This window comes from Hyla sarda, chromosome 11, assembly GCF_029499605.1.
Source record: "Hyla sarda isolate aHylSar1 chromosome 11, aHylSar1.hap1, whole genome shotgun sequence".
Classification (NCBI taxonomy): domain Eukaryota; kingdom Metazoa; phylum Chordata; class Amphibia; order Anura; family Hylidae; genus Hyla; species Hyla sarda.
The window spans coordinates 99923985-99981457 of NC_079199.1; the positions used below are offsets into that span (position 1 = coordinate 99923985).

General features: G+C 45.2%; 1 protein-coding gene and 1 long non-coding RNA gene across 2 annotated transcripts in view; both read left to right on the top strand.

Moving 5' to 3' along the window:
- The first annotated feature begins 4520 nt into the window (after positions 1-4520).
- Positions 4521-26212, top strand: LOC130295573 (uncharacterized). Its single transcript, XR_008848914.1, has 3 exons — positions 4521-4685; positions 20677-20809; positions 26119-26212. It is a non-coding gene; the product is annotated as an uncharacterized LOC130295573 (long non-coding RNA).
- Positions 26213-40420: 14208 nt separating this feature from the next.
- The window catches only part of RHBG (Rh family B glycoprotein), a 25877-nt gene continuing 8824 nt past the window's right edge, over positions 40421-57473 (top strand). Inside the window, exons 1-5 of the mRNA XM_056545138.1 lie at positions 40421-40642; positions 52261-52447; positions 54206-54356; positions 56904-57051; positions 57295-57461. Coding sequence (XP_056401113.1) covers positions 40465-40642; positions 52261-52447; positions 54206-54356; positions 56904-57051; positions 57295-57461 — 831 coding nt within the window. The 5' untranslated portion in view covers positions 40421-40464. The remainder of the gene's footprint in view (positions 40643-52260; positions 52448-54205; positions 54357-56903; positions 57052-57294; positions 57462-57473) is intronic.

A 57473-nucleotide genomic window follows, 5' to 3' on the forward strand; every position in this document is an offset into this window, starting at 1 on the left:
TGTTACAGTGTGTCACCCCAGTAGTAAGGAAATTACATGGGGAGGAGGTTTGTTACAGTGTGTCCCCCCAGTATTAAGGAGATTACATGAGGAGGAGGTTTGTTACAGTGTGTCACCCCAGTAGTAAGGAGATTACATGAGGAGGAGGTTTGTTACAGTGTGTCACCCCAGTAGTAAGGTGATTACATGAGGAGGAGGTTTGTTACAGTGTGTCACCACAGTAGTAAGGAGATTACATGAGGAGTTTTGTTACAGTGTGTCACCCTAGTAGTAAGGTGGGGCGTGTCAATGGGCGGAGTCAAAATTAGCTTTTTCCTAGGGTTGCAAAAATCCTTGCACCAGCCCTGCTTATATCTCCCAAAAGAAAAGGATTGGGCAGCTGAAATCCACATGTCTGATCCTTCTCTCCCCGGGGAGTCGTGAGACCTCGGATACATTTCACAACCAGACGTTCAGGCTGAATTGATGAGTTCACACATTTTTTTTCCAATGTGTTTGTTGCCTTTAACCTCGAGGACTGAGTTCTCCTACCATGGCGTTCTTCAAGCTGCACCGAGGTTTATATTAAGTGACTCAAAGAGGACACAGTGTAGTCAATTACACACGAAATGAGGAAGAGCTGCGGCCTACCCCTCCCTTCAGGGCATATTTAGGTAACCTTTCATTTAATTGGAATAATACGCGCCCTATTTCACTCTCCAAATTATCTTTTTGAAGACCATACCGCCAGTTGTCATATTTTGCCCCCCCGTCCCTCAGTATTAATATACAGTCCTACATTCCTTCTCCGCCTGTAGCGCCCCCTCTCTTTCAGCAGGTGTCAATCAAATCTCAGATTTCATGAAGTTCTTTTCATTACAATTGTGAAGGAATTCTAAAAACAAACATGGCCGTGGAGTTACGGGCCCTCAATGTTATCCCAACGTTTAACCCCTTAAGGACTGAGCCCATTTTCACCTTAAAGGGGTACTCCTGTGCTTAGACATCTCATCCCCTATCCAAAGATGCCTGATCGCTGGGGGTCCCGCCGCTGGGGACCCCCATGATCTGGCACGCCGCACCCCTTTAAAATCAGTCCCCGGAGCGCGTTCGCTCCGGGTCTGATTGCTGTCAATCATGGGGCCGGAGCGTTGTGACGTCAAGGCTCCGCCCCGTGTGACGTCACGCGGAGCGTGACGTCACACGGGGCGGAGCCTTGACGTCACAACGTTCCGGCCCCGTGATCGACAGTATTCAGACCCGGAGCGAACACGCTCCGGGGAGGGATTTTAAACGGGCTGTGGCGTGCCAGATCATGGGGGTCCCCAGCGGCGGGACCCCCTGCAATCAGGCATCTTATCCCCTATCCTTTGGATAGGGGATAAGATGTCTAAGCGCCGAAGTACCCCTTTAAGGACAATCTTCGTTTTTGCGCTTTCGTTTTTTCCTCATCTTCTAAAAATCATAACGGGTTCAATTTTGCACCTACAGCCCCATGTAAGGGCTTGTTTTTTGCGTCACCAATTGTACTTTGTAATGACATCACTTATTTTATGACATAATCTGCGGCAAAACAAAAAAAAATTATTTGTGGTGTGAAATGAAAAAAAAACACGCAATTTTAAAAAATTTTAGGGCTTCCATTTCTACGCAGTGCACTTTTCGGTAAAAATCACACCTTATCTTTATTCTGTAGGACCATACGGTTACAGGGATACCTAATTTATATAGGTTTTATTTATTTTACTACTTTAAAAAAAATTAGAACTAGATGCACCAAAATTAGTATGTTTGAAATTGTCATTTTCTGACCTGACCCCTATAACTTTTTTATTTTTCTGCATATGGGGCGATATGAGAGCTTATTTTTTGTGGTCTGAAGTTTTTATTGGTACCATTTTTGTTTTGATGGGACTTTTTAATCGCTTTTTATTAATATTTTTATGGTACATGAAGTAAACAAAAATTCACAATTTTGGACTTTTATTTTATTTTTTTACGTGTGTACGCCATCGACCGTGCGGCACGTATGTTTTTTTTTTTAAATCACATTATTTTATTTATAAAATAGGAAAAGTGGGGTGATTTAAACTTTTATTTGGAGGGGGGGGGGGCTTATTCATATTTATTCACTTATTTTTTTTACCACTTTTAACTTTTTTTTTTTAGCCCCCTTGGGAGGCTATACCATGCAATTTTTTGATTGCACACACTGTTAAATGCTATGTCATAGCGTAGCATTGATCAGTGTTACCGGCGCTCTGTTGCTCTAGCCTGCTGCACAGGCATGGAGCAGTAAATCGCCGATCGGACGACGAGGAGGCAGGTGAGGACCCTCCCATCGTCCAGTAAGCTGATCGGGATCTCGCGATTCCGTCGCGATAGTCCCGATCAGCTCCGCTGAGCTGCCGGGATAGTTTTACTTTTAGTTTAGATATCGCGATAAACTTTTATCTCGGCATCTAAAGGGTTTAGCAACCGGGCCCCGCTGGGTTTAACCCGTTCTCCGCTCATGAGAACGGTTTAAACCCTGTTAGCAAGATCAGGACATACAGGTACGCCCTGAGTCCTTAAGGACTCAGGAACAGGGGCATACCCGTATGCCCTGCGTCCTTAACTGGTTAATGTACACAGCTCGGTAACCAGTCAGGCCCACCGGAGACAGAACAATGGGGGAGATTTATCAAAACCTGTCCAGAGGAAAAGTTGCCCAGTTGCCCATAGCAACCAGGGTTGCCAACTTTCTTGCAAAAAATACCAGCCATGCTAATTTGCATACTTAATTATATATGCGTGACATCACAGGATACACATATGCGAGGGGAATTTTGTCCTATTCTGACCCCTATAACCTTTTTATTTCTCCTTATACGGGGCCTGTATGAGGGTAATTTTTTTTGCACCCCGATCTGTAGTTTTTAACAGGGCCATTTTTGTTTCGATGTGACTTTTTGATCGCTTTTTTTTTAAGTTAAATTCTGAGTTGCAGTTAGTTACTAACTACAAATCCCAGCATGCCCTGATACAGCCTGTGATTCAGCAGCTGCCCCAAACGAAAAACTACAACTCCCAGCATGTTGGACTATATAGTAGTATATAGTATAGGTCAGTGTATTCCAACCAGGGGTGCCTCCAGCTGTTACAAAACTACAACTCCCAGCATGTTGGACTATATAGTAGTATATAGTATAGGTCAGTGTTTTCCAACCAGGGGTGCCTCCAGCTGTTACAAAACTACAACTCCCAGCATGTTGGACTATATAGTAGTATATACTATAGGTCAATGTTTTCCAACCAGGGGTGCCTCCAGCTGTTGCAAAACTACAACTCCCAGCATGCTGGACTATATAGTAGTATATAGTATAGGTCAGTGTTTCCCAACCAGGGGTGCCTCCAGCTGTTGCAAAACTACAACTCCCAGCATGTTGGACTATATAGTAGTATATAGTATAGGTCAATGTTTCCCAACCAGGGGTGCCTCCAGCTGTTGCAAAACTACAACTCCCAGCATGTTGGACTATATAGTAGTATATAGTATAGGTCAGTGTTTCCCAACCAGGGGTGCCTCCAGCTGTTGCAAAACTACAACTCCCAGCATGTTGGACTATATAGTAGTATATAGTATAGGTCAGTGTTTCCCAACCAGGGGTGCCTCCAGCTGTTGCAAAACTACAACTCCCAGCATGTTGGACTATATAGTAGCATATGGTATAGGTCAGTGTTTCACAACCAGGGGTGCCTCCAGCTGTTGCAAAACTACAACTCCCAGCATGTTGGACTATATAGTAGTATATAGTATAGGTCAGTGTTTCCCAACCAGGGGTGCCTCCAGCTGTTGCAAAACTACAACTCCCAGCATGTTGGACTATATAGTAGTATATACTATAGGTCAATGTTTTCCAACCAGGGGTGCCTCCAGCTGTTGCAAAACTACAACTCCCAGCATGCTGGACTATATAGTAGTATATAGTATAGGTCAGTGTTTCCCAACCAGGGGTGCCTCCAGCTGTTGCAAAACTACAACTCCCAGCATGTTGGACTATATAGTAGTATATAGTATAGATCGGTGTTTCCCAACCAGAGGTACCTCCAGCTGTTGCAAAACTATAACTTCCAGCATGTTGGACTATATAGTAGTATATAGTATAGATCAGTGTTTCCCAACCAGAGGTGCCTCCAGCTGTTGCAAAACTACAACTCCCAGCATGTTGGACTATATAGTAGTATATAGTATAGATCGGTGTTTCCCAACCAGAGGTACCTCCAGCTGTTGCAAAACTATAACTCCCAGCATGCCCGGACAGCCAACGGCTGTCCGGGCATGCTGGGAGTTGTAGTTTCACAACAGCTTGAGACACTTTGGTTGGAAAACACTGGTATAGGTTATGGTGCAACATTCCGGGAGTTGGAGGATTGGTTGGATAAATACCGGCAGGGTGGTTACCCTAGTTACGGGCCCCCAATGTTATCCCACCGTTTAATGTACACAGCTCGGTAACCAGTCAGGCCCATCGGAGACAGAACATTATTCTTACCTAATTTCTCTTTCCGGATTCCAGGAATGACTACGAAGTAAAAACTGATGAACATGGAAAGAAAATAAAGCGACGGAACCTTTGATGTCGGGGATGTGGGTCCCGGTGAATGACAGCCATAGAGCGTTATCTTCATAAACATTATACGGTATTATTATTAACCATCTACGGGTACGTGTCTTCCAATGTCTTCTGGAGCTTCTTCTAACCCAAACACGTCTTCGAGGGACAAACTTATCTCCACAGGATCAGGTTTAGACCATGGGGGCGGATGGTCTGATCTCAGGTTTTTCCTTTTATATCATTTATTATACTTTATTTTCAGGTTGTACCTAAATAGCCATATCGGCCAAAAGTCCTGTTGTCATGGGAAAAATTATCTCCTGGCAACAAAGAGAAATCTCATGATAATGGATGTGTTTTCTGTAGAAACAGCTCCACTTTTGTCCATGGGCTGCATCTGGTATTGCAGGTTTCAAGATTTTCAATTTAAAGGGGTACTCCGCCCCTAGACATCTTATCCCCTATTCAAAGTATAGGGGATAGAATGTCTGATTGTGGGGGTCCTGCCGCTGGAGACCCCACGATCTCCCTGCTGCACCCGGCGTTCCTTCAGAGCTTCGGGTGCTGTGCCAGAGGCTCGCGACGTCAAGGTCACAACCGCTTGTGACGTCACGGCCACGCCTGCTTGTGACGTCGCGGCCACGCCCCCTCAACGCAAGTATATGGGGGAGTGACGGATGTCCCATAGACTTGCATTGAGGGGGTGTGGCTGTGACATCACGAGCAGGGCGTGGCCGTGACGTCACGAGCCTCCTCCCCGCATCGCCAGTCATCCAGCACGGAGCAAAGTTCGCTCCGTGCACCCGATGTTTGGGGTGCCGCAGCCAAGATCGCAGGGGTCCCCAGTGGTGGGACCCCCGCGATCAGACATCTTATCCCTAATAGCCAAGCGCAATCTCTGTCAGTCCCATAGCTATGAATGCAAGTGCAGTACCACTTCATTCACAAGGGGCGCTCAAGCACCACTATTCTCTTGATTTGTGAGGGTCCCGGTGGTCGAAACCATAGTGACCACACATTTTACACTCGTCTTGCGTTTCTATTTTTTTAACTACATTTTTATTCCCCCGAGGGGACTTTGATAGACAGCACTATGATACTAATGTATGTCTACTAATGTATTGCAGTCTTTTTTGCTGTTCTCCTATTACATCCTGTTCATAGGCACGTCGTAATAGGGGCATAAATATGGCAACTACAGAGGCCTTCATAAAGCCCCCAGTTGTCATGACAACCGATAATATATGTTGTGGGAGGGGGAGCAATTGGATCCTGTAAGGGAATGGCACATGACGAACCACCTACATGCTGAAGTCACTATTAAACATGGCATTTAGTCGTAGCGCCAATGCCGGTCACTAGGGACAAGGGGGAGGTGCTGATAGCTGGAACCCCCCATGTATGGAGTGAGCTCCGCTCTATACTTCCCCAGTGTACATGCATGGCAGATATCACCAAAAGACACAATTTTTCTCAGCCACACTGCTCCTATGGCCCCCTCTCTCACAGACTGCTTTGTATGACTCCCTCTTTCTCCTGTGGACTGTTCTTCTTACCCCCTCTCTCAAAGACTGCTTTGTATGACTCCCTCTTTCTCCTATGGACTGTTCTTCTTACTCCCTCTCTCACAGACTGCTTTGTATGACTCTTTCTCCTATGGACTGTTCTTCTTACCCCCTCTCTCACAGACTGCTTTGTATGACTCTTTCTCCTATGGACTGTTCTTCTTACCCCCTCCCTCACAGACTGCTTTGTATGACTCTTTCTCCTATGGACTGTTCTTCTTACCCCCTCCCTCACAGACTGCTTTGTATGACTCTTTCTCCTATGGACTGTTCTTCTTACCCCCTCTCTCACAGACTGCTTTGTATGACTCCCTCTTTCTCCTATGGATTGTTCTTCTTACCCCCCTCTCTCACAGACTGCTTTGTATGACTCCCTCTTTCTCCTATGGACTGTTCTTCTTACCCCCTCTCTCACAGACTGCTTTGTATGACTCCCTCTTTCTCCTGTGGACTGTTCTTCTTACCCCCTCTCTCACAGACTGCTTTGTATGACTCCCTCTTTCTCCTATGGACTGTTCTTCTTACTCCCTCTCTCACAGACTGCTTTGTATGACTCTTTCTCCTATGGACTGTTCTTCTTACCCCCTCTCTCACAGACTGCTTTGTATGACTCTTTCTCCTATGGACTGTTCTTCTTACCCCCTCTCTCACAGACTGCTTTGTATGACTCCCTCTTTCTCCTATGGACTGTTCTTCTTACCCCCTCTCTCACAGACTGCTTTGTATGACTCTTTCTCCTATGGACTGTTCTTCTTACCCCCTCTCTCACAGACTGCTTTGTATGACTCCCTCTCTTTCTCCTATAGACAGGGGATAAGATGTCTGATCGCGGGGGTCCCGCCGTTGTGGACCCGCTCGATCTCGGCTGCGAACTTTGCTCTGTGCCAGATGACTGGCGATGCAGGGCAGAGGCTCATGACATCACGGCCACGGACGCCGTCATGCCCTCTCCCATAGACTTGCATTGAGGGGGCGTGTCCATGACTTCACGGGCCTCCGGCGCTGCACCCAACGCTCCAAACGAACGATGGGTGCAGCAGGGAGATCATGGGGGTCCCCAGTGGCGGGATTATCCCCTATGATGCGGAGTACTCCTTTAAAGATGTATTTCAATTTCAACCTTTCAGAGCACGTCAAATTGAATATTTTTGCAAACCCATTCATTTAGCAAATTTGCTTCCTTCTCCTGATATTCTTGGACCTTTCTTCCCCTTGTTGACAGCTCGTTGCCTAGGTTCCAGACCACCACTCCATTCTAGAAGAAATGGTTGGGCTGGTGTGTGTGTATATATATTTATATTATACAGAGGATTATGTATATATTAGCCCTACCACCCAAAGGCATAGCTTGTAGCTTCTGGGCCCCGTTGCAAAATCTGCAACAGGGCCCCATATTCCAATATAATACTGGTGTCTTATGGGGCAGATGTGTATTGGGGTCCCCTTAGGCACCAGGGCCCGGTGTGACTGCTACCTCTGCTACCTCTAAAGCTACACCCCTGCTTCCACCACTTTTAGAGGGAAGAAGTGGTCTGTAACCTAGGCAATGAGCTATCCACAAGGAAAGGAGCAGGAATATCCAGAGCAGGAGAGGTTTCCTATGGGGATTATCCAGAGGAGTACCCCTTTAAGGTATATGTCACCAAGAAGAAGCAATCTGATTGTAAGCTCTTCTTCTAAGGTTCCCACCGCCGTATGTTGCCTGAGGAATGAATACTACTCGGGCTGTAGTGAACTCCTGACTGCGAGCGCCGCTCATCAATCACCGCCGATACCTGTTCGTGACACACGGTGAGGGCTTTCATGAGGCCCTCGCCACCGCTGCTCTCTGATTGGTCGGCTGCCATGGGTTGATGAAGGGTGGAGGTTCAGCTTGAGCTGTGATGTTACGGACCCATTTGTAAATATTTTTCTTTCATCTGCATCATTTCTTAAAGAGACATTGTTAACATTCCGTAAGTCCTTCTACAATCCCCCTGAGGATAAGACTGAACATTCTTCAATCAATAGGTTGTTCAGAGCAGATAATATTTCATGTTTATATGACTTCTTAGTGTTCAGGAGATATAAGTATTCATACCCACCTGCAGCAACTACTCGGAGGAAAGTCCGATCGCAGCTAAATACAGAAGCAATGTAAAAAAATTATAATCGTAAGGAAAGGTTTTCTACACCCCAAATGTAGTTGAGAACTTTTATCGATAAAGCCATTTCTTACCGACCGCATTCTACACAGCACCGACACCTTTCATATTGGCGGCAATCATCACCTGATGAAGGCCCTTTTTGCCATTTTAAGTCCCCGATGTCATGTGACTCGTTAGTGTTACAAGTGCGGTGGCCCAGTACGGGAGATGCTACCCCATGCTCCTGCTGTCCTGTCAGGCAGCCTCCTTTAGTGTCCCCAGGGCCCCCTGCACTTGTTTCTCCATTGTAAATATGTTTTACCATGTAAAGTGTTATGAAATGTGATGTTGCTTTAAGAGTTATACCATGTGATATGTCATGTGATTGTTACCCAGGAGGTACCAGTGACCAGGTGATCCCAGGGGTGACCTATGGGCTCCCTGCTAGTCTCCCCATATAAGCCCTGGGTGGAGCTTCTCTCTCTTCTGCTGAGGTCCAGTGCACTCGCCTAGTGTGTCTGTCCAGAGTGTTGGAGACCTCAAAGTCCAGTCCTGCAGCCGCCATCAAGTCAAGTAAGATAAAGTCACCGCTTTATGAGTCAAGTCAGTCCCTGTCATCTGTCAGGTCAGCAGGGTCTGCATTTAAATGTCCAGTCCTACTACAAGTCCCAGCAAGCCCTTAAGGTCTCTGCGTCACTGGTCACCTCCTTGGGCCCTGCCTGAACTGTATAGACTTTACCATCTATCTACCCTCCATAAAGCTACCGTTGTCCGTAACTTGGCGTCAGAGTATTGCCCCCGTACCTAGTCCAGGATGCAGCGGTATACCTTCAGGTGGTTTTAGGCTAAACCACGCCCTGGCGTCACGAATGCAAGGAGCTAATGCCATCTGCCCCTAGGGTAACAACATCTGCCCTGCACCACACACCCCATCACCGCACAAGGTCTCAGGTATAGATGGGTTCTTAAATGTTATGTTATAGCTTTTGCACTCTAATACTGGTCACAGGGCACCCCATGGCAAAGAACTGACTGAGGATCTGAAAAAAAGAATTTAAGTTCTACATAAAGATGGTCTAGTCTACAAGAAGATTGCCAAGACCCTGACACTGAGCAAGACCACACAGCGGTTTCAGGTCTTGTAATAGTTGACCAAAGAAGTTAAATGTGCACATGCTCAGCGTCATATCCAGAGGTTGTCTTTGGAAAATAGACATATGAGTGCTGCCAGCAATGCTGAAGAGGTTGAAGGGTTGGGGGGTCAGCCTGTCAGTGCTCAGGTCATACACTGCACATTGCATCAAATTGGTCTGCATGGCTGTCATTCTAGAAGAAAGATGAAGTTTGCTGAATACAAGTAGACTAAGGACATGGATGTGACCTACAAAAAATTAGCCCAGAAAAATGATGTAACCAACATCACTTTATTAATCACAATCAATTACAACAGGTTAAAAAAAACATAAAAAATACCCACCCTTAAAATGAAACTGATGTAGGCAGTGTTCCCCCCCAGACACACAGCCTTCAGTCATATACAGTGTATGCCTGTGTACTGCCCACTTCAGTGTTCCGTCCACCGCTCCTCCGGTCCGGCCATAGCATTAGTTCCCGGGACCGAAGAAGCTGTGGTCTGAGAACTGAAGATGACGTCCCGCCGGTCACTTACCAAGCTGCCAGCGCACGTCTTCCTCCTCCTCGACGCTCCGGTCTTCTGCACCTCCGTTGCTATGGGCGCACGCACGTACGAAGTTGTGTAGTTCTTTCCAGTCTGAGCACAGTGCTCTCTGCTGACACCTCTGTCCATGCCAGGAACTGTCCAGAGCAGGACAGGTTTGCTATGGGGATTTGTTCTTGCTCTGGACAGTTCCTGACATGGACAGAAGTGTCAGCAGAGAGCACTGTGGTCAGACTGGAAACAACTATACAACGTCCTCTCGAGTATACAGCAGCTGATAAGTACTGGAAGGATTAACATTTTTATATAGAAGAAATTTACACATCTGTATAACTTTCTGGCACCAGTTATATTAAAAAATATATATATATTATAATAATAATCTGTTTTTCACCGGAGTACCCCTTTAAGGCAGTGCAGGAAAATAATGTCAGCCACACAAAATGTTAAAAATGTTGACACTTCGGGCTCAATTTGGGCATTTCACTCAGGAGTGTACTCACTTTAGTTGCCAAGGTCCAGACATTAAAGGGGCACTCCGGTGAAAACCTTTTTTCTTTTAAACCAACTGGTGCCAGAAAGTTAAGCATATTTGTAAATTACTTCTATTAAAAAATCTTAATCCTTCCAGTACTTATTAGCGGCTGAATGCTACAGAGGAAATTCCTTTCTTTTTGGAACACTGATGACATCACGAGCACAGTGCTCTCTGCCGACATCTCTGTCCATTTTAGCAACCGTTCATAGCAGATGTATGCTAAGGGCAGCATGGTGGCTCAGTGGTTAGCACTGCTGCCTTACAGTGCTGGGGCCTTGGGTTCAAATCCCACTAAGGACAACAATAAATAAAGTGTTGTCATTATTATTATAATAGCGTCAGCAGAGAGCACTGTGCTCGGGATGGCATCAGAGAGCATTCCAAAAAGAAAAGAATTTCCTCTGTAGTATTCAGCAGCTAATAAGTACAGGAAGGATTAAGATTTTTTAATAGAAGTAATGTAAAAATCTGTTTAACTTTCCGGAGCCAGTTGATTTAAAAGAAAAAAGGTTTTCACCGGAGTACCCCTTTAATGGCTGTGTGTTTAGACACTTTTATACAGGCCGGGCACTCACTACTTTACATTGGAGCAGATGGTTTTTTTATTTTGCATTTTTTTTTTTGCTTTTTTTACTCTGCGTCTGCACAATCTTCTTCTCAGACTTTTTTGTACAGTGAAGATAAATCTGCGATTGTTTTGCTCTCGGTGAGTTGTGAACCATCCTAAAAATGTGACAGTTCTACATCTGACTAGGGATCAGTCAGGTCGGCTGGAGGGTAGGAATGTGACTGACATAACACAGGAGGACCGACTGTGTAAACAGCAATAACATTTCAGAACAACAATTTGTAGTGACTATTTTTTCCCTGAAGCTAAACATAGGTGGTCCTCTAGTGCAGTGGTCTAAAACTGTGGCCCTCCAGATGTTGCAAAACTTCCACTTCCAGCATGCCCGGACAGCCAACGGCTGTCCGGGCATGCTGGGAGTGGAAGTTTTACAATCGGGAGGGCCTTAGTTTGAGACTACCGGTAAAAGATGAGATGAAAGGGAAACCTTGATTTACCTTTTAGGGACAGTGTGGATCCTCTGGAGAAGGCAGACAGGCTATTGACTGTCGGGGCTTGCTGGGAGTTAAAGTTTTGCAAAATCTGGAGGGCCACAGTTTGAGACTACTGGTAAGAGATGAGATGAAAGAGAAGCCTTGATTTACCTTTTAGGGACAGTGTGGATCCTCTGGAGAAGGAAGACAGACTTTTGACTGTCCGAGCATGCTGGGAGTTGAAGTTTTGCAACATCTGGAGGGCCACAGTTTGAGACAAAAGGTAAGAGATGAGATGAAAAGGAAGTCTTGATTTTCCCTTTAGGGGCAGTGTCGATCCTCCGGAGAAGGCAGACAGCCTTTTGACTGTCCGGGCTTGTTGGGAGTTGAAGTTTTGCAACATCTGGAGGGCCACAGTTTGAGACTACTGGTAAGAGATGAAATGACAGGGAAGCCTTCATTTACCTTTAAGGGACAGTGTGCCAACGACTGTCCAGGCATGCTGGGAGTTGAAGTTTTGCAACATCTGGAGGGCCACAGTTTGAGACTACTGGTAAGAGATTAGATAAAAGGGAAGCCTTGATTTACCTTTAAGGACAGTGAGAATCCTCTGGAGAATGCAGACAGGCTTTTGGCTGTCCTGGCATGATGGTAGTGGAAGTTTCGCAACATCTGGAGGGCCACAGTTTGAGACAAAAGGTAAGAGATGAGATGAAAAGGAAGTCTTGATTTTCCCTTTAGGGGCAGTGTCGATCCTCCGGAGAAGGCAGACAGCCTTTTGACTGTCCGGGCTTGTTGGGAGTTGAAGTTTTGCAACATCTGGAGGGCCACAGTTTGAGACTACTGGTAAGAGATGAAATGACAGGGAAGCCTTCATTTACCTTTAAGGGACAGTGTGCCAACGACTGTCCAGGCATGCTGGGAGTTGAAGTTTTGCAACATCTGGAGGGCCACAGTTTGAGACTACTGGTAAGAGATTAGATAAAAGGGAAGCCTTGATTTACCTTTAAGGACAGTGAGAATCCTCTGGAGAATGCAGACAGGCTTTTGGCTGTCCTGGCATGATGGTAGTGGAAGTTTCGCAACATCTGCAGGGCCACAGTTTGAGACTACTGGTAAGAGATGAGATGAGATGAAATGGAAGCCTTGATTTACCCTTTAGGGGCAGTGTGCCAACGGCTGTCGGGGCATGCTGGGAGTTGTAGTTTTGCAACATCTGGAGGGCCACAGTTTGAGACCACTGGTGTAGACCTACAGTCATGAGAAGGGACACGTACACGATCATAAGGGTTCACTATCTGGATCACCTCTCGTAGTAGTTATTGATTCAGCGATAACTCTATAAAAATGAAACTTTGCTGAAAAACTTCCAGACACGTCTCCACCCGGCACATGAGGCCTCCATTATCTCCACCTCCAATCTGCGGTAAACAACAGGGATGAAATTGTTTGGTGTATTTCATGCTGAGATGATAGTAGAAGGTACACAGACCTTATCTCCATGGGTATGCCCGCTCCCAGACACCGCCATTCTTTTTAGAAGCAGACGTCTGTAGGTATGTGATGCACCTGATAACATTCACCTTGAAGCACACATCCTCGTAGAATAATTTAAGGGGTATTCCGGGCAAAAACTTTTTATCCCCTAAGATGTCCGATCGCTGGGGGCCCCGCTGCTGAGACGCCCCGCGATCTCACTGCAGCACCCGCATTCTATGCGGGTGCTGAATTTCCAATTTCGGAAACCTCCGGGACTGGGGTCGTGACGGGACATCACACCACACCCCCTCCATTCATGTCTATGGGAGGGGGCGTGACGTCCGTCACGCCCCCTCCCATAGACATGAATGGAGGGGGCGTGGCATGACGTCACGTCCCCAGTCCCAGAAACCAGGTTTCCCCAAACTGGAGATTCAGCAGCACCCGCATAGTGAGATCACGGGGGGTCTCAGCAGCGCCCCCCCCCCCCCCGCGATCAGACACCTAAAGGAATTGTCCAGTCCTGTGGATAATACATTCCTATGCAGCCTACTTAATATCACCATACAATGCCAAATAAGGTAAAGTATGATTTAACTGTCCGGCCGCATGTGCAGACAATAGTTGGTGCCGGGAGTAGGGCTGGCAGGGGGTAGGGGGGGGAGGGGCTAAAGGAATTGTCCAGTCCTGTGGATAATACATTCCTAAGCAGCCCACTTAATATCACAATATAGTGTCAGAAAAGGCATGGTAAAGTATGATTTAACTGTCCGGCCGCATGTGCAGAGAATAGTTTGGGGAGCAGGACGGGCCAGGGACAGAAGATTAATTTCGGGCTGAGAAAGAAATAGGGTGGGGAGGGGTTAAAGGAATCGTCCAGTCCTGCGGATGATACATTCATATGCAGCCTACTTAAGATCACCATATAATGTCAAATAAGTCATGGTAAAGTATGATTTAACTGTCCGGCCACATGTGCAGAGAATAGTTAGTGCGGGGAGCAGAATGGGCAGCAGGGGACAGAAGATTAATTGCGGGCTGAGAAAAAAATGGGGGGAAAGAAGGGGTTAAAGGAATCGTCCAGTCCTGCATGTAATACCTTCCTATGCAGCCTACTTAGTATCACCATACAATGCCAGATAAGTCATGGTAAAGTATGATTTAACTGTCCGGCCACATGTGCAGAGAATAGTTTGGGGAGCAGGGCGGGCCGGGTACAGAAGATTAATTGCAGGCTGAGAAAAATAGGGTGGGGGAGGGGTTAAAGGAATCGTCCAATCCTGCGGATGATACATTCATATGCAGCCTACTTAATATCACCATATAATGCCAAATAAGTCGTGGTAAAGTATGATTTAACTGTCCGGCCACATGTGCAGAGAATAGTTAGTGTGGGGAGCAGAATGGGCAGCAGGGGACAGAAGTATAATTGCGGGCTGTGAAAAAAATGGGGGGAAAGAAGGGGTTAAAGGAATTGTCCAGTCCTCCATATAGGGGATACATTTTTTCATACTGGACTACTCCTTTAATACATCAGTAATGGAGCAGGTACAGGGCATGGCAGTGCTGCTGCAGTGAGGGAGGACGTGCAGGGAGGACATGCAGTTGATTACTGCTGGGGCTTCAGAAGACTGGGAAAACTTGTACCGCCATAGAGCTCCCATGTAATACCGCCATACAATTCCCAAATACACCATATAACACTAAATGGGCACTGTCAGAATCAAAACCTTTTTATATGTTGTACATCTTGGCAAAACCTTAACCTTTCTAATATACTTCATGAGAAAATGTTATCTCCTTTTTATAGAAATAATGGCTTATCCAAAAAGACCACTAGGGGTCCCCATACCATCCAGAACATAATCCTCTCCGGCTGCAGCATCATCATTGTCCCAGCTTAAGCACAGGCCGGGACAAAGTCCAGGAAGAGAGGGCTGGACTAGCACTGCTCTGTGCTCACTCCTGTCCTATCAGACTGAAGCATGAAAACAGAGAGGAGGGGGTTACAGAGCAGCCTGCAGGGATTGGATGAAGAGACCCAGCACAGCAGACTCAGGGAGGAAGTGAATGCATAGTGAGTGAGGGCGGGCTCAGTGCTTGCCTCGAACATGCCCCTTTCCTGAGCAGTGGATGTCAGAATGATTGAGCAGCAGAACAAAGGGATTTGTGAGCTTAATACAGAAGCTAGACACATAATGACCTAGTGAGTAACATATAGAAGCATTATTATTTTCCATGGTATGACAGGTACGCTTTAAATAGAACTGGGTCATTTTAGTTTTCTAATGGGTTTCAGTCAAAGGTTAATGGGGGTCCAGAGACCACTAAAACCTTTACTGCCTTGGTGTGACATTCATAGGGAGGCAGGTGTCACTCAGCTTTCCCAAGAAGAGATATAACTGGGTGATAGATGTAAAACCTGGATAGGGGGCTCATGAGATGACTTAAAAGATTATTCTAATCTGAAGCATTTATGGCAGACATAACGCACACACATAACCCACATAAATACCGCCGCGGCCGCCCGGTTTACATTCCATACAATCTTTTATTGCCGACTGTTACGTCTCAATGTGTTCATAGAGTCATCACCGCACGCGCTCAAGTAAACAGGCCGGACCTATAAAAGTCACCACGGCTGGAGATGCTCTGCAGGTCCCTAGTCAATACCAGTAAAGGGGTCCTCCAGATTTATGTAAATAACCTTAAAGGGGTACTCCGCCTCTTGACATCTCATCCCCTATCCTTTTGGGGTGCGGGCGTGCAGGCGGTGGAGGTCGTGCCGTCACGACCACATCCCCTCGTGCTGTCACGCCATGCCCCCTCAATGCAAGTCTATGGGAGGGGGCGTGACGGCCGTCACGCCCCCTCCCATAGACTTGCATTGAGGGGACGTGGTGGCATGAGGGGCGTGGCCATGACATCACGACCCCTGTCGCCCGCCCCAAGCGTTCGGAAAACAAGACCAGTGGTCCCCATCCCAGTCCTCAAGGCCGAGGTGGAGACAGCTTCTCCTGGGCCAGACATGGGGGGTAAGAAACACACTGATGCCGGGTTACGGATAACTGTCTATTACACACAGTACGGAGCAGAGTAGAAGGGATGCGGTGTAACCCTTGGGAGCCCTGTTGCCTTGCTGGGACTTATGGTGCTTTTTCCCCCACTTAAATTGTATAGACTTAAGATTTGAGACTTGAAGATATCCCAGGCTGACTAGGGTTCTCACAAGGTCCAAATACTAACACCGCCAGGTTAGGACTCACCAAGTCCCGTACGGGGGAACTCTTGCAGAATGGCGGGAATGACTTGATTCAGGCTTCCCTCTCGATTCACCACACACATCTTCCACCTCCTTTCCACACTGTACTCAGCACAAGAGCTAGACTCTAAACTGGGGCAACTCCTCCCCCCTACACTATATACAGGAGAATTTGGGGGGTTCCCATTGGGCAGACAGGGTCACCTGGTTACCATTGAATCTCTCTCTCTCTTAAAAGTACAGTACATAAGTAACATAAAAAATACAGCAAAGGTAATAAAGTGCATGAACATACTTAAAGGGGTTATCCATCATGAGGGGATTATAGTTCGTACCTGGCAGACAGTAATGGACATGCTTAGGAAGGATCTGCGCTTGTCTTGAGGCTAAATGGCTATGTTGTGAGATTACCATAACACTGTGGTAGCTTTTTGTGAACTGGTATTTCCTGTTTGACTTTTCTTTTTTTGACTACAAATCCCATAGTTCCATTTTCCTCCCTCCCAAACATGAGCCACCCCACCCATTGAAACATAAATGAGCTGCATCCTTTCAAAAGACCTGTGGTTTTCAATCAGGGTGCCTACAGCTATTGTATTAGTTGCAGATTGATCTCTCTCCCACCAACTGATCGCTCCACCCATTGAAGCAGACAGGCTCCCTGTCATCAGCTGACTTGTGATGTCAGGTCTCGGCTGCATTGCAACCTGGAAAAATCTGAGACAACAGTCATTTTGTATGCTGTTAAAAATAAATAGTGGGGTGAAAATCACAGAAGAATTGTGAGAAAACCGTCACACACAGGTACAGACACTATATTATGGACTACACTAACTTTACAGCCCCTGTAGCATAATAAAAAAAATTAAAAATCCTAGAATACCCCTTTAAAGGGGTTATCCAGGAAAAAACTTTATATATATATATATATATATATATATATATATATATATATATACTTCTATAAAAAAAAATCTTAATCCTTTCAATACTTATGAGCTGCTGAAGTGGAGTTGTTCTTTTCTGTCTAAGTGCTCTCTGATGACACCTGTCTCGGGAACTGTCCAGAGTGGAAGCAAATCCCCATAGCAAACCTCTTCTACTCTGTGCAGTTCCCGAGACAGACAGAGATGTCAGCAGAGAGCACTGTTGCCAGACAGAAAACAACAACTCCACTTCAGCAGCTGATAATTATTGGAAGGATTAAGATTTTTTAATAGAAGTCATTTACAAATCTGTTTAACTTTCTGGAGCCAGTTGATAGAAAAAGAAAAGTTTTTTTCCTGGATAACCCCTTTAACATTACAGTGGGCCCAACACAGCAGCAGCAGGCATGCCCAAGGAGATCCGCAGCCCACAGGACAGCCTTTAGTGCTGGGACACCACATTGTTACTATTTGTAGTACAATCAAAGAGAAAACGTAGCCTGCACTCACCGCACAGTACGGGTATCACGGCCTCGGATTCCGGACCTCCTCGGTGACGTGGGAGTAACAGCCGCTGGCGGCTGTTACTCCCACGTCACCGAGGAGGTCCGGAATCCGAGGCCGTGACACCCGTACTGTGCAGTGAGTGCAGGCTACGTTTTCTCTTTGATTGTACTATGTATACTGAAGTCGACTCTCTGTCCTAGCACCGCCGCGGGCTTTTGAACGGAGACTCCCAGAGCTGTCCTTGGTCCATAATAGTGGATTTAGATACAAGTTGCCGCTAGTGCCGCTGTTTTTTTTTGTACACTCGAGAAGTGTATACTGTTACGATTTATCACTGCGCTCTAGTCGTAATAATATCCCCCCCCCCTCCGTATTACCCCTTTTGTTGCGCCAGCCTAAGTAGTCCAAGATTACCTTGGGAAGCCCTCATGCCGTAAGACAAACGCTACAGTGGGCATGACGGGCGGTAGAAGTCCTGCGACCAGCCATACCACAGGCGCTTTCCCTGCCAGCCTGTATTCCCTCTGTGTTTCCACATGTTCCCTTATCCTTACCCAATGTTTATTATCCCTAAACTCACGGCCATTCTGACTAGAGATAGCCAAAGTGATTGGCCCATTCCCAAAGTCCCATATCAATACGGGATATGCCTACTGTTGGCCTACAAGAGCGATAGACCAAATCTCTGATCGGGTTTAGGATAATAAAACGTGTAGGGTCTCTGCTTTCCTTCAATGCCGAGACCCCCTGACCCCCAGATCTCAGACACCTCATCAGTACAGCGACCCACCCATCCCCACGAGATGTCCATAGAGCATCATCAGCCCCCCCCCCCCCCAGTCCCAGCTCCGCATCTCCATCTGCTAAACATTAAGACCGAGATAAAGTGCTCCTTGTAAATTTACTTTCATAGAAGTGTTTTGATCGGATCCAGAAGTTTCTTTAAAGGAATGTTGGGGGGGGGGGGGGGTCACTATGAAGGATGAACGTCCGTATGATCTTCTAAGTCAAGTGTCAGATAATGGTTGTAGATGGAGGAGCTTCCAATGCTTAAAATGATATATTGACTTCCCTCATGTTAGATGCATTCAGTCAATAGATTTTGTTCCATTGGTGGGATGGTATTTAGTTTATTATTATGTTTATTAACTAGTTATATGTTCCTGAAACATATATATGGAACGTCTATGTTCTTTAAAGGGGTACTCCGCCCCTAGACATCTTATCTTCTATCTAAAGGGTAGGGGATAAGATGTCTGATTGTGGGGGTTCCGCCACTGGGGACCCCTACAATCTCCCTGCAGCACCCGGCGTTTGATTAGAGCTTCAGGTGCAGTGTCGGAGGCTCGTGACGTCACAGCCACGCCTCTTCAATGCAAGTCTATGGGAGGGGGCGTGACAGCCATCACGCCCCCTCTCATAGACTTGAATTGAGGGGACACGTGACCGTGACATCACAAGCCTCCACCCCACATCGCCATTTATCCAGCACGGAGCGAAGTTTGCTCCGTGCACCGGATGTCTGGGGTGCCACAGCCAAGATTGCAGGGGTCCCCAGCGGCCCCGCAATCAGACAAAACTGAAAGGGATTATCCTATCTCATTCAGAAGTGTTTGTGGCCCTATAGACCAGTGGTCCCCATCCCAGTCCTCAAGGCCAAGGTGGAGACAGCTTCTCCTGGGCCAGACACGGGGGGGTAAGAAACACACTGATGTCGGGTTACGGATAACTCTGATCCGGGGGTCCCGCCGCTGGGGACCCCCACGATCTCCCTGCAGCACTCGGCGTTCGATTAGAGCTTCAGGTGCAGTGCCGGAGGCTCATGACGTCATGGCCGCGTTGCGCTTGTGACGTCACGGCCATGCCTCCTCAATGCAAGTCTATGGGAGGGGGCGTGACGGCTGTCACGCCCCCTCCCATAGACTTGCATTGAGGAGGCATGACCATCCAGCACGAAGCAAAGTTTGCTCCGTGCACCGGATGTCTGGGGTGCCACAGCCGAGATCGTGAAGGGGTCCCGGATCAGACATCTTATCCCCTATCCTTTGTATAGGGGATAAGATATCTGGGTGCAGAGTACCCCTTTAAGAAGGGGGAGGAGGTGATCGGAATTACAACCTATTATAATAGGTAGTGAAGGCCGATCACCTCCTTCCCCCTACCTAAATAACATAGACGGAAGACATCACACATCTTAATTAATAAATATTATGATTACAAGATGTGTGATGTCCTCCGAGTTGACTATTGTCCTTTCTCCCATTGTCCACAACACAAGCTGAAGAGTCCCACAGAATGTGTCAGGATAAGGATAGGAGAGGATGAAGCCGGAACGTGGTGTCCGCGCTGCTAAATGTCCAGTGGGGTCGGTATAAACTCTGGAGTCAACAGTCATTGTAGATCCAACTTTATTTTGTTCACAAAACGCGTTTCTGGGTTCAAACCCTTTCATCAGGCGTGATACCTCCTGATGAAAGGGTTTACACCCAGAAACGCGTTGTGTGAACGAAATAAAGTTGGATCTACAATTACCGTTGACTGAGTTTATACCGACTCCACTGGACATTTAGCAACGCGGACACCACGTCCCGGCTTCACCCTCTCCTTTCCTTATTCTGATTCTACGCCGATGTTTTCGGCTTGGGAAGCCGCAGCAGCTTTATCTATTCCTCCATGCCTTTGTAAGCGTTGTGCCTGAATTAGCACAACCTCACCAGGTGAGCACGTTTCCACCCTCTACATATCTCCATGCAACATAGTTGATCCTACACAAGGAAGCGCCTTTTGTCCATTTGTCTTTCTACAGAATGTGTCAGTCCCTTTTGAGGGCTCGGTGCCCAAAAACCTATCTGGTGTTCTTTGTGTCTTATCAGATAATTGCTCCATCTCATATGGAACCCATAACTGGTTAATATTCCATGTATTGCAATGTTTGGCGCGATCCATGTAATTATTACTCCCTTTAATTGTCCCGCAGGATCGGGCTTGTTCCATTACAGTGTGGGAAGCTGAAATACTTCAAATCTCGAACCATGACTGGAGAATAAAGAGATCCCGAGACTGATAAATAGGTCTGCCAAATAAAATGGCTTCCGACCCCAACGACTCTGGTCAGTAGTAACAAGAAATGCAATCTGCTCCGAAAACACTCATTATAGCTTTATAATTGTTTCCAGCCTCAGCCGGCCCCAATGTTTGGTGTAATAATATTGCAGATGAGGACATGGTGAATGATTAACACAATGCCTCCTTCCAAGGACGGGCGTCTAGCATCTTACCCGCGCAATTTCTGCCGTGTTAGGAGCTGGACAATGGCCACTTTATTAGAGACGGTCATATAGTAGCGTTTAGACCTCCTTTAGATTTCAGTATCACAGCATCCCATTCCAAATAGTCCCGAAAAGGTCTATAGGATTAAAGGGGTACTCCGCCCCTAGACATCTTATCCCCTATCCAAAGGATAAGGGATAAGATGTGGGATACCTGTCGATGCCGGATACCTGTCGATGCGGGGCGGAGGCTCGTGATGTCACGATCATGCACCGCTCGAGACGTCATGGCCATGCCCCCTCAATGCAAGTCTATGGCAGGGGGCGTGACGGCCGTCACGCCCCCTCCCATAAACTTGCATTGAGGGGGCGTGGCCGTGACGTCACGAGCCTCCGGCACTGCACCCGGCATTTGTTTAGAGCGTCGGCATGACGTCACGGCCATGCCCCACTCGTGAGAGATTGTGGGGGTCCCCAGCGGCGGGACCCCCATGATCAGACATCTTATCCCCTATCCTTTGGATAGGTGATAAGATGTCTAGGGGGGGGGAGTGCCCCTTTAAGATCTGGGAAGGACTGTGAAGGACGGGGAAGCACTGAAAATTTTCCGGTAGCCAATCCATGACTAAATGATGATTGTGGATGGTGCATTATTGACCTTTGGCTATAAGTGAAAAGGCTGCCATAAAGGGATGAACTTGTGTGGCGAAGCCACGGGGTGTGTCTCGGGGTGCGATGGTGTGATGTAGGGGGCTGATGTTGTAGCCCAGGGGCAAGGTGTTATTAACCCCTAAATGTTTGTGAGGCCAGGGCGTGGTTTACCCGGTGACCACCCGTACGGTAGTACCGATATCCCAATGTTAGGCAGGGCAATAATAGTCCAAGACCAGGTAAGGGTTAACGGTAGCTTTACTGAGGTAGACAGATGGAAATAGTCTTTACAGCTAGGCCAGGAATCCCAGAGAGGTGGCCAGTAACACAGAAGAACAGCGCAGCTTGCTGGGACATGTAGTGACTTTGATAGACTTTAGTTCAGCCACGCAGACTAAAATGGACTTGACTGGACTGTAGGTAATGACAGTAGACAGAGATGACTTGACTTACTGGCATGTAGCTGCTGGTTAGGCTTGAGGCCTCCAGATGTGCTGGACACTGGCTCTGATACGTCTGGTCTTGACTGTTCTTCAGCAGGAGTGATGAAAGAAAAGATTGTAATGGCTGCCCCTCTTATAAAGGGGGGTTGAGCCAGAAGCCCATAGGTCAAGCTGCAGGTCACCTGGTTAGCTGGTGCTCTCTGGGTAACAAACACATCACGTGAACACATTATCATGTGACAACTCAAAGGTCCTTAAAGGTCCTTTATCCATAACATTATACACAATATATATTACTATGGGGGAGACGCTGCAGGAGAGCCCCTGGGAAACAGAGGGACTCAACCTGACAGGACCTAAGTACTGTACGGGACTATATTCCATACTGGGACATCACACTTGGTTGGCCACAATACGTAAATAAGCCCTACTGTCAAAAATGATATTCACGCCTCCTTCACCAGCCGGAACTGTTCGCACCTGATAAAAAGCCATGTTTCTCTATAGATATCTGGATCCATCTGACCAGGCCATGTTTCTCTATAGAGATCTGGATCCATCTGACCAGGCCATGTTTCTCTATAGAGATCTGGATCCATCTGACCAGGCCATGTTTCTCCACAGAGATCTGGATCCATCTGACCAGGCCATGTATCTCTATAGAGATCTGGAACCATCTGACCAGGCCATGTTTCTCTATAGAGATCTGGATCCATCTGACCAGGACATGTTTCTCTATAGAGATCTGGATCCATCTGACCAGGACATGTTTCTCTATAGAGATCTGGGTCCATCTGACCAAGACATGTTTCTCTATAGAGATCTGGATCCATCTGACCAGGCCATGTTTCTCTATAGAGATCTGGATCCATCTGACCAGGTCATGTTTCTCTATAGAGATCTGGATCCATCTGACCAGGCCATGTATCTCTATAGAGATCTGGATCCATCTGACCAGGTCATGTTTCTCCATAGAGATCTGGATCCATCTGACCAGGACATGTTTCTCTATAGAGATCTGGATCCATCTGACCAGGTCATGTTTCTCTATAGAGATCTGGATCCATCTGACCAGGCCATGTATCTCTATAGAGATCTGGATCCATCTGACCAGGTCATGTTTCCCCACAGAGATCTGGATCCATCTGACCAGGATATGTTTCTCCATAGAGATCTGGATCCATCTGACCAGGCCATGTTTCTCTATAGAGATCTGGATCCATCTGACCAGGACATGTTTCTCTATAGAGATCTGGAACCATCTGACCAGGACATGTTTCTCTATAGAGATCTGTATCCATCTGACCAGGACATGTTTCTCTATAGAGATCTGTATCCATCTGACCAGGTCATGTTTCTCCATAGAGATCTGGATCCATCTGACCAGGACATGTTTCCCCACAGAGATCTGGATCCATCTGACCAGGACATGTTTCTCCACAGAGATCTGGAACCATCTGACCAGGACATGTTTCTCTATAGAGATCTGGATCCATCTGACCAGGCCATGTTTCTCTATAGAGATCTGGATCCATCTGATGAGACATGTTTCTCTATAGAGATCTGGATCCATCTGACCAGGCCATGTTTCTCTATAGAGATCTGGATCCATCTGACCAGGTCATGTTTCTCTATAGAGATCTGGATCCATCGGACCAGGCCATGTTTCTCTATAAAGATCTGGATCCATCTGACCCGGCCATGAGTCCAGAGTAATGTCATAATAGGCCCCCTATAGTCATGTCATATTGGCCCCCTAGAGTCTTGTCATATTGGCCCCCCTAGAGTCATGTCATATTAAGCCCCCTAGAGTCATGTCATATTAGCCCCCTAGAGTCATGTCAAATTTGGTCCCCCTGTGTGGTGTGTGGTGACTGGGTGAGGCAACAGTGTTGCAGGGTCTGGTGGTATTAACCCTGTGGGGCAAGGTGGTATTAACCCCTGATGTGTCGTGACGGCAGGGTGAGGTTGTTTTGTATAGAAGGCCCTGCCGACAACCAGCCCAAAAACGGCAGGAAATAATGGAATGTCCACAGCAGGATTTATGAGATAACTTGAACTTCTGGGTACATCACATGACATTATCACATGAACTAGGAAGGTCCTAAACATTTGTACAACTTTTACTATGTATCACATGACCTAGGAAGGTCCTATACAATGATACTACCTTTATATACACATTAAACAATATACCGAAATACATTTATATGAGGTGAGCAAGGGGTGAGCCCTGCAGGAGAGCCCCAAGAACTGCAGTGACTCTTCCTGAGGGGACTTAGGACAGGAACAGGACAAGGTCCTGTACCGGGACACCACACATGTCATATTGGGCCCCCCTAGAGTCCTGTCATATTAAGTCCCCCTACAGTCTTGTCACATTACCCCTTGTAGACTCTTCTCACTGACCTCTTACCCTTTGTTCCCCTCTAGGTTTCTATTGTTATTCTCAGCCAGTGAGTACATGAGATGTATGTGAGATAAACACTATCCGCACTCTATGTGTACATGTACACAGGCTACGGTTTAACTTAACCTCCATATATACTTTATATACACAACCTCACGATTGACACAAAACAGACTACCGTATATATTCGAGTATAAGCCGAGTTTTTCAGCACGATTTTTCGTGCTGAAAACACCCCCCTCGGCTTATACTCGAGTGAACTCTCCACCCTCAGTGGTCTTCAACCTGCGGACCTCCAGATGTTTCAAAACTACAACTCCCAGCAAGCCCGGGCAGCCGTTGGCTGCCCGGGCTTGCTGGGAGTTGTAGTTTTGAAACATCTGGAGGTTCGCAGGTTGAAGACCACTGAGGTCGGAGACATCATCCAGCCCCCCCCCCCCCTCACCCCCTTTAGTTCTGTACTCACCTCCGCTCGGCGGGACGTTTTGGTGCGCTGGTCCGGGTCATCTGTGCTGCAGGGTACCGTCCGGTGGGGAGGGATAGTAGTTCTGGGCTGTCCATCTTCACCAGGGGGGCCTCTCCTCCGCGCTTTGGGCTCGGCCCTGGAATAGTCACGTTGCCTTGACGACGACGCACAGGGACGTTCATGAGTAACGTCCCTGTGCGTCGTCATCAAGGCAACGTCTCTATTCCGGGCCCGAAGCGCGGAGAAGAGGCCCCTCCGGTAAAGACGGACAGCCCAGAACTACTATCCCTCCCCACCGGACGGTCCCTGCAGCACAGATGGCCCGGACCAGCGCACCCTAATGTCCCGCCCAGCGGAGGTGAGTACAAAACTAAAGGGGGTGAGAGGGGGGGGGCTGGATCATGTTGAAGGCCGAATTGGTCTTCAACCTGCGGACCACCAGATGTTTTAAAACTACAACTCCCAGCATGCCCGGACAGCGAATGGCTGCCCGGGCTTGCTGGGAGTTGTAGTTTTGAAACATGTGGAGATCCGCAGGTTGAAGACCACTGTATCAGACATTGACAAGCGGTGATGATGAAGGGGTGGGGTCGGGGGTACTGATGACATGTGGTGATGATGAAGGGGAGATGTGATGATGACAAGGGGATGATGAAGGGGGGGTGGGATAATGACAAGGGGATGATGAAGGGGGAGTGTGGGATGATAAGGGGATGATGACAGGTGGTGATGATGAAGGGGGGATGATGAAAGGGGGATGATGACAGGGGGATGATGACAGGGTGATGATGATGAGGTTGTTAATGACGGGGGTCTGGATGATGACAGGGGGGATGATGTATTTCCCACCCTAGGCTTATAGTCGAGTCAATAACTTTTCCTGGGTTTTTGGGGTGAAATTAGGTGCCTCGGCTTATATTCGGGTCGGCTTATACTCGAGTATATACGGTATGTCTACCTGTACTGTGCACTGGGTGTCCCAGCACTAATGACAGTCCTGAGGCTTCGGACTTCCTCAGGCAGACCGGCGGCACAGGTATTGGGCCCACTGAGGGACTGGTTATTGTTTCTATTGTGTGCCAGCACTTTACCAAAAGTTTAATATATATATCATGATGTATAAGTATCATGTTATATGTTATTTCTATGTGTGTATTTATATATGTTTTGTACCTTTTAGAGAGGAGCTGTCTAAACCCATGTGACCTTGCCTGCCAATGGGAACCCCTAAATTCTTTAGTATATAGAGTAGTGGGGGAGGAGTTACCCCAGTTTAGTCTGAGCTCAAATGTGGTAAAGGTGTGAGGGGTGTGGAGAAGCTCTAAGGGAAGGCCCAGAACAAATCGACCTTATCCGGTCATTCTGCAAGGATCACCCGCACATAGGAAATTCAAGCTTGGCGGAGAAAACTACAGGACCTTGACAGAACCCTAGCTACCTGGACCAATCTTCAATCCTCTCTCAAGTCAGTATCAATCTATTGGGTGCGCCGTACTGTCAGTGTAATACAATATGTACCCTGCTCAGTAAAGACAGTTATCCATAACCTGACGTCGGCGTGTTCCTTTACTCCCTGTGTCTGGCCCAGGAGAAGCTGTCTCCAACCTTGGACCATGTATAGGCTAACAATGCCCTGGCGTAATGAAGTAATAAGGTATTTCCCTACACCACCCACACAGTCTATTGTAGATAGAAGATAGATAGAGATAGATAAAGAGATAGATAGATAGACTGATATGAGAGAGAGAGAGATATGTGGTGAGCCACGGTGTGAAGGTGAGGTATATGGGGCAGATGTTGTAGCCCAGGGGCAGATGGTATTAACCCCTGAATGTTCATGATGCCAGCGTGTGGTATTCACGATAACCACCTGAACAGTAGTACTGCTAGTTCTAGTTAGGCAGGGCAAATAAGAGTCTAAGGCCAGGTCAGGGTTAACGGTAGCTTTACTGAGGTAGACAGATGGCTTGCTGGGATTTGCAGTGACTTTGACAGACTTTTGGACAGCCATGCTGACTATAATAGACTTGACTGGACTGAAGATAGTGACAGCAGATAGAGATGACTTGACTTACAGATCTGTGGCTGTAATTTAGGCTTGAGGCCTCCAGATGTGCTGGACACTGACCCTGAGACGTCTGGACTGGACTTGGCCTCAGCAGAAAGAATCACAAGAACAAAAAAGTCCTTATGAAGGGGGCTGAGCTAGGAGCCCACAGGTCAAGCTGCAGGTCACCTGGTTAGCTGGTGCTCTCTGGGTAACAAAACATGTGACTAAAATGTGACCACATTATCATGTGACTAACTCAAAGGTCCTCAAAAGGTGCTTTATACATAATACATATAACACTATGGGGAGATAGATAGATAGAATTCACAGAAGAAGCAGCACATCCGCCAAAAAAAATTTAAATAGAGGTAGAATAGGTGCTCGCAGTCATAGGGGGCTTGGTTAGAGGCTCCAACTTCAATAGTAGCAGAGAAGACCGCAGCACTCAAAAGTGTCTTTAGTGCAAAAAAAGTGATTTTTAGTCCCTCTTTAGCAAGTTATAAAAAAAAGTGCAACGTTTCGTTAATCTCACACCATCTGCAGGCATAGAGCAATGAACAAACACTGTTGTACATGTTACATCCAATCAGTGTTCAGATACAAATACAGCAAATTTACATGAAAGTGCATGCGCATAATCAATTCATAAATATAATCATACAAACATCATCTAATTATAGTGCAAATAAATATTGTGCAAATAGATACAAATAGATATATGTGCAAATAACTCTCAGATAATTACTTTCTCTGTTGAACATGATTTGTGAATGTAAAGTGACATTAAAAACATGAATCCGATAGTTTAATTGGGGTGGAGCACTCACCACTCAACTGTAAACATACGCATGACTATATACTGGCGTGGAGTATTTCCTAGTGCGCAGATGCAGGCTAAAGGCCCCGACCGCACATCGGTGGGGCCGGATCCGCGTCACGCAGCACGTGACCAATCGCATCCAATCATTAAGTGGCATCATGTTTCCGTAGTGATCGCAAGTAAACCAACTTGCGCATGCGCATCTGAATTGCGAAACCAGCGGCACCATATTCAAAATGAGCAGCATGTAAAACATTAGATCTACAGTAGTGGGCAGGACGGTCAGAGCCCAACATAGCATGAGCCAGCACGGTGCCATGTTTGTCAGACTACATAAGGGAGCGTCGCAGCGCCTATATGACGTCACAAATGCTCCCCCCATCAGCTGACAGACCTGTCCACCATATTCTATTATGTTTTTAATAGCACATGCTATGTTTTTAATAAAATGCGTTTCAGCACATACAAAGTGCCTTCCTCAGGTCCAAATGTACAACAGCACTCTTCAAAGGCTGGTGGGTGCAAGAGATGCTGGTAGGGATTTCTGTGTGGTGCGGCGCTGGCGTGGACAGCTTGAATATCTTTGGAACTTGTTTGGGGCTGCTTATCCACCATCCGGACTATCCTGCGTTATCACCTTGCATCAATTTTTCTTTTCCGTCCACGCCCAGGGAGATTAGCTACAGTGCCATGGGTTGCAAACTTCTTGATAATGTTGTGCACTGTGGACAAAGGCAAATCTAGATCTCTGGAGATGGACTTGTAACCTTGAGATTGTTGATATTTTTCCACAATTTTGGTTCTCAAGTCCTCAGACAGTTCTCTTCTCCTCTTTCTGTTGTCCATGCTTAGTGTGTCCATTCAGACACACAATGCAAAGACTAAGTGAACTTCTCTCCTTTTTATCTGCTTTCAGGTGTGATTTACTTGCCCCAGGTGAGTTTAAAGGAGCATCACATGCTTGAAACAATCTTATTTTTCCACAAATTTGAAAGGGTGCCAATAATTTTGTCCAGCCCGTTTTTGGAGTTTGGTGACATTATGTCCAATTTGCTTTTTTCCTTCCCTTTTTTGGTTTAGTTCCAATACACACAAAGGGAATAAACATGTGTATAGCAAAATATGTGTTACTGCAATCCTTTTCTGGGAGAAATACTTCATTTTCTTGAAAAAATTTAGGGGTGCCAACATTTAGGGCCATGACTGTATCACTTATGATGGTGTGAACATTTATCACTTGTGAAGACGTGACAGTCTGCTGAGTTACATTCTTCACCGGACTCATATTGCAGCCCAGAGGCCAGGATCACCTGTCTCCATCACATAACATGTACTGGGACCAGTCCTGGTTTTTCCCAGGCCCATAAGGGGCAGGACAATCTCTGTTAGTGCCCAAGGCAAAGGCTTCATGATGCGTCCACTTTTCGGGATAACAACAACCTTGTGAGTGATCGCATTTGTCATGTCATTCCCTTACAGTATGTTCTGCCTATATATACCGCTGACACAGCTGGGCCGATCCCTAGAGGCTCTTGGTGAGAGTCCAATATTTTACAGATGGTCCCCTTGGGCGACTTTACAGGTGAATCCCCAATGAAGAAGACCTGAGGCCGAACTTAACAGCAGTTTCCACCAATATATCTGTGAAAGGCCTAATGTTTCAATGCACATATATTGTAATATACATGGGGTGTCCCGGTACCGCATCTTATACGGTACCTATGTATGTGTGGGTCCCCATAGCCAGAGTCCCTAGGACGTAGGGATCCCTGTTGTGTAGTCTACCCCTTGTCGCCTCTATTCCAACTAATAGCCTAGTAATTTATGTAAGGGTAATGTAAATATAGTAATATATATGTAAATAAATGGTTAATTACCGGTTCCATAGCGTTGCAGGACCTGCGGGTCATGTGACTAGGTAAACTCTATGGTATTTTGCTTAAGGACCTTTGGAGGCCCTGTGACGTATGCAATCCCATTACTCTGTGTAATGGTGAGTGACAGATGTTCAGACCAATCGGATTCACCCCGCCCCTGCCCATATAAGGGAGCGGCAGCCATCTTTTCTCTCTCTTGTTCCTGGGCTGTCAAACGAGAAGGATCTGCGCAGCAACTATCGCAGTGAGTTAGGCCTGAGCCTTGCAGCAACGGTTGAGTAATTCAGAATAGAGAGTGTATCAATCCCCCGACACTCTGCAGCATCACCGGACCTAATATAGCCCCTAAACCCGGACGGATCTGCAAATATCTACCCTAAATTCAGAGACTTTCTAAATAGCTCAAGGTCCGCAACAACTGTCAGTCACTGATTGATATAAGGACTGTTTATATGAGACTGTTACTGTGCCTTGGATGTATTGCAAGCACTTAAGTAAAGTTGTTCAAGTTCAATCTCCTTGTGGACCTTCAGTCATTTCATGCACCTATCGTTACTGGGAATGGCGGCGATAGGCCGGAGCATTGCCTCAGCATACCAGCCCACAGCCTGGCGTCACGAACTATAGGGTTAACATTAACCCCTTATATAACGATATCATACCACCACTACCATACACCCCCCAAGGGCTACCACATACATAAATCCATCATCCTTAAAGGGGTATTCCAGCCATAGATATCTTATCCCCTATGCTGCAACAGGCTCGGAAACCGCTGTGTTTCCGGAACTGGAGATGTGACATCACGCCCCCTCCCATAGACATGAATGGAGGGGGTGTGACATGATGCCACGAGGGGGCGTGGTGTCTCGTCTCCAGTCCCGGAAACACAGAGGTTTCCAAGACTGGAGCAGCAGCCCGGTGAAGTGAGAAAAACTGTGACCCAAAGCCGAATGTGACCTGAGCTCCTGAGTTTAGCGCTCTCAGCCCTTCTCAGCGCTGATCGCTGTTAGGGCTTAGGGTTAGGGTTAGGATTAGGGGTAAAGTTTAGGATTAGGGGTTAGGATTAGGGAATAGGGTTAGGATTAGTGGTTAGGATTAGGGGTTAGGATTAGGGGTTAGAATTAGGGGTAAGGGTTAGGATTAGGGCTAAAGGTTAGGATTAGGGGTTAGGATAAGGGGTAAGGGTTAGGATTACGGGTTAGGATAAGGGGTAAAGGTTAGGATTAGGGGTAAGGGTTAGGATTAGTGGTTAGGATTAGGGATAAGGGTAAGGATTAGGGGTAAGGGTTAGGATTAGGGGTTAGGATAAGGGATAAGGAGTAGGGGTAAGGGTTAGGATTAGGGGTTAGGATGAGGGATAAGGGTAAGGATTAGGGGTAAGGGTTGGGATTAGGGGTTAGGATAAGGGATAAGGATTAGGATAAGGGTTAGGGGTAAGGGTTAGGATTAGGGGTTAGGATAAGGGGTAAGGGTTAGGATTAGGGGTTAGGATAAGGGTAAGGATTAGGGGTAAAGGTTAGGATTAGGGGTTAGAATTAGAGGTGAGCATTAGGATTTGGGGCTAGGGTTCGGGGTTAGGGTCAGGGAGTGAGAGGGAGCTGGCTGTAAAGCCGAAAAGTGTGTCCCTGTGCAGAGGGTCAGATTCCGCTACAGGGACACAGTTTTCTTCATTACATCGGCATAGAATGCGGGTGCTGCACGGAGATCGCAGGGGGTCCCAGCAGCAGGACCCCCACGATCAGACATCCTATCCCCTATCCTTTGGATAGGGGATAAGATGTCTATGGCCGTAATACCTCTTAACATTAAAAACAAGTTGTTCCGAAATGGTTTAGGGTACATGATAGATACAGGTTCCAGGTGGAATTCTCCAAATCTCAATCCAATCGATCACCTGTGGGATGTGATGGAGAAACAAGTCCGATCCATGGAGGCCGCACAATACAACTTCACAGGATCTGCTGGGGACCTCTTAGTGGCAGATACCAAAGGACACCATCACAGCTCTTGGGAAGTCCAGGCCTGGAGGGGTCAGAGCTGTTTTTGTGGCACAAGTGTATGGCTCAAGTTAATGGCTCAGGATACCCCAATGGGCCCCTTTACCCAATGCCAGCATAACATAACACCAGTAGGTGGCAGCATAAAACAACATAGTGCCTGGACATAATAAACATTATGACACAGTGACTACAACCAACATAATGCTCTTGGAATAACACACAGTGGGACACTGCAGTAGTATGTTAGTACAGGATTGGAGAAGTCTGGGGAATTACTCAGGACCTACAGAAAATGTAGAGCTATCATTTATCCCGGCCGGGCCTAGGCCATTGGGAAAGTATTAATAACCTATTGTCTGGAGAAAAGTAAGTGACCACAGTACAAGTCGGCCGATTACAGAAAATTGACTAATTTCAGAAAAATGTATTCGTAATCCACCCAAAATGATTATTACAGATGTACTACAGTAAGTCTTATTGAAGCCGTATCGGCGATACAAGTGCATATTTTACGAGTCACGAGGCAGGAACAGGGACGGCTAAAGTGTATCTAATCCATCAAACAGCACATCGTATCTCAGCTTCCTAGATACCAGGGATTGCCAAGGGAGCCAGGCTTATAGGCTACATCTAGAACTCACCATTGGTGAGTCCTAGCTAAGGATTACCTTTCATGCAGTACCGCATGCTGGCAACAGATGGCAGTAAAGAACCTAATTCTTATAGAGTAAACTTAGACTAGAGCAGTGTTTTCCAAAGTGTGTGCCTCCAGCTGTTGCAAAAGTACAACTCCCAGCATTGCCGGACAGCCCATGACTGGCTAACGGTGCTTCATAAATTTAGTGCATCTTTAGTAGGTATATTCTTGTATATAGGGGCAGTATTATAGTAGTTATATTCTTGTATATAGGGGCAGTATTATAGTAGTTATATTCTTGTATATAGGAGCAGTATTATAGTAGTTATATTCTTGTATATAGGAGGCAGTATTATAGTAGTTATATTCTTGTATATAGGGGCAGTATTATAGTAGTTATATTCTTGTATATAGGAGCAGTATTATAGTAGTTATATTCTTGTATACAGGAGCAGTATTATAGTAGTTATATTCTTGTATATAGGAGGCAGTATTATAGTAGTTATATTCTTGTATATAGGAGAAGTATTATAGTAGTTATATTCTTGTATATAGGAGCAGTATTATAGTAGTTATATTCTTGTATATAGGAGGCAGTATTATAGTAGTTATATTATTGTACATAGGAGCAGTATTATAGTAGTTATATTCTTGTATATATAGGAGCAGTATTATAGTAGTTATATTCTTGTATATAGGAGCAGTATTATAGTAGTTATATTCTTGTATATAGGAACAGTATTATAGTAGTTATATTCTTGTATATAGGAGGCAGTATTATAGTAGTTATATTCTTGTATATAGGAGTAGTATTATAGTAGTTATATTCTTGTATATAGGAGCAGTATTATAGTAGTTATATTCTTGTATATAGGAGCAGTAATGTAGTAGTTATATTCTTGTATATAGGAGCAGTATTATAGTAGTTATATTCTTGTATATAGGAGCAGTATTATAGTAGTTATATTCTTGTATATAGGAACAGTATTATAGTAGTTATATTCTTGTATATAGGAGGCAGTATTATAGTAGTTATATTCTTGTATATAGGAGTAGTATTATAGTAGTTATATTCTTGTATATAGGAGCAGTATTATAGTAGTTATATTCTTGTATATAGGAGCAGTAATGTAGTAGTTATATTCTTGTATATAGGAGCAGTATTATAGTAGTTATGTTCTTGTATATAGGAGCAGTATTATAGTAGTTATGTTCTTGTATATAGGAGCAGTATTATAGTAGTTATGTTCTTGTATATAGGACGCAGTATAATAAAAAAAAAATTCAAACTGTAATTTTTATTAAAGATTTTCCAAAATAAAAAAAACAACATTCCAATACAGAAAAAGCAGTATAAACCACACCGGGTATTCCCGATAAAACAAACTGGCTTATTGTAGAAACATCAATCCCACATTGGAGCAAAGTACAAGCAGTATTCAGTATTACCATCAGGTATTATGGCATCAGCAACATAAAGCCAGAGAGAAAGAAAATAACAAACAGAAAAAAAGGAACAAGGATACGAAGAAAGCAGAGGGCTATGAGAAACTACAAAACGGAGCTCAGAGGTTCATCACATAAAACACAAACATAAAAAGGACACAAAACAACATACAGCACACCAGGAGGAAACAAAAAGGAGGAAGGGATAAGACACAAGGAGAAAAAGAGGAAGGGGAGAGGGAAGGGGGGGACTGGCTCAGGGAGGTTGGCGATCAGTAAAACGATCCCACGGATCCTAAATAGAGAGAAACAGAGGCACAGTATTATTCAGAGAAGCATTCAGGGACTCGAGGGATCGGATCTCACGGACTTGGGCCAAAAGCTCATTCTCCGTCGGAGGGAGTGTTTGCTGCCAGTATTTAGCTCAGTGTCTTGGCCGCTAAAACATCATGCATAAAAAGTTTAAATGTTTTTTTGGACAGGACCCTGCGAGACAAGTGTAAAAGATAAACCAGGAGATCAAGGAGAACAGCAACCCCCAGTACCAATTCGGAGACGGGCTACCATTCTCCAGTATTCCACAATAAGCGGGCAAGACCAAGAAATAGGAAATGTGGACCCAATCCCCACTCCCCAACGCCAGCATTGTGGAGGGATAGACAGGTTCAATTTGTTAAGGAGTTCAGGGGTATGCTGCCACCCCATGAGCATTTTAAATTGGGTCTCCTTATAGGCCGTACAAATCGAGGCCTTAGAGGCCCTTTCCCAAATCATCCGCCACTGTGGGATAGTAATACTGGTATTCAGAGCCTCCTCCCAGCGGCCCATATAACGGTGTGAAGGATCAGCTCCACTCAAAGGGGAATTGAGAATGGAGTAAATAGCCAAGAGGAGACCCCTAACCTGCGGCCCCTGATGGCCTAGTTGTTCAAAGCCCATAGGCCGCAAAACAACCGTAGATCCCAAGGTAGATATCATAAAATGACTGAGTTGGAGATAATGGAACTGCTCGGAGGAGGGAAGACCGTTCCTAGACACCAGTTGGTCATAGGGCAGGAGGGCACGGGAACGGAAATGCACTACATCAGCCCAACAAAAGAGCCCCAGGAACCCCATTCCCTCACCATACCAGAGATCAGGCAAGACTGGAAGTCAGGGTGGTACAAAAAGGATTGCATAGGGGAGGATGGAGACACTAGCTTGTACTTAACAGAACTGTAAACCCAAACATACCGAGAAAAGGACATCGGACCAAGGAGAGGACCCACAGAGGAAGAAAACAACAGAGGGGTCCAGAGGAGAGAGTTCCATCCATCAGTTATATGCATGGTACGTCGACCAGGCAGCAAGGTGGCGCAAATGGGCTGCCCAATAATACTTTACCACATCTGGCACCGCCAGACCCCCGTGGGATCTACCCGCCATCATAACAGACATCGGTAATCAATGTCTCTTAGCATTCCAAATAAAGCTAAAGACAGCCGACTGGAAGGAGTGAAGGACAGATAGAGGGACCTTAACTGGGAGCGTCTCTAAAAATATAACAACTTAACCAGGACCGTCATTTTAACGGCCGCTATATGACCAAAAAACAAAATATATTGGGGGCGACATTTCTCCATAAGGCCTCGGAGTTCATGGAGTAAAGAGGATAAATTAGCAGAGTAGGGAGAGGCGAAGGAGGGGGGTCAAGAAAACCCCAAGATACTTAAGAGAAAAGTTAGCCCGAAGTAGAGAAGATAGGGAGAGATAACAGACATCCCTGCCGAGTGCCATTGAACAGGGGGAAACTCGGAGAGGTCACATGAGGGAGTTTAATAGCAGCAGTGTGAGAGGAATAAAGGCCCCTCAAGGAGGTCAGAAAAGGCCCAGAAATCCCAAATTTCTGAAGAGTCGCAAACATAAAGGGCCAGCTGAGCCTATTAAAGGCCTTTGCAGCATCACGGCTAAGGACCAAGGCCTGTTCTGACCACCGATTGATTAAGTCTATCAGACCCACGACCCGTCTGGTGTTATCCCCTCCTTGGCGGCAGGAGAGAAAGCCAACCTGATCTTTATGAATAAGGGATGGAAGGAAGCCACAAAGGCGAGCCACCAAGATTTTGGTAAATAACTTTAAATCCAAATTGAGAAGGACAATTGGTCTGTACCTCGCTAGTGTTGAGCGGCATAGGCCATATTCGAATTCGCGAATATTCGCGAATATATGGACGAATATTCGTCATATATTCGCGAATATTCGCATAGTCGTTATATCCTCGTTTTATTTTCGCATATGCGAAAATCCGCGTATGCGAAAATTTGCAGGTGTTAAAATAAGCATAAGGTAAAATTCGCATATGCTAATTTTCGCATATGCGAATTTTCGCGCGCCAGTCTCACACAGTAGTATTAGAGCCTTCTTTACACCACACAAGCTGGAAGCAGAGAGGGGTGATCACTGTGATGTGTACTGTGAAGAAAAAAAAAAAAAATAACGAATATTCGTAATTACGAATATATAGCGCTATATTCGCGAAATTCGCGAATTCGCGAATATGCGATATTCGCGAATAATATTCGAATTGCGAATATTCGCGAGCAACACTATACCTCGCACAATCATGGGGATCCTTGCCCAGTTTGGGAATAAGAGTAATCAAAGAGTGCAAAAAGGATTGTGGTATTCCCTCTCCCCCAAAAAGGAATTAAACAAAGAAACAAGCCGAGGAGACAAGAGGGTAGAAAAGGTCTTGTAGTAGAGATAAGTATAGCCATCCAGACCCCCCCGAGTGCCCGTTAGGAAGGGACTTGAGAATCCCCGAATGGAGTGTAAAGCTGCGTCATGCTCCCCCAGGTTGGACAGCAACTGCAAAGGGAGTGAGTAAAGTTTAGAATATTAATCCTGAAAGAGACGAGAAATAGCGTCAGGGTAATATTGGAGAGTACCCGTAGAGTCCTTCAGGGCCGAGGGGGACTGGGTAGTGGCACAATCTCTCAAGTGCCTAGCAAGCATATTATGGGCCTTGTTGCCCTTATCATAGAACCTTTGTTTAGCATAAAGAAGAAGGCGTTCAACCTTCCGAAGAGCTAAATCACCCAATTGAGACTGAGCCGCAAGGGAGGGTGAAACTAAAAGGGAGGCCTCCAGTCTAGAGATTTCAGCACGAAGCTCCTGGGAACGAGACAAGGCATCCTTCTTGAGCCAAGAACCAACGGCAATACAATGACCAAGGACTACAGATTAAGTGCCTCTCAGAGGGTGGCCTGCGAAGCAACAGAGCCATCGTTAGTAGTAAAATAATCAGAAATGCATGAATGAATCGAGTCCCGGGAGGGTGGAGACTTAAGGAGAGAGTCATTGAGACGCTAGTGACAGCGGCGAGGTGAGGTAGATAGAAGAGAAAAGGAAAGCAAAACCAGACTATGATCTGACCACGAAATCGGTTCTAGGGCAGCACCAGCAAGCATACGTACCATTGGTAGGTTACCGAAAAAGTAGTCAATGCGCTTGTGCAACTGGTGCGGGTGAGAGTAGAAAGAAAAAGACCGATCCATTGGGTGATTAATACGCCAAAGATCGTATAGAGTAGAGAATCAGCCGATGAAGAAGCAATGCTAAACGTAGCTGCGCCGGGGAGGGAGGAGAACCCATGAGAAGCCACGCAGATGGGGGATACCTGAGACGCTTAGCCAGAACACTGTGTAGGAAAGGAATTTGGGAGGAATTCGAGGCATAGACATTGCAAAGAAGGGGAGGTTTACCCCCCAAGGAACCCTCTACAATGACAAACCTGCCTCTGGGATCTATAAAGGAGGAAGACACCTGCAAGGGGCAGGATCTGGAGATCAAGATAGTCACCCCTGCAACCTTCCTATCCGTGGTGGCCGAGAAAACCTGGGGATAGAGGTGATGGGGAAACTGGAAGCATCCAGTACGGTTAAAGTGCGTCTCTTGGATAAAAGCAACATCCGCCTTCAGCACAATCAACTCCTGTTGTAGAAGGCGCTTATGCGGCCATTCACTTCAGCGCTTCGCCACGCCCTCCAGGAGGCAGTATTATAGTAGTTATACTCTTGTATATAGGATCAGTATTATAGTAGTTCTATTCTTGTATATAGGAGCAGTATTATAGTAGTTCTATTCTTGTATATAGGAGCAGTATTATAGTAGTTATATTCTTGTATATAGGGGCAGTATTATAGTAGTTCTATTCTTGTATATAGGGGCAGTATTATAGTAGTTATACTCTTGTATATAGGATCAGTATTATAGTATTTCTATTCTTGTATATAGGAGCAGTATTATAGTAGTTATATTCTTGTATATAGGAGCAGTATTATAGTAGTTATATTCTTGTATATAGGAGCAGTATTATAGTAGTTATATTCTTGTATATAGGAGGCAGTATTATAGTAGTTATATTCTTGTATATAGGAGCAGTATTATAGTAGTTATATTCTTGCATATAGGAGTAGCATTATAGTAGTTATATTCTTGTATATAGGAGGCAGTATTATAGTAGTTATATTCTTGTATATAGGGGCAGTATTATAGTAGTTATATTCTTGTCTATAGGAACAGTATTATTATAGTAGTTATATTCTTGTATATAGGAGCAGTATTATAGTAGTTATATTATTGTATATAGGAACAGTATTATTATAGTAGTTACATTCTTGTATATAGGGGCAGTATTATAGTAGTTATATTCTTGTATATAGGAACAGTATTATTATAGTAGTTATATTCTTGTATATAGGAGCAGTATTATAGTAGTTATATTCTTGTATATAGGAGCAGTATTATAGTAATTATATTTTTGTATATAGGGGCAGTATTATAGTAGTTATAATCTTGTATATAGGATCAGTATTATAGTAGTTATAGTCTTGTATATAGGAGCAGTATTATAGTAGTTATATTCTTGTATATAGGAGCAGTATTATAGTAGTTATATTCTTGTATATAGGAGGCAGTATTATAGTAGTTATATTCTTGTATATAGGAGGCAGTATTATAGTAGTTATATTCTTGTATATAGGGGCAGTATTATAGTAGTTACATTCTTGTATATAGGAGCAGTATTATAGTAGTTATATTCTTGTATATAGAAGCAGTATTATAGTAGTTATATTCTTGTATATAGGAGCAGTATTATAGTAGTTATATTCTTGTATATAGGAGGCAGTATTATAGTAGTTATATTCTTGTATATAGGAACAGTATTATAGTAGTTATATTCTTGTATATAGGAGGCAGTATTATAGTAGTTATATTCTTGTATATAGGAGCAGTATTATAGTAGTTATATTCTTGTATATAGGAGCAGTATTATAGTAGTTATTTTCTTGTATATAGGAGCAGTATTATGATCAATATATAATCTGGCCTTTATGACAGGATTTATGATGCGGCTGATAATAAAGCTGCGCAATGACATCCACCAATGACAGTGCCTTAATTTCCTGTTTACTACCTAACTAATATTTAGTCGGGTTGTAATATGAAGTTGACTACTATGTGTGATACAGTCTGCTGAGCCGAGGTATCTAATGTTATCCTGAGCCTCATAGGTGATGTATCGAAGCCAGTGTTTCCCAACCAGAGTGCCTCCAGCTGTTGCAAAACTACAACTCCCAGCATGTTGGACTATATAGTAGTATATAGTATAGGTCAGTGTTTCCCAAGCAGGGGTGCCTCCAGCTGTTGCAAAACTACAACTCCCAGCATGTTGGACTATATAGTAGTATATAGTATAGGTCAATGTTTTCTCAACCAGGGGTGCCTCCAGCTGTTGCAAAACTACAACTCCCAGCATATTGGACTATATAGTAGTATATAGTATAGATCAATGTTTTCTCAACCAGGGGTGCCTCCAGCTGTTGCAAAACTACAACTCCCAGCATGTTGCACTATATAGTAGTATATAGTATAGGTCAGTGTTTCTCAACCAGGGGTGCCTCCAGCTGTTGCAAAACTACAACTCCCAGCATGTTGGACTATATAGTAGTATATAGTATAGGTCAGTGTTTCCCAACCAGGGGTACCTCCAGCTGTTGCAAAACTACAACTCCCAGCATGTTGGACTATATAGTAGTATATAGTATAGGTCAGTGTTTCCCAACCAGGGGTGCCTCCAGCTGTTTCAAAACTACAACTCCCAGCATGTTGGACTATATATGCTAGTATATAGTACAGGTCAATGTTTTCTCAACCAGGGGTGCCTCCAGCTGTTGCAAAACTACAACTACCAGCATGTTGGACTATATAGTAGTATATAGTATAGATCAATGTTTTCTCAACCAGGGGGACCTCCAGCTGATGCAAAACTACAACTCCCAGCATGCCCGGACAGCCAACGGCTGTCCGGGCATGCTGGGAGTTGTAGTTTTGCAACAGCTGGAGGCACCCTGGTTGGGAAACAATGATCTAAGCCTTTCTTACGTTCCTTTACACCTGGACTATAATAAGGATCTGCAGACTCCACATAACATCTGTCACATTGTCCATTAGACTTTGTAGACCTTTGGATTGTCAGATGTGCTGGGACACGTCCCGGAGAGGTGGGGGGGGGGGGGGGGGTGTTCCTGGGTCCTGTATAGGGAAGTCCTAGTCCTGACTGCGGGGCGGGATCAGCACTGACATTAAATGTCTCAGTCGTATGAAGCTTCACTTTCTGCCTCCAGAGCATCGCTCCTCTCCCAGCAGCCATGGGCAGCCACTCCACCAATATGCGGATCAAGCTGCCCCTCTTCTGCCTCCTGCTCGAAACCGTCACCATCATCCTTTTCGCCGTCTTTGTGCGCTACGACCACGAAACGGACGCCAGCGCCTGGCACCACGAAAACCGCTCCGACTACGACAACGATTTCTACTATCGCTATCCAAGTAAGTGATAACCGCTGATATTTTCGCCCTGCTTGCTGTCTGTGAATGGAAACATTCTTGTTTCCATTCAGATCTTTTCACAGCTGAGGGTATGTTACAGTTGTAACAGTTGTATTCATGCTAGACCAGGGTTTCCCATTCAGGGCGCCTCGGGCTGTATCAAAACTACAACTCCTAGCATACTTGTTTCCATTCAGATCTAACACTTTTCACAACTGAGGGTTTGTTACAGTTGTAACAATTGTATTTAGGCAAGACCAGTATTTCCTAGTCAGGGTGCCTCCGGCTGTATCAAAACTACAACTCCCAGCATGCCCGGACAGTCCTTTACATTGAGATCTAATATTTTTCACAGCTGAAGGTTTGTTACAGTTGTTACAGTTGTATTCAGGCAAGATCAGTGTTTCCCAGTAAGCGTGCCTCCAGCTGTTGCAAATCTACAACTCCCAGCATGTTGGACTATATAGTAGTATATAGTATAGGAAAGTGTTTCCCAGCTAGGGGTGCCTCCAGCTGTTGCAAATCTACAACTCCCAGCATGTTGTGCTATATAGTAGTATATAGTATATGTCAATGTTTCCCAACCAGGGGGAGCCTCCAGCTGTTGTAAAACTACAACTCCCAGCATGTTGGACTATATAGTAGTATATAGTATAGGTCAATGTTTCCCAACCAGGGGTGCCTCCAGCTGTTGCATAAACTACAACTTCCCAGCATGTTGTGCTATATAGTAGTATATAGTATAGGTCAATGTTTCCCAACCAGGGGTGCCTCCGGCTGTTGCAAAACTACAACTCCCAGCATGCCCGGACAGCCGTTGGCTGTCCGGGCATGCTGGGAGTTGTAGTTTTGCACCAGCTGAAAGAACACTGGATGGTAAACATTGGTCTAGATGGATACAAATCACCTGCACCGATACATTGTAACAGATCCTCAGAATTGGAGAGACCTGGATGGCTGTCTATACCCCGCATACAACTGTAACAAACAGCCAGCTGTGAGATGCATCAGGGCTGTACAGGTTATAACTCTTAGGACTGTGTTTTCCAAACAGTGTGCCTCCAGCTGTCTGCGCAAGCTGAGAGTTGTCGCTTTGCAACAGCTGGAGGCGCCCTGGTTGGAAAACACTGTGGATGTAACAAGAATGTTTCCATTATTCACTGCCAGCAAGCAGAGATATTGCAAATGGTGAGGAATTATTGCACAAACTATATTAGAGAATTGCAGAATTTTTTTTTTTTTTTTTTTTTTTTTATCATTTAGCTTTATCTTTAAGAAAATGTTCCCACGGGGCGAGAAATTTCTCACGGGGCGTGACTCTGTAATCATTTACATGATCCCTGGTGGCCCTGTGGTTAAAGGGGTACTCCAATGGAAAACAAATAGTTGTTTTTTTTTTTTTCATCAACTGGTGCCAAAAAATTAAACAGATTTTTAAATTACTTCTACACAAAAAAATCTAAATCCTTCCAGTACTTATTAGCCGCTGTATGCTCCACAGGAAGTTATTTTCTTTTAGTGAATTTCTTTTCTGTCTGACCACAGTGCTCTCTGCTGACACCTCTGTCCATGTCAGTAGGAGCAAATCCCCGTAGCAAACCTCTCCTGCTCTGGACAGTTCCTGACATGGACAGAGGTGTCAGCAGAGAGCACTGTGGTCAGACAGAAAAGAAATTCAAAAAGAAAAGAACTTCCTGTGGAGCATACAGCAGCTGATAAGTAATGGAAGGGTTAAGATTTTTTATATAGAAGTAATTGACAAATCTGTTTAACTTTCTGGTACCAGTTGGTTTTAAAAACAATTATTTTCCACTGAAGTACCAATTAAGTGTTAATTTCTAGGTAGTACTGTGGTTATGTACGGTATATGGTTCCTGGTGGTACTGAGGTCTAGTATTTATTCCCAGATGGCCCTTTGGTTATGTGCATGATCACTGGTGGCCATGTGTTTGCGCAACCATCCTCTAGTGGTCTTCTGTTCAGTATCCAGTCAGTGGTGGACCAATGGTTAAAGGGGTATTCTAGGAAAAAACTTGATATATATATATATATATATATATATATATATATATATATATATATATATATATCAACTGGCTCCAGAAAGTTAAACAGATTTGTAAATTACTTCTATTAAAAAAAAAAAAATCTTAATCCTTCCAATAATTATCTGCTGCTGAAGTTGAGTTGTTCTTTTCTGTCTGGCAACCGTGCTCTCTGCTGACATCTCTGCTTGTCTCGGGAACTGCACAGAATAGAAGAGGTTCGCTATGGGGATTTGCTTCTACTGTGGACAGTTCCCTAAAACAGAAAAGAACAACTGAACTTCAGCAGCTCATAAGTACTGAAAGGATTAAGATTTTTTTAATCCTTTTTTAAAAACAAATCTGTTTAACTTTCTGGAGCCAGTTGATATATATAAAAACGTTTTTCCTGGATAACCCCCTTTAACCATCTGATCCCTGGTGGTCCTCTTTCTCCCCACTTGTGTTGTCCCCCTGTTGATATAAGCCTCCCTCTAGGACTCGGAGATCTTTCAGCAATCACACAATGAAGTTGCTGTCATGTCCATCAGTCAGCGCTGGGGCCCCAGTAGTGACAACACTTGTGAGAAATCACCGACACTTTCCATGTTCAAGACACAACCTGAAAAACCAGACCGGGCAATGGAGAAAACATGAGTATGATGTAGGTGAGGGCGGCGCGGGCAGCGGGTGCAACGCAGAATATGTGGTGTCTGGAGATGGGCGAGCCCTGCACTGATAGATCTGTATCACCCGAAATATACATTATGTTTACAATGCTCAATATTTTATAGACCTCTGGAATTTCATCATCAGCTCACACAGCTGAGGATCTGTTACAATGTATCACTGCAGAGAAGAGCTTTTAATACATTGTAACAAAAACATCATATTTACAACCCATGGCTATGAATAGAAAGACAACTAACCAATCTTAAAGGGGTACTCAGCCCCTAGACATCTTATCCCTTATCCAAAGGATAGGAGCATAAGATGTTCGATTGCGGGGGTCCCGCAGATGGGAACCCCGTGATCTCTGTGGAGCCCCTGGTGTTTGTTTAGAACACTGGGTGCCGGTGGTGGGGGGTTGTGACGTCACACCACACCCCCTTAATGCAAGTCTAAGGGAGGGGGCGTGGCAGCGCCACGCCCCCTCCCATAGACTTTCATTAAGGGGCGTGTAGTAATGTCATGAGGGGGCGTGGCCTTGACATCACGACCCCAGCCGCCCGCTCCAAGCGTTCAGAACAAAATGTTCCAAACACTGGGGCAGCGGAGTGTTCCTTTAAAGGAGGACTCAAGGATTGGCTAGTCCTACAGCGCCATCTGTTTCATTCCAGCACAGCTACATTCATGTGTTTCATTGCTGGAACAAAAATTACTTGGTTTAATGTGTCAGAGCATGCTGTCAGTCCTGTGTCTGCTGACTTTCTGGGAACTTTAGGATGACATCATCACCTGCCAGATCTTCTCCTACTAGCTCCCAGACCCCTCCCAGCTCTATCTGTATACTGCTGCTATCGCCATAGAATCAGGATATATGGTAGTTATACACCTCCCCTCCAGCTCTATATGTATACTGCTGCTGCTATCTCTATGGGATCAGGATATGTAGTAGTTATACACTTCCCCTCCAGCTCTAACTGCATACTGCTGCTATTTCTATGGGACCAAGATATATAGTAGTTATACACCTCCTCTCCAACTCTATCTGTATACTGCTGCTGCTATCTCTATGGCATCAGGATATATAGTAGTTATTCACCTCCTCTCCAGCTCTATCTGTATATTGCTGCTATCTCTATGGGATCAGGATATATAGTAGTTATACACCTCCCCTCCAGCTCTATCTGTATACTGCTGCTGCTATCTCTATGGGATCAGGATATATAGTAGTTATACCCCTCACCTCCAGCTCTATCTGTATACTGCTGCTTCTTTCTCTATGGGATCAGAATATATAGTAGTTATAGACCTCCCTGCAGCTCTATCTGTATACTGCTGCTATCTCTATGGGATCAGGATACATAGTAGTTATACACCTCCCCTCCAGCTCTATCTGTATACTGCTGCTATTTCTATGGGACCAAGATATATAGTAGTTATACACCTCCTCTCCAACTCTATCTGTATACTGCTGCTGCTATCTCTATGGCATCAGGATATATAGTAGTTATTCACCTCCTCTCCAGCTCTATCTGTATATTGCTGCTATCTCTATGGGATCAGGATATATAGTAGTTATACACCTCCCCTCCAGCTCTATCTGTATACTGCTGCTGCTATCTCTATGGGATCAGGATATATAGTAGTTATACCCCTCACCTCCAGCTCTATCTGTATACTGCTGCTTCTTTCTCTATGGGATCAGAATATATAGTAGTTATAGACCTCCCTGCAGCTCTATCTGTATACTGCTGCTATCTCTATGGGATCAGGATATATAGTAGTTATACACCTCCCCTCCAGCTCTATCTGTATACTGCTGCTGCTATCTCTATGGGATAAGGATATATAGTAGTTATACCCCTCACCTCCAGCTCTATCTGTATACTGCTGCTTCTTTCTCTATGGGATCAGAATATATAGTAGTTATAGACCTCCCTGCAGCTCTATCTGTATACTGCTGCTATCTCTATGGGATCAGGATATATAGTAGTTATACACCTCCCCTCCAGCTCTATCTGTATACTGCTGCTGATATCTCTATGGGATAAGGATATATAGTAGTTATACCCCTCACCTCCAGCTCTATCTGTATACTGCTGCTTCTTTCTCTATGGGATCAGAATATATAGTAGTTATAGACCTCCCTGCAGCTCTATCTGTATACTGCTGCTATCTCTATGGGATCAGGATATATAGTAGTTACAAACCTCTACATTATGCTTTTTTTTTTTTTTTATGTAGAGGAAATAAAGCTAAATATATAAAACATCCTAAATAAGTTTAAGTCATTTTTTTTTATTATGTCTGTGTCTGGGAAAGCTGGTTGTCATCCAACATGGCTGCAATTACAGCTATTATAAAGGGTGTCATCCAGCTTTCCCACACTCCAAGGAAACAATTGGTTAGACCAGCATTTCACAACCAGGGGTACTTAGCACTTCTCTTGGGGGGGGTAGGCAAAGAAATCTATAATGGAAGCCACAGTCACTGCCTCTGATTTCCATACTGCCTGAGCTATGGGTCATAGCAGTCGGTCCCTGGACTGTAGGGGCAGTATGGGGGTCTATAACCATACGGGGGTAGTGGGGGGTTGGGGGAGGCTACAATATATGGGGGCAGTGGGGGAGCCTATAACTATATGGTGGAAATGTGGGGGCCTACAACTGTATGGGTGCACAAAGGTTTACTACTATGTGGGGCACAAAAGCCTACTACTATATGTGGGAAGTGTGGGGGGCTAAAACTGTATGGGTGCACAAAGGTTTACTACTATATGGGGCACAAAAGCCTACTACTATATGTGGGAAGTGTGGGGGGCTAAAACTGTATGGGGGCACAAAGGCCTACTACTGTATGGGGGCCGCCTACTAGTACATGGAGCCTACAACTGTATGGGGGCACAAAGGCCTACTAGTGTATGTGGGCCGCATATTGCTATATGCGGGCACAGAGGGGGCCTAAATACTATATGGGGGCACAAAACGGGCACTATTACTTTGTGCAGTAATACACATGGCAATTCTTTAGTCAGTGGGCCTGGGGTGAAAGGGAAAGGAGCAGGGGGCCTGTGGTGATAGGGAAAGGAGCAGGGGACCTGGGGTGAAAGGGAAAGGAGCAGGGGGCCTGGGGTGATAGGGAAAGGAGCAGGGGGCCTTGGGTGAAAGGGAAAGGAGCATTGGGCCTGGGATGAAAGGGAAAGGAGCAGGGGGCCTGGGGTGAAAGGGAAAGGAGCAGGGGGCCAGGGGTGATAGGGAAAGGAGCAGGGGGCCTGGAGTGATAGGGAAAGGAGCAGGGGGCCTGGGGTGAAAGGGAAAGGAGCAGGGGGCCTGGGGTGATAGGGAAAGGAGCAGAGGGCCTGGGGTGAAAGGGAGAGGAGCAGGGGGCCTGTGGTGATAGGGAAAGGAGCAGGGGGCATGAGGTGATAGGGAAAGGAGCAGGGGGCCTGGGGTGATAGGGAAAAGAGCAGGGGGCCTGGGATGAAAGGAGCAGGGGGCCTGGGGTGATAAGGAAAGGAGCAGGGGGCCTTGGGCGAAAGGGAAAGGAGCAGTGGGCCTGGGATGAAAGGGAAAGGAGCAGGGGGCCTGGGGTGATAGGGAAAGGAGCAGGGGGCCTGGGATGAAAGGGAAAGGAGCAGGGGGCCTGGGGTGATAGGGAAAGGAGCAGGGGGCCTGGGGTGATAGGGAAAGGAGCAGGGGGCCTGGGGTGATAAGGAAAGGAGCAGGGGGCCTGGGGTGATAAGGAAAGGAGCAGGGGGCCTGGGGTGATAGGGAAAGGAGCAGGGGGCCTGGGGTGATAGGGAAAGGAGCAGAGGGCCTGGGGTGATAGGGAAAGGAGCAGGGGGCCTGGGGAGAAAGGGAAAGGAGCAGGGGCCTGGGGTGATAGGGAAAGGAGCAGGGGGCCTGGGGTGATAGGGAAAGGAGCAGGGGGCCTGGGGTGATAGGGAAAGGAGCAGGGGACCTGTGGTGATAGGGAAAGGAGCAGGGGGCCTGGGGAGAAAGGGAAAGGAGCAGGGGCCTGGGGTGATAGGGAAAGGAGCAGGGGGCCTGGGGTGATAGGGAAAGGAGCAGGGGGCCTGTGGTGATAGGGAAAGGAGCAGGGGGCCTGGGGTGATAAGGAAAGGAGCAGGGGGCCTGGGGTGATAAGGAAAGGAGCAGGGGGCCTTGGTTGATAAGGAAAGGAGCAGGGGGCCTGGGGTGATAGGGAAAGGAGCAGGGGGCCTGGGGTGATAGGGAAAGGAGCAGGGGGCCTGGGGTGATAGGGAAAGGAGCAGGGGGCCTGGGGTGATAGGGAAAGGAGCAGGGGGCCTGGGGTGATAGGGAAAGGAGCAGGGGGCCTGGGGTGATAGGGAAAGGAGCAGGGGGCCTGGGGTGATAGGGAAAGGAGCAGGGGGCCTGGGGTGATAGGGAAAGGAGCAGGGGACCTGTGGTGATAGGGAAAGGAGCAGGGGGCCTGGGGTGATAAGGAAAGGAGCAGGGGGCCTCGGGAGAGGATATGGAGTTTAAAAAAAAAAAGCATATGAATTAGAAATAACAGCAACTACATGAATTACAAACATGTCACCAATATGGGGGCACAATTTTTGGAGATGAGGTAGACACAGGCGGCCATTTTGTTTGTCACCCACCTCTCGCTGAACCAGTAATAGGGGGAAATTTATCAAAACCTGTGCAGAGGAAAAGGTGACTAGTTGCCCATAGCAACCAATCAGATCGCTTTTTCTTTATTTTTCAGAGGCCTTTTTAAAAATGAAAGTAGCGATCTGATTGGTTGCTATGGGCAACTGGGCAACTTTATTTTGATAAATCTTCCCCATAGATGTCAGGGAGGACATTTTATAGGTCAGCACTGCTGTAATAATAATGTGTAATGTGAATGAGATATAAATGGGCCGTGAGGTGCGAGAATACAAGGGCGACGGCCATGGCCTCCATCACTGCCGGATACAATTATACCAGGAACATCACAGGGCAAAGGGGCACACCCTACATAATGGGAGATAGACACCAAGGAGGAGCGGGAACCAGGGCGCCTCCAGCTGTTGCAAAACTAAAACTGCCAGCATGCCCGGACAGCCAACGGCTGTCCGGGCATGCTGGCAGTTGTAGTTTTGCAACAGCTGGAGGCACCCTGGTTTGGAAAAACTGGTATAGGGTCACACGTATCCATATACTAGGCCATATCCTAGATACATCACCTCAGCAGACAGTATCACACATGATAAGTTTAGATACGTCTCCTCAGCAAACAGTATCACACATGATTGGCTTATATACATCACATCAGCAGACGGTATCACACATGATAAGTTTAGATACGTCACCTCAGCAGACAGTATCACACATGATAAGTTTAGATACGTCACCTCAGCAAACAGTATCACACATGATTGGCTTATATACATCACATCAGCAGAGAGTATCACACATGATAGGCTTAGATACATCACCTTAGCAGACAGTATAAAACATGATAAGTTTAGATACGTCACCTCAGCAAACAGTATCACACATGATTGGCTTATATACATCACATCAGCAGACAGTATCACACATGATAAATTTAGATACGTCTCCTCAGCAAACAGTATCACACATGATTGGCTTATATACATCACATCAGCAGACAGTATCACACATGATAGGCTTAGATACATCACCTCAGCAGACAGTATTAAACATGATTGGTTTAGATACACCACCTCAGCAAACAGAACCACACATGATTGGCTTAGATACATCACCTTAGCAGACAGTATCACACATGATAGGCGTAGATACATCACCTAAGCAGACAGTATCACACATGATAAGTTTAGATACGTCTCCTCAGCAAACAGTATCACACATGATTGGCTTATATACATCACATCAGCAGACGGTATCACACATGATAAGTTTAGATACGTCACCTCAGCAGACAGTATCACACATGATAAGTTTAGATACGTCACCTCAGCAAACAGTATCACACATGATTGGCTTATATACATCACATCAGCAGAGAGTATCACACATGATAGGCTTAGATACATCACCTTAGCAGACAGTATAAAACATGATAAGTTTAGATACGTCACCTCAGCAAACAGTATCACACATGATTGGCTTATATACATCACATCAGCAGACAGTATCACACATGATAAGTTTAGATACGTCTCCTCAGCAAACAGTATCACACATGATTGGCTTATATACATCACATCAGCAGACAGTATCACACATGATAGGCTTAGATACATCACCTCAGCAGACAGTATTAAACATGATTGGTTTAGATACACCACCTCAGCAAACAGAACCACACATGATTGGCTTAGATACATCACCTTAGCAGACAGTATCACACATGATAGACATATATACACCATCTCAGCAGACTGTATCACACATGATAGGCTTAGATACGCCACTTAGTTGGTGTTTCTCACTTATATCATGTGTTCTCATGTGACCTCCTGTTCTAGGTTATAGTTGAGAACTGTTCCGGACATTTCATGCCTCATTGATTTTACCAGAGGGCAGAGAAAGGCGGAACCCGTGACACCGGGAACCATGAGGAATCATTACAGGAGGATCCCCCACTACAGAATATAGACAAAATATATAGGGGGCAGAAGTTATATTCCTGTATATAGGAGCAGTATTATAGTAGTTATATTCTTGTATATAGGAGCAGTATTACAGTAGTTATATTCTTGTATATAGGAGGCAGTATTATAGTAGTTATATTATTGTATATAGGAGGCAGTATTATAGTAGTTATATTCTTGTATATAGGAGGCAGTATTATAGTAGTTATATTCTTGTATATAGGAGCAGTATTATAGTAGTTATATTCTTGTATATAGGAGCAGTATTATAGTAGTTATATTCTTGTATATAGGAGCAGTATTATAGTAGTTATATTCTTGTATATAGGAGCAGTATTATAGTAGTTATATTCTTGTATAAAGGAGCAGTATTATAGTAGTTATATTCTTGTATATAGGAGCAGTATTATAGTAGTTATATTCTTGTATATAGGAGGCAGTATTATATTAGTTATATTCTTTTATATAGGAGCAGTATTATAGTAGTTATATTCCTGTATATAGGAGCAGTATTATAGTAGTTATATTCTTGTATATAGGAGCAGTATTATAGTAGTTATATTCTTGTATATAGGAGGCAGTATTATAGTAGTTATATTCCTGTATATAGGAGCAGTATTATAGTAGTTATATTCTTGTATATAGGAGCAGTATTATTGTAGTTATATTCTTGTATATAGGGGGCAGTATTATAGTAGTTATATTCTTGTATATAGGAGACAGTATTATAGTAGTTATATTCTTGTATATAGGAGCAGTATTATAGGAGTTATATTCTTGTATATAGGAGCAGCAGTATTATAGTAGTTATATTCTTGTATATAGGAGCAGTATTATAGTAGTTATATTCTTGTATATAGGAGCAGTATTATAGTAGTTATATTCTTGTATATAGGAGCAGTATTATAGTAGTTATATCCTTGTATATAGGAGGCAGTATTATAGTAGTTATATTCTTGTATATAGGAGCAGTATTATAGTAGTTATATTCTTGTATATAGGAGCAGTATTATAATAGTTATATTCTTGTATATAGGAGCAATATTATAGTAGTTATATTCTTGTATATAGGAGCAGTATTATAGTAGTTATATGCTTGAATATAGGAGCAGTATTATAGTGGTTATATTCTTGTATATAGGAGAAGTATTATAGTAGTTATATTCTTGTATATAGGAGCAGTATTATAGTAGTTATATTCTTGTATATAGGAGCAGTATTATTGTAGTTATATTCCTGTATATAGGAGCAGTATTATAGTAGTTATATTCTTGTATATAGGAGCAGTATTATTGTAGTTATATTCTTGTATATAGGGGGCAGTATTATAGTAGTTATATTCTTGTATATAGGAGACAGTATTATAGTAGTTATATTCTTGTATATAGGAGCAGTATTATAGGAGTTATATTCTTGTATATAGGAGCAGCAGTATTATAGTAGTTATATTCTTGTATATAGGAGCAGTATTATAGTAGTTATATTCTTGTATATAGGAGCAGTATTATAGTAGTTATATTCTTGTATATAGGAGCAGTATTATAGTAGTTATATCCTTGTATATAGGAGGCAGTATTATAGTAGTTATATTCTTGTATATAGGAGCAGTATTATAGTAGTTATATTCTTGTATATAGGAGCAGTATTATAGTAGTTATATTCTTGTATATAGGAGCAATATTATAGTAGTTATATTCTTGTATATAGGAGCAGTATTATTGTAGCTATATTCTTGTATATAGGAGCAGTATTATAGTAGTTATATTCTTGTATATAGGAGACAGTATTATAGTAGTTATATTCTTGTATATAGGAGCAGTATTATAGGAGTTATATTCTTGTATATAGGAGGCAGTATTATAGTAGTTATATTCTTGTATATAGGAGCAGTATTATAGTAGTTATATTCTTGTATATAGGAGCAGTATTATAGTAGTTATATTCTTGTATATAGGAGCAGTATTATAGTGGTTATATTCTTGTATATAGGAGAAGTATTATAGTAGTTATATTCTTGTATATAGGAAGCAGTATTATAGTAGTTATATTCTTGTATATAGGAGCAGTATTATAGTAGTTATATGCTTGAATATAGGAGCAGTATTATAGTGGTTATATTCTTGTATATAGGAGAAGTATTATAGTAGTTATATTCTTGTATATAGGAGCAGTATTATAGTAGTTATATTCTTGTATATAGGAGCAGTATTATAGTGATAATCCTCAGTTGACAGATCACAAGAGTTGATTATGTCTCCCCCTGGTGTTCACAAACACTAATTACTTCAACCCTTGTTTGTTTAGCTTGTATTCGCTATTCCTATTCTTCACAGGTTTCCAAGATGTCCACACCATGATCTTCATCGGCTTCGGCTTTCTGATGACTTTCCTGAAACTCTACGGCTTCAGCAGCGTGGCCTTCAACTTCCTGATCGCAGCTTTCGGCCTCCAGTGGTCTACGCTCATCCAAGGCTTCTTCCACGGCTTCCATGATGGAAAAATTCACGTTGGTATAGAGAGGTGAGGACATTGGACGTGATCATATCTGGTCACCTGAGACTGACCGATAGATACTTGGAACGTAGCCGATACACGTGCTGTCACTTTGTACCGGTGCCCAATATTTTTATTTTAATGTCCTCAACAAACATGGGAAAAAAAACATTGCGAAGTGCTTGGCAAGAGATAAGATAGTGGTTCTGTATAGTCTGAAATTACTCAATTTTATAGACTGAAACCGCTAATTTTTCCTTTATAATACTTTGGCCACTTGGGGGCAGTATTCCATGTGATTCTATGGCCTTAGACATCACCTTTAAAGGGGTACTCCAATGGAAAACATTATTATTATTATTATTATTATGTTTAATCAACTGGTGCCAGAAAGTTATACAGATTTGTAAATTGCTTCTATTTAAAAATGCTAATCCTTCCAGTACTTATCAGCTGCTGCATGCTCCACAGGAAGTTCTTTTATTTTTGAATTTCCTTTCTGTCTGACCACAGCGCTCTCTGCTGACACCTTTGTCCATTTTAGGAATTGATAATCCCCACAGCAAACCTCTCCTGCTCTGGACAGTTCCTAAAATGAACAGTGGTGTCAGCAGAGAGCACTGTGGTCATACAGAAAGGAAATTCAAAAAGAAAAGAACTTCCTCTGGAGCATACAGCAGCTGATAAGTACTGGATGGATTAACATTTTTAAATAGATGTAATTTACAAATCTGTATAATTTTCTGGCACCAGTTGATTTAAAATAATAAGTTTTTCACAGGAGTACCCCTTTAATTCGTTATAGTGAATAGTTAAAAAAAAAAAAAAAAGATGATGATAAAACCATATGGTGAAATTTAGTGTCATCATTACACAATACTTTACCCCCCTGCAGAACAGTCTTTGATCGGCATTTCATAACAGGGTACAGCCCAAGATCAATGGAAACCCGTGGCCTGCACCCTTTCACTGCCGGGATCACAGGAATGAGATGAGATTATCCATTCGATCAAAGGTCTCTAAACTGTAACCCTCCAGCTGTGGCAAAACTACAAGTCCCAGCATGCCCAGACAGCCAACAGCAGTGTTTCCTCACTAGAGTTCCTCCAGCTGTTGCAAAACTACAACTCCCAGCATACCCAGACAGCCAACATCAGTGTTTCCTAACTAGAGTTCCTCCAGCTGTTGCAAAACTACAACTCCCAGCATGCCCAGACAGCCAACAGCAGTGTTTCCTAACTAGAGTTCCTCCAGCTGTTGCAAAACTACAACTCCCAGCATGTCCGGACAGCCAACAGCAGTGTTTCCTAACTAGAGTGCCTCCAGCTGTTGCAAGACTACAACTCTGAGCATGCCTGGACAGCCAACAGCAGTGTTTCCTAACTAGAGTGCCTCCAGCTGTTGCAAGACTACAACTCTGAGCATGCCCGGACAGCCAACAGCAGTGTTTCCTAACTAGAGTGCCTCCAGCTGTTGATGCCCGGACAGCCAACGGCGGGGGACGTGACGTAACGACCACGCACCTCCTGCCGTCATGTCACGCCCGCTCAATGCAAGTCTATGGGCAGCAGCCACGCCCCCCTCCCATAGACTTGCATTGAGGGGGCGTGGATTGACATCTTGAGCCACCTGCTACAAGTGTTTGGAACAAAATGTCCTGAACGCCGGTGCAGCGGAGTACCCCTTTAAGGGATCATTCTGATAGGTTGCTCTGGGTATGAGAAACACTCTAGATACATCCGGGGTTATCCCTGAATCTCACATTGTGTTCTTCTATCTTCTCAGTATGATCAATGCAGACTTCTGCACCGGCGCGGTTCTCATCTCCTTCGGAGCTCTCCTTGGCAAGACGAGTCCGGTCCAGCTGATCATCATGACTCTATTTGAAGTGACTCTCTTTGGAATCAATGAATACATAATACTGAACATTGTTGGGGTAAGTGACAAAGGGTGACTGGGCCTAAAAATCATGATGGCTATTATTATTATTATTATTATTGGCTATTATTATGGTGAACTGGAGCTGGCGGGCAAAACTGTGGACCAGGAATGAAAAGCCCACAGGGTCCACCTAGGCCCAAAAGTCCTGGATCCTGCATTATCGGGAAGCCTGAAATCTAAAGCATCTCACATTAAAGGAATTTTTTGTTTTCTTCTTGTAGCAAAATCCTGAAAAAACAAGTGAAATTAGGTCACTTAGAAATACATATTCTCTTCTCTTTCTTTCCCTCCTCTCCCTGTGGCTCCTCCCCTCTTCTATCTGTGCCCCACTCCCTCTTATCCCTGTGGCTCCTCCCCTCTTCTATCTGTGCCCTACTCCCTCTTCTCCCTGTGGCTCCTCCCCTCTTCTATCTGTGCCCCACTCCCTCTTCTCTCTGTGGCTCCTCCCCTCTTCTATCTGTGCCCCACTCCCTCTTCTCCCTGTGGCTTCTCCCCTCTTCTATCTGTGCCCCACTCCCTCTTCTCCCTGTGGCTCCTCCCCTCTTCTATCTGTGCCCCACTCCCTCTTCTCCCTGTGGCTCCTCCCCTCTTCTATCTGTGCCCCACTCCCTCTTCTCCCTGTGGCTCCTCCCCTCTTCTCTCTGTGCCCCTCTCCCTCTTCTCTCTGTGGCTCCTCCCCTCTTCTATCTGTGCCCCACTCCCTCTTCTCTCTGTGGCTCCTCCCCTCTTCTATCTGTGCCCCACTCCCTCTTCTCCCTGTGGCTCCTCCCCTCTTCTCTCTGTGCCCCTCTCCCTCTTCTCTCTGTGGCTCCTCCCCTCATCTATCTGTGCCCCACTTCCTCTTCTCCCTGTGGCTCCTCCCCTCTTCTATCTGTGCCCTACTCCCTCTTCTCTCTGTGGCTCCTCCCCTCATCTCTCTGTGCCCCACTCCCTCTTCTCCCTGTGGCTCCTACCCTCTTCTATCTGTGCCCCACTCCCTCTTCTCCCTGTGGCTCCTCCCCTCTTCTATCTGTGCCCCACTCCCTCTTCTCCCTGTGGCTCCTCCCCTCTTCTATCTGTGCCCCACTCCCTCTTCTCCCTGTGGCTCCTCCCCTCTTCTCTCTGTGCCCCACTCCCTCTTCTCCCTGTGGCTCCTACCCTCTTCTATCTGTGCCCCACTCCCTCTTCTCCCTGTGGCTCCTCCCCTCTTCTATCTGTGCCCTACTCCCTCTTCTCTCTGTGGCTCCTCCCCTCTTCTATCTGTGCCCCTCTCCCTCTTCTCTCTGTGGCTCCTACCCTCTTCTATCTGTGCCCCACTCCCTCTTCTCCCTGTGGCTCCTCCCCTCTTCTATCTGTGCCCCACTGCCTCTTCTCTCTGTGGCTCCTACCCTCTTCTATCTGTGCCCCACTCCCTCTTCTCCCTGTGGCTCCTCCCCTCTTCTATCTGTGCCCCACTCCCTCTTCTCCCTGTGGCTCCTCCCCTCTTCTATCTGTGCCCCACTCCCTCTTCTCTCTGTGGCTCCTCCCTTCTGCTATCTGTGGCTCTCACCTTTTCTCCCTGTGGCTCCTTCCCTGTTCTATATGTGGCCCATTCCCTCTTTTCCCTGTGGTTTCTTCCATCTTCTATCTGTGGGTTTGCCCTTTCCTCTCTTGTCCCTTTAGCTCCTCCCCTCTTCTATCTGTGGTTCTTCCCTCTTCTATCTGTGGTTCTTCCCTCTTCTCCCTGTGGCTCCTCATCTCTTCTCCCTGTGACTCCTCCTCTATTCTCCCTGCAGCTCCTACCCTCCCCTTTTTGTGGCTCCTCTTGTCGTCTCCCTATTACTCCTCCTCTTTTCTCACTATGACTCCTTCTTTCTTCTCTATGTAGCTCCTCCCCTTTTCTGCCTTCGGCTTCTCTTCTCCCTTTGGTCCCCTTTTTTTCTGTGGCCCCTCCTCACTTTTCTCTGTGTCTCCTATCCTCTTGTGGCTCCTCCCCTTTTCTCCCTGTTGCTCCTCCCACTTCTTCCTGTTGCTCCTTCCCTCTTCCCCCTCTGGCCCATTTCCTCTTCTTCCTGCAGCCCCTCCCCTCTTATTCCTGTGACTCCTTTCCTCTTCTCCCTGTGGTCCCTATCATCATCTCTCTGTGGCCCCTCCCCTCTTGTCCCTGTGGCCCATTCCCTTTTTTCTCTGTGGCTCCTTTTTTTTTCCTTTCTGTCTGACCACAGTGCTCTCTGCTGACACCTCTGTCTATGTCAGGAACTGTCCAGAGCAGGAGAGGTTTGCTATGGGGATTTGCTCCTACTCTGGACAGTTCCTATAATGGACAGAGGTGTCAGCAGAGAGCACTGTGATCAGACAGAAAGGAAATTCAAAAACAATAGAACTTCCTCTTGAGCATACAGCAGCTGATAAGTACTGGAAGGATTAAGATTTTTACATAGAAGTAATATATAAATCTGTATAACGTTTTGGCACCAGTTGATTTAAGAACAATGTTTTCCAGTGGAGTACCCCTTTAATGCCCAAACTTAACAAAGAATGAGAACATGCTGATCTATCTAGTTTTCTGGATCACTATGTATAGGCCAAGGACGCTGGTGGCTCGATGACCATCCATACCTTCGGGGCTTACTTTGGCCTGGTCGTATCTCGAGTGCTGTACAGGCCTGACCTGGGGAAGAGTCGGAAGAGGGAAGGATCAGTCTATCACTCAGACCTCTTCGCCATGATCGGTATATACCTTATACTTACATTATGCGTTCAGTTCCACCCTATATATAATAGCATAATATTAGACAACTGTTTCCCAACCAGTGTGCCTCCAGCTGTTGCAAAACTACAACTCCCAGCATGACCGGACAGCCGTTGGCTGTCCGGTCATGCTGGGAGTTGCAGTTTTGCAACAGCTGGAGGCACACTGGTTGGGAAACACGGATCCGGACTATAGACTTCTGTTTTGTTGTTTAACAATCCAGGAACCATCTATTTGTGGATGTTCTGGCCGAGCTTCAATTCTGCAGTTACGGCCCATGGGGATGACCAGCACCGGACAGTGCTAAACACCTACTACTCCCTGGCCGCCTGCACATTGTCCACATTCGCCCTCTCATCATTGCTGAACAACGAAGGAAAGCTGGATATGGTATGTAGCAGA